Below are 72,089 nucleotides of genomic sequence, written 5' to 3'. Positions count from 1 at the left end.
GTCGTAATATTTACTAAATATGTAAACATGAAAAGAGAGACGAATGTTATTTGTTAAAATTAAAATGTTTCTTGTTTCGTAAAACAACCACATGTAAAAATGATACGCCTTTATGAAATAAAGAAGATATGGCTTTTTCTTATTAAATACATATTTAATAAATTTGAATAAAATAAGAGAATTATACGATTAGAATGATTGAAGGGAAACATAAATGAGTCAAAATCTTGTACTACAAAACCTGCAAAGTAGACACCAAGAACCTTTTGGTGTTTAGAAAAGATATTTGGTTTGACCTCATTTTTGGCTTTGATCACCCTTTGATTCTTATTTCGTTTTCTGACACCGCATTCAAATTTGTTTCCAAACCTTTCCATCCAAGATTTAGAAAAAAATAAATAAAAAAATTATAACCATTTGAGTATATTCATACATGAGCAATTGAGCATCAATGATAATGATAAATAAGTTTTTATTTATGTAGACATGAAATGCGTGGATTTTTTCACATGTCTACTTTATATATTTGGGTTTTTATCACTGTAAATGTTTGTAGCATACAAAACACACCTACTTTTTGCAATCGTTCGCATATAAATATTTCCCATCGCATATCTAATTGAGTTTTAAAAAAGATAGAGAGGCTGTGTTCGTGAAGTCTTTATTATCACTGAAAAAGTATAATTTGTTCTAAATGTTTTATCACAATAGATTTGTAAGTCTAAAATGCTTATTAACAGATAAATATTACATACTACATCATATACTTATGTGTTTATACAATTTTTCCCGTATACCACTCAAATGGTGAAAAGATAAGTAAATGTGCTTCATCCAAACAATATCAAGTAAAATGAACTATTTACAAATCACTTTCCCTATAAACAATATTACAATTCAAATATAGCAACTATAACTTTTCTAAAAGATTATGAGTGGCATCCACTCAAATTTACCTAGCTAATCAGGATTATTGTTAATTTTAATATTACTTTATGTGGTCCCACCTTAAACCTCAAAACTATTTTTAACCCAAGATAATATAACTATATAAGAGTAGAAAAATAAATGTCGCAATTTGTTTATTCTTTTAGGCAACTTTATAGGTTTTTTCCGTTTTACATTATTCTTTATTTAAAACTAACAAACGTCAATTTTTTAATATATTTTTAAACGGCCACGAGTGACCATAATGGTGATTGGACAGTGACCCGAACCAATAAGATTGGTTCACGGGTACATTAATTGGTTTGCCTGTTTCAACCTTCAAGTAGTGCGTTGTGTTACGTGACTTGAGCAAGTCACGCCACGTGGCTTTTAGCGTTAGGGGCAGTAGATAAACAATTGCATTTAGATTATGGTTTAATCTAAAAGTTAATGTTTTACTACATTATTGTTAATTAAAAGATGAGTGTTTTATTCACTCATACATAAACAATTGTAGTTTTAGATTATGGTTTACTTTAGAAATCAATGTTTTAACATCTTGTGACTTGACGCAGGAATTTGTTAATTAGTGTAATGATTGTGTTGGATTTGCTCTTTTGCTAATCGCCAAACTTTTTGTCCCGTTTAATTATTTTTCCTAACAAAGATAAGTTAAACTATTAATTGGATGGGACAAACAAACACAAAACAGAGAAAATATGCTACTGATTTATGGTTTTAAGTTTTAACTATAAAAAGACATAATACGAAACAAATATAGAATTAATTTCATGTCTTTAGAAAAGTTAGCTTACACACTTTCTAAACATGCTTTTAAATGTAAAACACACTAAAAACACATTAATGAGCAAGTTATAAAACACTATTTATTGGCATATTACTTGATTTATAAAGAATCAATATCCTAATTAGGGTGTTGGGAACGTGGAGTGCCCATCTCACCACAAATTATATTTCGTATGCTCTTTTTTCACATCAATGTCACATTATTCTGTCCCAATCATTTTCATCCATTAATTTGTAGATTTGTAGACGGAGAGATGGATATTGTAAAGAGAGAGACTTTGGGGGTGATCTAGATATCTACCCCATTTGAGGAGCTTTTTCTTCCTGTCCGATTCGCACAAAGTGGTGTTCTCGGCATGGCTGAGCCCTACCCAAACCCACTTCTGCAGCACTATGTGCCACCCTTACATGTAGATTTTAATGTTTTCCGTATATCCATTTTCGTAAAAAATAGCGGTAGTACTTACTTGTACTTTGTTAACAATCATGGCAATTTTGTTAGCAACTATAACAAATATTATTAATCCTTTTGGTTTAAGGCTGGGTAACTAAGTGTAGTGGAGCTTGAATGGGACACCAACGGCCGGCCAGATCATGATGTTTGGGTGTATCGCCACTACACGAGCACCAAACTTCAACTTGCTAAGGGTTTAACAAGCGCTAGGAGAAGAAGAGTGTGGGACCAACTCCAAACAAACTAATCACACATTCTATTATTAATTCTTCTTTAATTTAATACTTAGTTGAAACTACTACACCTTTATGAGTGGTTAAGTTAATTTTTTTTATTATTTACATAATTAAAAAAAAATTATATTATTTTATTTAATTAGATCATTTTTAAAATGCACAACATTAATATTTTATTATTTAACCTCAACAAAAAAGATTTTAAAATGCTAAATTTGGTTAAATCGCATTTCTATCTTTTTGTTATGGAAAAATGTTTTTTGATTAGTGTTTATTTCTACTGATGTTTTGATGCAAATCATTAAAAACCAAGTTGTAGCGACACACGAGTACGTTTGCCCGTTAGTAATAATGCTACTATGCAAGTACATATTCATTCCTATTGATAATTTTTTTAATAACAGCTACTATTATTAGTGAAAAGAATAAAAATTTTTATTTATTTATTATTATTATTATTATTATGATAATATATTATTTTATTATATACACACACATATATGTCTGTACATAAATGCCTAACCATTTTTTCCATATTGGGGACAAGACTCCATAATTGGAAGAACAAGAGAAGCTAAAGAAAAAATGGCCGGACCACCACACCACATGACCGGAAAAGACACCGGCTGCGGTTTCATCGGTGCCATCCTCAAACCCAAGCACCGTAAACCACCGCAAGTGCCAAGACTCCAAGCCTCTAAAGAGCACCGACAACCCCAAGTTTCCGGCAACCACAAAACCACCGAAATAATATACACCGGCTTCACAAAACCAATTGCCAAAAACCCTCCACCACCACCACCGGCCACCGTAAAAACCAAACCGGTTAATATTAAACCAACTTATGATCACACACCCTCCAAAAGTGCATTATATAGTGTTTCACAAATAACCAATATATCATACACCAAACAACTTCGAAAAGAACCGAGTTTCACCTCAAGCGAGTTGAGTCTGCGAGTTTCGGTCCGTAGAACCCCGAACTCGAACCAAATTCCGGGTCATTTGGGTAATCTCATGAAGAAAAAACCGGACAATACGCGATTGAATGGGAAACTAGGGAACATATATGGGAACTCGGTTAAGAAACCCGACCCCGAAGTGTTTAAGACCATAGGTAATGAGAAGTACAAACAAGGGCGGTTCGACGAGGCGATCAAGTTGTACACCGAGGCAATTGGGATTGATTCGACAGTCGCGTGTTATTATAGTAACCGAAGTGCTGCATTGATCAGTTTAGGAAAGTTTATTGATGCGATTCTAGATTGTAAAATCGCTATTCGTATTAATCCTTCATATCATCGGGCTCATTATCGGCTCGCCTCGCTTTATCTAAGGTATTTTATGATATCGTTGTATTTTTGTAATCATAGACTTGTAAGGTACAACTAAAAGATTCAACAATTTTTTTTTCGGCCTTTTAAGGTCAAGATTATTTGAATCCTGACCTTTTAATGCCAATTTTCGGGTACCAGATAACACTATTTGTTAATAACTTGTAATGTACTTATGTACAACATAATAGCACTTAACAAGGGGTAATGTATGTGATTTTTCTAATTAAGTTATAGTTAAGTCGATAGTGCATTAGTGACTTGTACAATACAACGTTGTTACGCATACCGGCGCATATGGCCTTGTTCTTTCAAGATTACTTAAATTGTCGAGTTTTATGTCGGTTTAAGGTTTGGGGAGACGGAGAAAGCTCTCTGTCATTACAAGTGTTCGGGTGAGAAAGCCGAAAGCCGTGACATTGCAAAGGTACAAGCAATTAAAGCACAACTGGTTACGTGTTCTGAGGCTCGAAAAGACAAAGATTGGAAAAGATTACTAAAAGAGAGCAAATTTGCATACTCGTTAGGCGCGGATTCATCACTTCAGGTACTTTCCAACTACCCATAACTCATTAAGGATTAACTAACTTAATTGTTTAATGTATGTTCTAATGATTTGGTTTTGTAAGGTCCACACTATGCAAGCTGACGCGTTATTAAATCTCCATAGACACGACGAGGCATGCTCAAGCTTTCAAAATGCACCCGTTGTAGACGTGAATGCTGCGGCTAGGTTGTTTGGATCAACGGTTACTAGTAACTTCTTAACGGTTCAAGCACAAGTGTATTTAGCATCGGGCCGGTTAGCAAGCCAACAATACTAAAACTTACACTATCTATAAAATTTTAGTAAAGTTTTAGGGGCACTTATATCAATATATTGTGAACGCAATGTAGGTTTGAGGAGGCGGTGAGTGTGGCGTTACGGGCATCCGAACTTGATCCAAGCGAGGAGGTTTTTGTTGTAGCTAGGAAAACCCGAGCTTTGGCAAAAGCTAGGGCAAACGGTAATAAGATTTTTAAGGCGTCTAAATTTTATGAGGCGTGTAAAGCATATAGTGAAGGGTTGGAGCATGAACCGTATAATTCGGTTTTGTTAAGCAATCGGGCCGCCTGTCGTTACAAACTTGGTCAGTTCGAACGGGCTGTCGAAGATTGCACTATAGCCCTTAACCTAAGGCCTTCATATGCCAAGGTTAGACTAAGAAGAGCCCAATGCAATGCCAAGGTAAACATATGTTATTATATATTTGGTTTAAGTTACAAGAATAACCATATATGCATTATTGTTTGTGTAAATATACACTTTATATATTTACGCAAACACGAGTCCATAACGGGCTCATGGTTTTCCTTTTTGCACAATTTTTCCGTCGTTTGTTACATTTTAAAAAGTTTTTCTTTGTCAAACCGATCATGCCTATATGTACATAGGATGATCATGTTTACCTATACGACTAGATAATTGTATATTTGATTATTGTCAGTGCAGTTGGAAAGATGGGAGGCTGCAGTTCAAGATTACGATGCTTTGAACCATGAAACACGAGATGATGAAGTCGAGCGGGAGTTTTTAGAAGCTCGGATGCAACTCGAGAAGCAACATGTTGCAAATGCCAAAGACGTAAAACTAATCGACGATTGTAACACAGAGGAATTTGGAGGGTTTTTAATCGCGGTTTGACAAGAAAAAGGACTAGAATTGGAAATGTTGACCGAGTACCAAACCCGACAGTTGAACATATTTTAAAGATCCGGTCGGCTTAAGGTTTAATTCGTTAATTTATTTGTGTACGAGTACGTGTGGGTTTTGTTTTATTTTCTGGTTTAGATGGAGCCTAACGTAGTGTCATGTGGACTATTTATTTGGAACCGTACAAGATTTCGGGGCCCAAAATCAAAAGGTGTGTCGTGTAACAAAATTAATAAATTAGTTTTTAGTCGGCATTTGTTAATTTATTATTTTTCTGGCCAACTCTATCTCTAAGTAAACATTTAAAAATTTATAACTTATAGCATTAATAAAGATTTATTTGTTTATGATTTAATTTGCGATTCTTTTTCGTTTCTTTTTTTTCACTAAACCAAACTAATTAACTGTTTGGTTTATAGGCTGGTCTAAATGTATCGAGTTTGAAACTGGACCGGATCAATCATTTAACGCTAGTAATAAGTATTAAAAATTATTATTGTATAAATTTAGTTTTTATTACTTAAATGAATCTTTCTTTACATAACAAAAACAGTCTTGAAAGTTTATGTTCAACTTTGGATCGTGTCAACGATTTGAAGACCCAATGATCTAGTAAAACTGAATAGTATTAACAATTCGTTTGATCCTCCTTTATCTTTTCATCGGTTTTGTTTTCTTTACATATATTAAAATCATCAAAAATGAACATTACCCTGTTATCATCTAATAATAAAAGTTAACATTCCATTTAAGTACTTTTCCGTCAACTTGTTCTTACCTATAAAAATAAATTATATTAAGAAACTATTATTAGTAATAATCCAAGCATGTTTGATAAGTTAAAATGTTAAATACTTATCCTGGAACTATGGAAGAGGCGCTGCGTTGGGCTTGTGCTGCGTGGGGCTGCATTCGGCATTTGGGCTAAGCCCATGCTCTAGAAAACTATGCAACTGGCAATCTGGCATGATAAAATTTTGCAGGACAGTTTTATCTTTTTCTCGGGCTAAAAGGTGGAAGTCTTAATCGGTTCACCGAAACAAAAGGCGACCCAAAACCAAAACCGGTTAATAACTGGTACTGGAGAAACCGGTTACCTACCGATTGTAACCGATGAGTATGGACCGGTTAGGGATTTTCACATTGAAACTGGTTAACTGAACATAGGCTAATGAGGTTAGTGTTAGTATGGTATTTCAATAGGTTAAGGTTAATTTTAATAACCAGTTAATAACTGAACCATTTAGGAACTGTAATCGGCTATTGACAATTACTGGTTTTGATCGTTTGACCGAAAACCGGTTTTGGTTTCTAACCAATAATCTAGAAACCGGTAAACTGGTATTTAAACTTCTAGTCCGAGCTAGTTGGATATGAGTATAAACCGCTTTATATGGTATAGTATCGGTTAGCTTTTAGCGAGTTATTATCCTGTAACATCACGAAAATTTGGTCCAAATTTTATAAACTAATAAAACTTATGGACTAAATATATTCATGGTATAAAGAATAGGTAAAATAAGACAAAGAATGAAAGTAGTTTATGTTAGGGAATGAAGTAAGTAGACTCTATCCCACATGGAAAGTGGTAAAGAAAATAAATCACTTTATAAGGAGGGAATTTTCCATGGTAATGTTCTTATGTGACCAACCACTCTCCCTGGTCCTAGCAAATGGTGCAAAGCACCCGACGCGCACGGGCATGGGCACGGGCGCGGGCTCAGGATTTGATGGCGCACGCTCGCACTTAAGAGCCGCCTTTTGCATTTTTGGATGATGAGATGAGATCAGGATATGACAAGTTACCAAAAGATCAGGGACTGAAAATGAACAGAATCCAAGTTGCATCTTTGCGATACGCGAAGCAGCTTCGCGATACACGAAGTTGCAGAAAAATTTCTATAAATAGATCGGCCATAGGGGTGTTCCTCATTCATCCAACACACTCCAAAAACACATACATTACCTCAAAAAGCGTGCCTTCACCCTGATATGTCAATATCCCGATGAGTTTTGTTTCGAAGTGCGTGCCATAACTCTACCTAGTTACTCTCTCGACCTCCCTCCAAGTAGAAGTGCGGTCCAAGTAGAAGTTTGGTCCAAGTAGAGCATAGGCATTTCGTATAATAGGCCACACAAGGTAGGGGTTCTGCCCGATTATCATATTATAAATGGCTTAGACCCTAGTTAGGGATATAGCCCATACCTTAATCACATAATAAAGTGAAAAATAGATTTTTATAACTCAAGATTATAAATGAAATATTATGTCTTTATTTTAAAGATTTTATAAATATTTCTTATGATAAAAGAAATGTGAAATGTACGTTTCTTCATGAAGAAGAAACGTAGTTTATAAATGATTAACAAAAGTAAGGACTAGAGGTCCTTATATTTATAGAGGGATAAAATGTCAAGGTAAAGGTTATGCAATCGGACTAAAGGTCTGAAGCTAGATCGTTGATCTAGTACTTATAAAACGTTATTCTCGTACTGTAGGTCCGAGGTAACAAGGCTATACAAATTTGTGAGAAACACCAACCAAGAAGAAAGGTGAATACGTCCAACTTTTTATAAAACAAGTCTGTGAATGTTTGCATGGGATTATATCCTTAAAACTTTATAAACAAAAGTAATGCTGGCCCTCAGGCTATTGTATACGTTTGTTTGGATCCTTACATATGTGGGTAGACGATGGGCACACCGCTCCACACTTGCTAATACCTCTGCCACGTTGGGCCGGACCTAAGTAATGTCCGAGAGGGGATTATCTCGTGTATATTGATAGTTGCTAAGACCTCGATGTTGCGGTATCGCTGAGAGGTTTCAAGTATAACTGGAGGTTTATAATAGTAAATTTAACTTGGTTGTTTCCTAAGCCACGATGGGCCGGGTCATAAGATACCCGAGGGGATAACTAAGTAACTTAAATGTTTTGTGTCAGCGTGTTCACCAGCATGTGTTGCTAACCTATTTTTATAACTGTTTTACAGGTAATGGAGAATAGGTGTTTGGAGACAAGAAATAGCTGTTAGACGATCTGATGGCTCAATGGATGTTTTATTAATAAAATAATGTAAATCAGGATTTTATTTTCCAAACACTTTTGTATAAACAAAACGGGTGTTTTAAAATCCTGTCTTATGAATATAATAATATTTTAACCAAGTCTTCCGCTTTACAACCTTAAACTCTGATATATTTACAAAACAGGTACCAACGTTGGGTCACTCGCCTAGGCCCTGAGCCGGGGTGTGACATATCCCATACTAGTTTTGAACCCGTGTATTACACGGGATTTGTCAAATGACCAAAATTTAGGTATTTAATCATACGTAATTTAGGGGTTTTCTTTTGAATTTATAGATTAATTTTAATATAATCACACACACTAAAAATGTTACATATTTAAATTTTACATTTTCTTAAGATTGAAATAATGCTTTAAAATGATATAAAACTAATTATTGGTACCTAAACATATTAAAAATGTTTTATATGATCAATACGAATCTAAGTTAAATAGTGTTTTACAAATTGTAAGATTATAAATATTGTATTTATTCAACGAAATTTGAAGTACACAGTATCTATTATAAACATAGGTCACTAATTATTATACCATAATGGTTTGTAAATCGTTATTTAACTAATTTAATAATTCACTATTTGATTTTAAACTTATTATAGATGTTTAATGACTTATATGTTTTTTTTAGAAATTATGGTAAACTTTTCTATTGTCTAATCTTATTAGCCATCTAATCTTAAATGGCTAATAAGATTAAATGGCTAATAAGATTAGACAATAGGAGGAAAATTAAAGTTAAGATTGAATGTGGTTATGACACATCATCATTATTAGTTTTGTTTATTTGTATAGGTAGATTAAATGGCTAATATGTGTAAATTAGATTTATGAAAAGTTGATGACATGAAAGACTATGTGGACAAGCTAAGTGAATGACATGCGTGCAAAATTGTGCTGCTTTAATAGATTAGTAAGATTCCCATGCCATACGCAACTAATACGACAACATCAAATATAAGTTTAGGAAAGAATGTGAACAATTGTGCGGCACCAAAATTAACTCTTTATATAGTTTTTGCCATAATTGGTGTGAATGACTAATGTTACCAGGGAAATGGATGATAATATTTCAGACATACTAAACAAGACATGAGAATATTTATGAATAATGTGTTAGCTCCAACCCAATGAACAAATCCTAAGAATAAAATGAAGATCACGATATTTTGGAACATAATTATCAACAAAATTAAGAGTTTATTAATCAGAAATTTTGCAACTTAAAACATAAACCAAACGGGTTAGGTTAGAATAAAAACCCACTTGAGTTGCGAAAACTGTAGAAACTCATTCTCAACCACATGTTTTTAATCAAAGATTAAATCTCGTGGTCCACGATTAAAGTTAATAAAAAAATGTAAAAATTAATATACATTTTCTCTCTCCTGAAAACATATATAAAATTAGTAAAAAAAAATATAAAAAAATAGCAAAACATTTTTTTATGTTTTCGATGTTTTGTATTAAATGTAACAACATATATTACATGTAACAAAAAAAATGTTATATAGAGTTTTCACAACTCAAATGAGTTTTCATTCTATACTTTGCCTAGACCAAACAACCCTATTTATATACCTAAAGGCTAAACATAATAAGGCTGAAATAACTTAACTTGCAAAACAAATAAACTTACTATATAGCTCTTAAACATTTAAACTTACTAATTCAAATTATTTATTAGAAACAAAACTTAATTAAACTTACATCTTTAGCTCTCCAACTTTTTCTAACTTTGTTTCAGGATTAAACTTCCATTATAATGGTAAGAAATTTTGTCAATCATTCAATTGTTTTTGAATATGTTCTTCATTCAACGATGTAAAATCTCCCAACATGATCAATGAATCACCTTAAAAAGGACCTCTGATTCCAGTTAGGAACAAATAATGTTGAGGTTTGTCCTTTGTATTAAAAGACAATTAAAAACCGATATGATATGGCCATGCTATAAATTAGTATTATGTATAAGTGTATAGTTTCTTATGAATTTAATTTATTTAAGTTAAAGTTGGTTGAATTATATACGCAAGAAGTTTGATGATGAAGTTGGATGTTATAGAAATAATTGTTAGTCATTATTACGAGCACTACACACCCTTCTTTTAGAGGTTGCTCAATGATTATGTAAGTTGTTCCTTTGGCCCTTTGCCATATCGCCAAGGATAAATTAATAGTGGCTTTTTGCATGCCAAAATAATGATTAGAGCTTTAGGGTAATTAAACTAATTGTGACTAACTTATGTAATAAACAAAGTTTCAGTTTCAATATTATATAAGTTTATAATAACTTGGTTTTGTCATATTTAAATCCAATTCAAATTCTATTTGTACACGTTTAAATTTGTAATCAATCATGATTTTTCTTTTTTGTAAACAAGATTATAATCGTCTGATTTGATTTGATTTGTTTTAATAAGTAATTTATCTTGTAAAATCACTGAATCAACCATTCAGTTAATAAAATTTCCTGTGCGTTTCTAACTTTACTTGATGCTAATTTGAGAGAGAATCAAGGTTAATTTCTAAAACGATCATTAGTTGATAAACAATTCACACAAACTAGTGTAACATATGTCAACCTACTACTCGTTTATGTTTATGTAACTTGACCCATGTCACTGGTGACATGGACCCGTCACAGCCCATATATACCTACTTGCTAGCTTTAACGAGAAAAAAAAAACGTAGAAAGATGAATACGTTGTTTCCTCTGATGATGTGTTCCGGTTTTGAAATTGACGGTCATTCACCCGAGTTTTATTTTTTGTTATCTAATATGACATATTTGGGAGATAACGTAAAAACAATCCATAAGATCATTAACTAACAAAAATATAAAAATGTAAAAAGCAAAAATGTCAGGATATTAAACAAAACTGTATAAATTATAATATATAACTATATAAGAAACCTTTACTCACCAAACATAAACAAATGAACGTGAATGAACGAAAATGAACCAAACGTACATTAACATAAGCAAACAGAATATAAATGAACACCCTACCGAACGTTCGTGAACACAACTGAACAAACACGGCCCTGTTCTTGTTCAATCATTTAATTCATCGAATATAATCCTTTGTTCATGCGAGTTCATTTATTAAGCGAATGAATGTAAATGAACTTCTCGTCGAACAGACCAAGAACAGTTCGTTGAACGTTCGGTTTATTTACAATCCTATTAATTGATTATTTTATCATCATCCTTTTCTTATAATATCCATCTTTTTTTGAACTTTATAAAGCAGTGATTAGCAAGATGATAAACTGACAACGAAAAAAAGGCTACATAGAAAAACATGAGATTTTTATAAACTTTGTCCAATATACCTTACACTATATTCTTTCTTCTCGAAAACCAATAAAAAGAGAAATACATAACATCACCAAACAACCGTCAATTTTTTGACCGACTCTTAAAGAAAACAAATTCTTTTTTAGCCGTACTTAACGAGTAGTGTTCTATCGGGTCCACAAAATTTGAAGAAGATTGAGCCATCATTCAACCATATATTAAATCTTATTTACCGTGTCACAATCATCAAACACATGACTTTAAAGTAGACGGAACATTAATACTTTTAGTCATTAAATTAAAACGGTTGGAAGATGATTACCCAAAACTCTCCACCCGCAAATATTAATTTTCCTAGGTAAACAAAACAACCAAATAGGTTTCCTCAAACCACTTGAAAGCATGAGATTATCGATATGTTACTTATAATATACATATTGAAGAAACACTAACCGGACCCCGGGCAGATTACTGGTAACCTGGGGGTTGGATAGCTGTTTCCCACGAGGGGTTAGACCCTTGGAAGATGGTTCTTCTGAACCTGCAAAACAGACACCGTGAGCTCGTCACTGAGAAGGGGGGGGAGGGTTCCTCCTTGTGACCACCCTCCGGCGTGAGAATCAGACTAGATTGCTCTTTAAATATAAAAGTATATTAAGAGATTGCTAGAGCAGATATCAGGTATAATATGATGATAATGTAGTAAGATATGTTGTTGGATAATACCAGATGATCATACCATTTGGGGTATTTATAGCCGAAGGTAGGTTTCCAAGGAGGTATGGCCGGCTGCAACAGTGTTCCTGTTCATCAACAGTAGCCTACGCACGTGCCCTGCTGGTAGTTGGTGGGTAGGCAGCGGCTGATAGCGACCAGGCCTGCTGTATACTATTCCCTTTCCACCAACTGCCGGCTACGCACGTGGTATGACAGTAGTTGGTGAGTAGGCAGCGGCTTAATAGTGATACAGTACAGGAGCATGCTGCTCGCCATACTGTATCAGTGAGCTGTCGTATCCCTGATCAGATCTTTCGCCCATACCTCGTCAGGTACAGTGAAAGGTCCTTCAGTATAGACTGGCTTATTTGGGCGGGAGTATTCCCCCTCCCGCCTCTGTGCGGGATTGCTCCCGGCTTTGCTCATTCCTTCAGGTGACACTGAATCGAGAGCTAAGTACCTAGTGCGTGTAGCCATGCTGCGCGGGTGGCCTTCCCTCATGGCTTGTATCCGAGGCTGCGGGAACAGGCGGAGTCCTTCACCATGGGAGGCATTTCCTGCGGGACCAGCTTGCATACTGCGCGTAAGGACGTCACTTCTCTGAGCATGGTTGGTCCTGCGGATCCAGTTGGTCTCTGCGCAGACGTTCCTGTTTAAGGTGAGTCTTGCGGGTCCAACTGGGCTCTGCTGGGACCTACCTCTTCAAGTCCCCCCAGTCCAATGTTCTTCTCATGCGTGTTTAATAAAGTGAGGTGAACTTTTGGACTTAAGCAAAGGGTTTTGAAAAGGGTTTTGTAAGGTTTTCCATGGGAAGTCCTTGTCACTTGCAGAAATGCCCGAGTTTCCTGCTTGGTCTTTGGGTATGATGCGGGTAGGTCTGTAACCTCCTCGCAAGTCAGGAGCATTGAGTCCCAGTTGTGTGGATTCTCCATGAGGTTTTGGTAGTTTTGAACATAGTGATCAATTATGTTAAAACCACCAATTCCATCCTGGCGCTTCAAACAACGTAGTTCTCAACGTTCCCGCTATGCGGGGATGTTATTTCCGTTTCCGCAAGCATTGCCCAGAAGATCCTTCCTGGTTTCAATTCCCAGCGGAGCGCTAGGTATGTGAAGGGTTTTGCCTTAACACTGTACCAGCGCTCGTCTTACGGTTACTTTACTTCCAAGGTATTCCTAGCGTCAATTCCCTGCAGGTGCTAGGTACGTGAAGGGTTTTGCCTTTACACTGTATCCGCGCCTGTCTTATAGTTACTTGGTTGCCGAGGAATATTTGGCTTCAATTCCCTGCGGGTGCTAGGTACGTGAAGGGTTTTGCCTTTACACTGTACCCGCATCCGTCTAACGGTTACTTGTTCGCCAAGGTTTACTTGGCTTCAATTCCCTGCGGGTGCTAGGTATGTGAAGGGTTTTGCCTTTACACTGTACCCGCATCCGTCTAACGGTTACTTGTTTGCCAGGGTTTACTTGGCTTCAATTCCCTGCGGGTGCTAGGTATGTGAAGGGTTTTGCCTTTACACTGTACCCGCATCCGTCTAACGGTTACTTGTTTGCCAAGGGGTAAGGGGTATTTTCCCGCTTACTTTTTTAATATTTTTTAAATTTTGAGTTTTGAAATTCGAAGAGTTGGTGGAAAGATAAGAACAGTCCAAACCTCTGAAACGTCGTGCGACGGTTTCTTCTGACTGTGTCAGGACGTGCAGGAAGTTATGGTGACGTGACAGAACATGGTCATTCCAGTCGCTTTTTCAGGCGCGTGGGCGTGATTTTTCGGGCGCGTGGCCGCGAAATTACTGGCACACGTCCTTTCAACAGCTGTTGCCAGCCTGCTTTTTGCCACGTGTCATAGTTTCATTGCACCTTTGATTTCTCTCTCCTCCGCATTAAATTCACCGCATTAATTGCGATTACTATATAAAGGGGAAGAGGGTTATTTGTAATTCACACTTTCACCTTTCTTCTTCTTCTTCTTAGTGATTTCCGGCAAATACTCCCCTTTTTCAGGCAAGCATTTTCCCGAAATCACTTCTCTTTCTGCAAAAATGTCTTCTCATGATGCCGACGATCAGAAGACTGCTGGCGAGTGCCAGTGTTCTCTTCCTGTCGATCTGTACCAGTATATCGTCAGGAAGTTCATGCTCGAGTCTCTCGAGCCTGAGTTTCCTGAACCCCACCATACTGTGTACGATGCCCCTAGTGGCAAGATCGGGGTTTATGCTGCATTCTTTATCTACGGGAACCTTAGGTTCCCGTTGACAAAGTTTGTGTACCGTGTCCTTGAGAGGCACAGCGTTCATTTGACCGAGCTGCACCCCATGGCGATCGCCAAGATTCGTCATTTTGAGTGGGTGTGCCGGATTCTGGGCATCGAGCCCCATGTGGACCGCCTGATGACCTTCTACACTTGGAGGTGCATCCAGGGGTGGTACAGTCTTACAACCCGGATTAAGGGTTTAAAGATTTGTACCACCGAGCGGAGTCTTCGCTCGTGGAGAAGAGAGTTCTTCTTCATATCCGCTCGCGCCATCCCCATTGCCATGAAGTTCAAGAACGGCCAGGCACTTCAGAGCCTTCACGCCCTCAACTACGAGGAGGCGGAATGGTTCTCGAAGATATCCCGGGTCCAATCCCCGGTTTTCCGTTTTCCGGAGTCAGCGATGGTAATGCTGGGGATGAGCCGAGTGTGGAAGGCGGCGAATGCGCAGAAGGTTCCGATTGTCCTTGAATATGGTTCGAACTCTGTCCCTTATGGTATGTCTTGTTTCTTTTTGTTGATTTTGACTTTTTTCTAACTTTCCTGTTTATTTCAGAGGGGAACGACCTACAGTCGCTCCTGAATCCGCGGGAGGAAGATGGTCCCGCACGGATGGGTACTCGTGCTCTGGACGAGAACGAGTTGCCCATCCTAGAGCAAACTGCGAGTCGGTTCGTGGAGGTTTACCCGCCGGGTCAAGAGATCCTGAGCCACCGACGGCCTGGTAAGCCTATCTTCTACCCTGAACCCCTCAATGCTGTGCCTGCTGCTGGAGTTCTTGACATTTCTTCTTCTGAGGAATCCGCAGAAGGTCCTCCGTTGGTGCGGAAGAAAAAGACTGCTGCCGGCGTGAAGGGGAAGGAGAAAGCCACAGCTGATCCAGTGGTTCTATCTGACACGGAGTCAGATAGTGAAGAGGTGGCGGGGAAGCCCGGTGGTGAGAAGACAACTGCTCCGGAGGCTACGACCGTTACCTCCGGAGAACCAACGAAGACGACGGTGACCGGTACCAAGAGGCCGGCTCCATCGGGTTCCTCCCCGCCCGTCCGTACGTTCAGGGTCAAGAAAACCCGTAAGTATAATCATAATGCCTTTGTAGATTTGTCAATAATTTTCTTTTTAACACTTTCTTTGTGCAGGCGTGGATGTTGACGCAATCCTGGGTGAAACGCAGGGGAGTACTTCCTCGCCAATGATGGTAGGCTCGGTCAGCCTTCCTGAGGTGTCGACCCAGTCGCCTGCGCTTGCATCCGCTGGTCCAGTTGGTCGCTCCGTCGAACCAACTGTTCCGGCCGGGATGACTTCACCGCCGGCCGTGAGTGCGATTTTTACAGCATCCTTCACGGAACCGGCGGTTACTGCTGCTTTTAAGGAGGCGGCGACCGCGGCGGAGACAACGTCGGCGACCACGGCGGCTGCCACCATGCCCGCGCCACCGGCACCAATGGCCGGACCATCAGGTACGCGCAGGGCTTCACGCCGATCTTTGCCACCTTCCCGTCTGCCTGACCTGTTGGATGGATTTCCTTTAGGTTCAGGTGATGGGTTTGGCGGCTACCGGCCTGTCATTGACCCTACAGGTGCGTAGGGTTCCTTTCTTTTTCCCTTGTTTTTCATCATCTTTTCCTTACTGCTTTTGTTTCTTTTGCAGTGTCGGATTCCAATGAAGTGTATGTTCCGCGATGGAACATACGCCGAGGAACAACCCTTCGTACACCCGTGGAGTGCGTGGACTGGGCTCGCCACGCTGCTCCTCCGGGCGCGTTGGGGGAAGCCATGGTTAGCTACCAGGAGGGTAGGCTAACTAATGAGCTTCGGGTTCTCCAGGCCCGGATGCAGCCGCGCGTCGAGCTGCTTTGTCGTGAAAACGACAAGTTGAAAGCAGCTCACGCCAAGGACATATCTGAGGCGCGTGCTCTTCGGGAGGAGAACCAACAGCTGGCGGCAGCTGCCGCCGACAAGGAGAAGGCCTTCAAGGCCCTCGAGGTTGAAGTTCAGGCGTGACTCGAGGCCCGCTCCAAGGCTGCCCAAGCTGTGAATGAACAGCTTCGGTTGGCCAGGGAGACTGCGCGAAACGCAACCGAGAGGGCTGCCAAGGCTGAAACCGTTGCTGAGCCTTTGCGTGTGGAGAATGAGCAGCTTAAATGCAAATTAAAGGCTCTTCAGCATGCTCATGACGCCTTGGCAATGGAAGATGCCAAGAAGCTGCAAGAGATTCTTGACCAGAGGGGGGTGCTTGACCAAACCGAGCGGAAGCTTAAGGGCGTCGAAGAGGCTGCCGCAAAGGAAGTATTACTTGCCAATCTGAACCAAAGCGAAGCCGAACGCGCCCGTGACGAAGTGCAAGCTACCCTCCAATGGCTACTTCGAGAAGCGTTGCCTCAGGTATGTTTAGATTTATCTTCACGCATTTCTTTTGTAAGAAAAGGTTCTAATACTTGTGTTTTCTTTGTAGGTTGTGCGTCGGGTCTTTTCAGAGACCTCTTACGATGATGCTATGACCGCAGCCCTCAACGCTTCTCATGATGATGAGGAAAAGGCCGGCTTCATGCTTGGTCTAGGGTTTGTTGAGAAAGGCGTCCCGCCTTCCAACTTCCCTTTGTTCAATGTGGATACTGAAGCCATTTATGACCAAGCATTGAACCAATACGCCGCCTTCCCGCATCCAGTGGTGGAGAAGGTGGACGAAGTAGCTGCTGCTGATGATGGGTTAGCTGTCCTCAAAGCGTTCCTCGAACCACCCCGTTCTGACGGAGCGGGTCCAAGTGGTAGCGGCCCTGAGGCTTGATCCTGAAGATCCCTTCCCATTGCTAAGACTTGTATAGTTTTTTTTCTTTTAGGCGGGTAGTTACCCGGCCATTCTTGTAATATATTCTTGAAATATTAATCTTTTTGCGTATAAGATTGTTATTTCCTTCTTTGGGTTCCTTGCTTTATAAACTTATGACTTGCATACTTAGTTTAAATTAGCAATTTTCCAAGTGTTTAGAATAAGAACCTTTGAACGTGGTTGATAGTGGGTTAAAGTTTCGCTTCCTCCTTCGTGATTGTGCGGGTAGAACCGTCACTTGCACTTGGTAGGATGGCTAAACTTTAACTTTTATCTAACCTGCGTGCTGGTTTTTCTTACTTTTTGAGGATAAGTTAACCTTTGAACGTGGTTGATAATAGGTGTGAAGTTTTGCTTCCTCTTTCGTGATTGTGCGGGTAGAACCGTCACTTGCACTTAGTAGGATGGCAAAACTTTACCCTTATCTGACCTGCGTGTAGGTTTTTCTTACCTTTTGAGGATAAGTTAACCTTTGAACGTGGTTGATAATAGGTGTGAAGTTTTGCTTCCTCTTTCGTGATTGTGCGGGTAGAACCGTCACTTGCACTTAGTAGGATGGCAAAACTTTACCCTTATCTGACCTGCGTGTAGGTTTTTCTTACCTTTTGAGGATAAGTTAACCTTTGAACGTGGTTGATAATAGGTGTGAAGTTTTGCTTCCTCTTTCGTGATTGTGCGGGTAGAACCGTCACTTGCACTTAGTAGGATGGCAAAACTTTACCCTTATCTGACCTGCGTGTAGGTTTTTCTTACCTTTTGAGGATAAGTTAACCTTTGAACGTGGTTGATAATAGGTGTGAAGTTTTGCTTCCTCTTTCGTGATTGTGCGGGTAGAACCGTCACTTGCACTTAGTAGGATGGCAAAACTTTACCCTTATCTGACCTGCGTGTAGGTTTTTCTTACCTTTTGAGGATAAGTTAACCTTTGAACGTGGTTGATAATAGGTGTGAAGTTTTGCTTCCTCTTTCGTGATTGTGCGGGTAGAACCGTCACTTGCACTTAGTAGGATGGCAAAACTTTACCCTTATCTGACCTGCGTGTAGGTTTTTCTTACCTTTATAAGAATTTTGTTCTGAACCGTTCGACGCGCGGTTGTCGATAGGTTAGTGTTCATTTTCCTTTCATGATTCATGCGGATAGACCGGCACTTTCATTTAATGGAATAATTGAACTTCAACTGATCTGCGTGAAGGTTTGTCACGTTATTGGGTTCGTGCGGGTAGGACCGCCTTCCCATGCAATGACTTCACGTAATTATGCGGTGAAAACCGGCATATTAGTGTCCAGAAAAGTATTAAATGTAAAATCATCAGCTTCGATATTCTTAAGAGAATCATTTCCATTAGAAGTGGCTCTTGGCCTTTTCTTTACAGATTGGAATTGATTTACATGCAAAATGTGTAAATGAGCTCCCTTCCTTGTTGGGATGGGAGTGCCATCGAGCCGATACGCACCTGGTTCGGGATCTCGTTCTTTACGCAGCATGTAGTCTCGATTTTGAAGCTGGAATTGATTCGTGTTTTCCCCAGCTGGGGTTCTATACGCACCCGCCTGCTCAGCCTTTATTACGCCACGAGGTGCGCGAGCGTCCCATCTCTGACAAATGCTTCGACCATATCTTTTACATCTATGCATTCTTCAGTGTTGTGGCCCTTTGTCTTGTGAAAGTCACAGTATTTGCTCCGATCTGCATCGTGACGATGTCGGATTATTGGCGGTTTTGGCCATGGGAGCCCTTCAGTGGCGAATATCTCAGTGACGCTTTTGGTGAGTGGCGTCCATCTGGAGTTCCGGTGCGACTGTACGTTATCCCTTCCGCCCAACCGATTTTGCAAGCCGGATGAGGTGTCAAAGTTTACCCTTGACTGCCAGATGCCTAGCTTTCGTTTTTTATTTAATCGGGCGGTGAGGACGTTGTCTTCTCTCGTCCTCTGGGTGTAGAGGTTTGTGCTCTGTGGGAGATCTCTACCCAGTTGCTTCTCTGTTTCCGCATAGCGTTTTGCTGCTGTCATGATGCCATCCCATGTGGATGGCATGCCATCTTTACCCGTTAGGGTGCGGATGAGCTCCGGGTCATGTGCGCCCTGGATGAAGGCAGCGCGAACAAGATCTTCACTGATATTGCCCAAACTTAACTTCTTTGAGTTGAAGCGAGTGATGAAGTTTGGCAGAGATTCGTCTTCCTCTCGTATGCATTTGAGGATTGTCCATTGCTCCTCGGTATACTTCCGTTGCTGGCTGAAGTGTTGGCTAAACTTTTGTTGGAAGTCTGCCCAGTCGTAGATGTGGTTGACCGGTAGACGATCGAACCATGCTCTAGCAGCCCCAACCAGCGTCATTTGGAACATGTAACACCACGTGGGTTCCGTCCAATTGCTGACGGTTGCCCCTGCTATGAACCTGTTCAAATGATCGTCTGGATCAGATATACCGTCATATGTGCCTATGTTGGGCATTTGTTTGGCACTCTTTGGGGCGATTGCTTCAGCAATGTCCCTTGCAAATTTGGACGTTCCTGCATTTGCAACGTTTGGTCTGAACGTTTTAGAGAAGTCTCGTGGACTTCCTCCTGTGCTTTTTGGTTTGAAGGCTTGTCCAAAATGCCTTTTCGGTTGGGATTCCGTTTCCTTACGCTTCCCTTTTGCCCTATGGCGAGGGTTCGCGTCAGAGTCGGATTCCTCCGAGTCATCCTCCCAGTATTCGAATTCGTCGGCCTGTTGTACGGAACGCAAGCGTTCGTCCAACTCAGCCTGGAATTCCTTTTGTCGTGCCTCCGCCCATGCCTTAACTTCATCGAGAGTCTGGCGGGGGAGTCTTCGTTTCTCAACCTGGGTATCAGTGGATCCCAGTAGGCGCTCATTTACTGCACTTGCCCCAGCTTTGGTAAGTGGGGTAGTGTTCGTAAAATTTACTTCGCTTGTCCCGGCTTCGGTAGCCGGGGTAGTGTTCGTAAAAACTGTGTTGCCGGTATTCCCCCTAGTAGCAGGGGTTATGGTTACCGGAATTTCTCTAACCATCTTTGTAGAAGTTTGAAAAAACTGAGAAAAATAAAGTTCTAGCTTTATGCACGGATGGCGCCAATGAAGAAACACTAACCGGACCCCGGGCAGATTACTGGTAACCTGGGGGTTGGATAGCTGTTTCCCACGAGGGGTTAGACCCTTGGAAGATGGTTCTTCTGAACCTGCAAAACAGACACCGTGAGCTCGTCACTGAGAAGGGGGGGGGTTCCTCCTTGTGACCACCCTCCGGCGTGAGAATCAGACTAGATTGCTCTTTAAATATAAAAGTATATTAAGAGATTGCTAGAGCAGATATCAGGTATAATATGATGATAATGTAGTAAGATATGTTGTTGGATAATACCAGATGATCATACCATTTGGGGTATTTATAGCCGAAGGTAGGTTTCCAAGGAGGTATGGCCGGCTGCAACAGTGTTCCTGTTCATCAACAGTAGCCTACGCACGTGCCCTGCTGGTAGTTGGTGGGTAGGCAGCGGCTGATAGCGACCAGGCCTGCTGTATACTATTCCCTTTCCACCAACTGCCGGCTACGCACGTGGTATGACAGTAGTTGGTGAGTAGGCAGCGGCTTAATAGTGATACAGTACAGGAGCATGCTGCTCGCCATACTGTATCAGTGAGCTGTCGTATCCCTGATCAGATCTTTCGCCCATACCTCGTCAGGTACAGTGAAAGGTCCTTCAGTATAGACTGGCTTATTTGGGCGGGAGTATTCCCCCTCCCGCCTCTGTGCGGGATTGCTCCCGGCTTTGCTCATTCCTTCAGGTGACACTGAATCGAGAGCTAAGTACCTAGTGCGTGTAGCCATGCTGCGCGGGTGGCCTTCCCTCATGGCTTGTATCCGAGGCTGCGAGAACAGGCGGAGTCCTTCACCATGGGAGGCATTTCCTGCGGGACCAGCTTGCATACTGCGCGTAAGGACGTCACTTCTCTGAGCATGGTTGGTCCTGCGGATCCAGTTGGTCTCTGCGCAGACGTTCCTGTTTAAGGTGAGTCTTGCGGGTCCAACTGGGCTCTGCTGGGACCTACCTCTTCACATATAAAGAGATCTTGTTTTCACTTATGCAATTTACACAAAATAAACTTACATAGGAGTTTATTATTTTAAAAAATAATTCTTCCTAAAATCCTCTAACCTTGCGTTCGTAAGAAATTGAAGTTTGAACCCACCAACTCATGACTTTTGAAGTGACAAATACCATAACACTAGAGTACTAGATACGGGTGTTCAGATTTTGATTCGAATTCGAAACATTTGAAATTCGGTTCGATTCGAATTCGAAACTTTCGAAATTCGGTTCGATTCGAATTCAATTATTAAGATTAGAAATCGGTTTTAAAAGATCCAAATTCGATTCGTATTTGAGTATTTAAATTGAATACGAATCAAATGCGGATTTTTGATTTTTTATTCGATTTGAAATTCGAATTCAAATTGTATGTATGCATGCATGCATGTATAAAATTATTATTTTTAATTTGTGTCAAATCCATAAATAATAAAGGTCCATTACAAATTTAATTAAACCCAATAGGCTATACTATTATTTCTTAGCCCATACTATGATGGGTGTTAATGAGTTCTCGTTTTGGATATTTTGAATTTTATATTTGTATTTTAGTTTTGAACTGATTATCATGTGGTAGCGTAACTATTTTAAATTTATATGTGTGTGTTGCAATTATGATTATGGTTTTCAAAGAGTTTGGCAGGTGAATTTGAATCAGATTGAATTTATTCGAATTCGAGTTTTTAATATGAATTCGAATCGAATTTCGAATTGGGCATATAATACAAATACGAATCGAATAGTTCAACTTTTAATCGAATATGAATATATACTGGAAAATAAATTATTCGATTCGATTTAACTAGAAAATTCATTTTTCGATTCGATAAACACCATAAAACAAGACCACTAAATCATGGGTTACATCGGAATTAAATATGGATATAGGTCAATATCTTCTAACAATGATGCCAAACAACCAACATGTTTTTCAGTAATAATATGATATGAATTATTAATATATCGATCCTTTATCGTTACGTAGAGATCTGCATGAAGGGGCTTAAATTGTATTTATAAATAATATAGATCTGGTTTTTCTCTTGTGATTTCGATCCATTACATGATACGACAGCCTATCCAGAATAAAATCTAATCTCCCATGTGTGTACACGTATTTCTATACATGTACATATTACATATATGTATATTAGTAAAATCATTTGAATAGTGTTAGATCCTATATAACGATATAAATATAACAATAATAAACATGTGACTCATAAGTCAGAAGTCACTAATAATTAACTTATTAAAAGTTTTAACTAAATCTAGCTTGAGTTAATTTGGCTAAGAAATTTATTATTGAGTTGGGTATTTGGGGTTTGAGTTGAATGTAGCTCTCTTATTGACTAGCTTAAAATATATTTCATAATCTATTTTCTTGTATATTGAGAGTTATATAGTTATATAAATTGAAATTGCTATTAACTTCTTAATCAAAATTTGCATAGAAACATATGCAGTTATTAAAACTGAAAAACGTTGTCAATTAGCTAGCCACAAGATGATTCGAGATGAATACGAGTTGAACTCTCAACTCGGATAGATTACGAGCCGAGCCAGCTAGGTAGACTGGTATTCATACGATCTCCGGTTCAGGTTCTACTTGTTGCTTGCTCAAGTTAATTAACTTACACATTTAACGATCATGTACCACACACTTAATTTGTTGATTACCACAAGTTTTATTTGCAAAGTGTAAATCATTTCTTGTACACACATTATACGACAATTATCTACAAAAATACTTACAAAGATCTCACAAAATAAAATAAAATAAAATAAAAAGAAACAAGGTTGATGATAGATTTTAGATCATCTTCTCCAACTTCTACTTCTTGAAAATGGATCTTTGTGAATTCCACCAGTAACCCAAGTTTCTTTGGCAACATCAACTGATAATTTGTAGAAATCACTTTCATTTTTCATCAATTCTGACAAACTCATCCTTTTGCTTTCTTTTGGTAAGTCCAGTTTCTGATCTTTATCATCTTGTTCTTCGTTTTCTTCGCGTTCTTGATAATCATCCTGATCATGATCATCACCATATTTCTCTTGTTCTTCTTCTTCTTTCTCTTCCATCCAGCTTTTAGTGGGTGCGGAGCGGCATCGCATGAGCAAAAGGGCATTTGCGGGTGGCAGACATGGATAATGATGATGATCTTCTGTATCTTTTGTTTTCAAACTTTTCTCATCTTTCTCAAAGACCCCACAATCTTGATTCTCTTGCAACACCATAAACCATTTGGAAAACATAGTTTGTGATGAAACTTCTTCATTGAAATTATGATCATGGTCATGGTGATCTTGATCATTTGGGTTGATATTGTTGTTATCTTCATCATCTTCTTCGTCATCTGAAGTGATATCGACATGGGAAAATGCCCCCAAACAACGAAAATCGAACTTAATACTTCTTAAGCAACTCAAGAATTGCATGACTTCTTTCTTAAACCCTAATGCCTCCATCCAAGTAGGTTTCTTCTTTCTATTATTATGAAGTCTTTCAATCTCTTCCATGACCGTTTGCCAGGTCTTGCATGATCTTGTGCTAGGTCGGACCTTAATCTGACCAGCACAAGTTACTTTAGGAGAGGTGGGCTCAGATATGTTATCTGAGCCCAGCTGCTTCGTTCCTGTCAACATATATGGGCTTGTGTGGCCACCTATGCTACCACTTCTCATAGACTTTCTAAGATGGTTTTGATAGCGGTGATGGAGGTGGTGCCGCGGGCTAGATACCGGTTTTGGCATCAGTGCAAGATGTGCTCTTGTAGGAAAACATACCAAAAGATCTCTTGAAGATGGTCCTTTACCTTCTCTTCTGATCATATTCTCTCTCTCTCTCTCTCTCTCTCTCTCTCTCTCTCTCTCTCTCTCTCTCTCTCTCTCTAATCTTGTGTGTTTGGATTTACACCTTGCAGGTTGTAGATAGATGTACTAGTGGGTTGAGACTTGAGATGGCATTTGTATGAATCCTTTAAAGGGAAAGGATTCTAGAAAACCATTTAATTAATTAAAGAACCCTTTTTAATGTTTAATATATTTCTTTAAAAATAAACAAACTTTACTTGACACATTCTTATAAAGAAGTTAACTATCCTGTAGGAATCAAAATATATATGACTCAACAGAAATAAATCATAAAGAAAAAACATATTAATATAACAATTACCAATATAATATAAAAAAATAATTTTCTAAACAACCTAATAAATTTGGGTATCTTGGAATGGGGTTTTCACGGTTCACAAGTGAATCACCTTATACCTCAGCCCTATACAACTTATTGTATTTTGGCCCCATTTAAAGCTTTAAATAGTTGCACAAGGGAAAAAGGAAAGAAAAGTGTGATAAAAATGGAAAGGTTAGATGATGGCCACGAGCTTTGTTTTTATGATCTAATCATACCTTCAACTTCCTTAAACTTTTTTTAGTTGTGGTTAAAACTAAAGAATCGGTCATTGTTATCTTATTATTTGAACCTCTTCTAATTATAGATGATAAATAGTTGAAACAAATATAAAATGTTATTATGATCAATCTATAGTTAAAAATTCATGATCTCTTTATTGTTATCTAGTAGTCAAAAGTTTATGATCTAGTCATTGTTCCTAATTAAGGTTACGGGGTGTGGATCATTCCCCATCCTCCAAGGATCCTACTTGGAGAATCCTTCTTTCAAGGATGGGTGAGGAACACTTCGCCGCCACTCAAATGACCGCGCATGACGGGGTCCAAATGACCACGTTCATGCGGGTCATTCCCAACTACACCCAATCATTTTTTTTTGTTTTTGTTTCCCTTTTCTTTTATTTCCTTTTGTTATTAAATAAAATGGAATGATGGAGAATGAGGGAATAAACCGTTACAAGGGTTGGGTGGTGAGATTGAATGATGTGCACATGGGCGAAGCTTTATGGGGACCGGGGATGGCCCTGGTCACTGCCGTTTTTCGGTTAATAGGTAAATTTCGTGATTTTTGTCCGAAAATTTTTATAGGTATTGAGCGTGGTCACCCCCGAGGTATTTCTCCAAAAAGTTACCGATCACCACAAAAAAAAAATTAAAAATTTATAACATCCCAACGTTTGCTTTATATATATATATATAACCTCGTATATAATTAAACAAATACTAGTCGAATACTAAAAACTTTGTTTTTATAAAATTAATCGAAGGGGGCTATTAATTTGTAATAATGATACATTTGTTTAAGCTAGGGGTGTTCAAAAGTATCCGAATCCGTATCCGAATTATCCGATAATCCGTATCCGAACTATCCGAAATTTCAGATATCCAAAACTCGGATATCCAAAAATTCGGATTCGGATAGCATTTTTAGGATTTTTCGGATAGTTCGGATATCCGAAATATTAAATTATTTTTTTTATTTTAACACATATATAAACAAACTAGTTCAGTTTTCCCTTTCAGTTATTGCATCCATTCCCAAACCTAGTTTCTAAACAAACCTCACACATCATCGGTCACCGCCTCCGGCCTTCGTCCTACGTCTGACCTGCGTGAAGGTTTTCCTCATCTTTTTGAAATTTCTAAGTATTTAGGATAAGTTAACCTTTGAACGTGGTAGATAATAGGTTGAAGTTTTGCTTCCTCTTTCGTGATTGTGCGGGTAGGACCGTTACTTGCACTTAGTAGGATGGCTAAACTTTACCTATATCTGACCTGCGTGTAGGTTTTCCTCATCCTTTTGTTAGAAATTCTCTTGAATAAGTTAACCGTTCGACGCGCGGTTGTCAATAGGTTTGGTTTCCTCTCATGATTTGTGCGGTTAGGACCGGCACTTTCATTTAGTTGACCAAAGTTTACCTATGACTGACCTGCGTGAAGGTTTGCCGTTTTTTGGGTTTATGCGGGTTTTGCCGCCTTCCCCACGCAACGACTTTCCACGTAATTATGCGGTGAAAACCGGCATATCCGTGTTGAATAAATTAACCGTTCGACGCGCGGTTGTTAATAGGTTAGTGTTCAGTTTCCTCTATCATGATTCATGCGGATAGACCGGCACTTTCATTTAGTGGGATGACTGAACTTTTCCCCTTCAACTGACATGCGTGAAGGTTTGCCGTTTTTTGGGTTTATGCGGGTTTTGCCGCCTTCCCCACGCAACGACTTTCCACGTAATTATGCGGTTAAAACCGGCATATCCGTGTTGAATAAATTAACCGTTCGACGCGCGGTTGTTAATAGGTTAGTGTTCAGTTTCCTCTATCATGATTCATGCGGATATGCCGGTACTTTCATTTAGTGGGATGACTGAACTTTTCCCCTTCAACTGACCTGCGTGAAGGTTTGCCGTTTTTTGGGTTTATGCGGGTTTTGCCGCCTTCCCCATGCAACGACTTTCACACTTATGTATGCGGTGAAAACCGGCATCAGTGTTGATAGTTCATAAAGTATAAATGTAAAATCATCAGCGTCGATGTTCTAAGGAGAATCATTTCCATTAGAAGTGGCTCTGGGCCTTTTCTTTACAAATTTGGAATTGATCTACATGCAAACTGTGTAATTGAGCTCCCTTCCATGTTGTTGGGATGGGAGTGCCATCGAGCCAATATGCACCTGGTTCGGGATCTCGTTCTTTACGCAGCATGTAGTCTCCACATTGAAGCTGGAAATTTTATTCGTGTTTTCCCCAGCTGGGGTTCTACACGGATCAGCCTGCTCAGCGTTCATTGCGCCACGAGGTGCGCGAGCGTCCCATCTCTGACAAATGCTTCGACCATGTCTTTTACGTCTGTGCATTCTTCAGTGTTGTGGCCTTTTGTCCTGTGAAAGTCACAGTATTTGCTCCGATCAGCATTGGGACGGTGTCGGATTATTGGAGCCTTTGGCCATGGGAGATCCTCAGTGGCGAATATCTCGGTGACGCTTTTGGTGAGTGGCGTCCATCTGGAGTTCTGGTTCGACCGTACGTTATCCCTTCCGCCTAACCGATGTTGCAAGCCGGATGAGGTGTCAAAGTTTACCCTTGACTGCCAAATGCCTAGCCTCCGCTTTTTGTTTAATCGGGCGGTAAGGACGTTGTCTTCTCTTGTTTTCTGGGTGTAGAGGTTTGTGCTCTGTGGGAGATCTCTACCCAGTTGCTTCTCCGTTTCCGCAAAGCGTTTTGCTGCTGTCATGATGGCATCCCATGTGGATGGCATGCCATCTTTACCCGTTAAGGTGCGGATGAGCTCTGGTCGTTCGCGCCCTGAATAAAAGCAGCGCGAACAAGATCTTCGCTAATGTTACCCAGACTTAGCTTCTTTGAGTTGAAGCGAGTGATGAAGTCTGGCAAAGATTCATCTTCCTCTCGGATGCATTTGAGGATTGTCCATTGCTCCTCGGTATACTTTCGTTGTTGGCTGAAGTGTTGGCTAAACTTCTGTTGGAAGTCTGCCCAGTCGTAGATGTGGTTGACCGGTAGACGATCGAACCACGCTCTAGCTGGCCCAACAAGCGTCATTTGGAACATGTAACACCACGTAGGTTCCGTCCAATTGCTGACGGTTGCCCCTGCTATGAATCTGTTCAAATGATCATCTGGGTCAGATATACCATCATATGTGCCAATGTGGACATTTGTTTGGCACTTTTTGGGGCAATTGCTTCCGCAATGTCCCTTGCAAATTTGGACGTTCCCGCATTTGCAACAGTTGGTCTAAATGTTTTGGAGAAGTCACGTGGGCTTCCACCTGTGTTTTTTGGTTTGAAGGCTTCTCCAAAACGCCTTCTCGGTTGGGAGTCAATTTCCTTACGCTTCCCTTTCGCCCTATGGCGAGGGTTCGCGTTGGTGTCGGATTCCTCCGAGTCATCGTCCAAGTATTCTTCGAATTCGTCAGCCTGTTGGACGGAACGCAAGCGTTCGTCCAACTCAGCTTGGAATTCCCTCTGACGTGCCTCCGCCCATGCCTTAACTTCATCGAGTGTTTGGCGGGGGAGTCTTGTTCGTTTCTCTAACTGGGTATCGGTGAATCCCAGTGAGCGATTATTTACTGCACTTGCCCCAGCTTGGGTAACTGGGGTAGTGTTCGTAAAATTTACTTCACTTGCCCCGGCTTGGGTAACCGGGGTAGTGTTTGTAAAGACTGTGTAGCCGGTATTCCCCCCAGTAGCTGGGGTTGTGGTTACCGGAATTTCTTTAACCATCTTTCCAGAAGTTTGAAAAAACTGAAGAAATGAAGTTCTAGCTTTTATGCACGGATGGCGCCAATGAAGAAACACTAACCGGACCCCGGGCAGATTACGGATAACCTGGGGGTTAGATAGATGTTTCCCACGAGGGGTTAGAACCGGTAAAGATGGTTCTTCTGATAACCTGCAAAACAGACACCGTGAGCTTGTCACTGAGAAGGGGGGGGTTCCTCCTTGTGACCACCCTCCGGCGTGAGAATCAGACTAGATTGCTCTTTAAATATAAATGTATATTAAGAGATTGCTAGAGCAGATATCAGGTATATTATGATGATATGATAAGATGAGATGATCATACCATTTGGGGTATTTATAGCCGAAGGTAGGTTTCCAAGGAGGTGTGGCCGGCTGAATAGTATTCCTGTTCTACCAACTGTGGCCTACGCACGTGCCCTGCTGGTAGTTGGTGGGTAGGCAGCGGCTGATAGTGACCAGGCCTGCTGTGTACTATTCCTTTTCCACCAACTGCCGGCTATGCACGTGGTATGACAGGAGTTAGTGAGTAGGCAGCGGCATACAGTACGAGAGCATGCTGCTCGCCATACTGTTGTCAATAAGCTGTCGTATCTTTAGTCAGATCTTTTGCCCATACCTCGTCAGGTACAGTACAGAAGATCTTCCCGTATCGTACGGACTGGCTTAGTTGGGCGGGAGTATTCCCCCTCCCGCCTTTGTGCGGGATTGTTCCCGGCTTTGCTCATTCCTTCAGGTGACACTGATTGAGAGGTAAGTGCCTTGTGCGTGTAGCCTTGCTGCGCGGGTGGCCTTCCCTGATGGCTTGTATCCGCAGCTGCGGGAACAGGCGGAGTCCTTCACCATTGGGAGGCATTTCCTGCGGGAACAGCTTGCGTACTGCGCGTAAGGACGTCACGTCTCTGAGCATGGTGGGTCCTGCGGATCCAGTTGGTTTCTGCGCAGACGTCCCTCTTCAAGGTGAGTCTTGCGGGTCCAACTGGGCTCTGCTGGGACCTACCTCTTCAACTAGTCATAGCCTCCGTCCTCCGTCACTTCTATCTGCATCAAATCCACCACACCAGCCACCACCACCGTCCGACACTTCCATCTGCACCAAATCCACCACCCCAGTCGCCACCGCCATCCGCCGTTGTCACACTTCCGTGTGCACCAAATCCACCATGGCTCCTCCTTGATGTTAGGTTTTTATTAGCTTCTTAAATTGTTAATTACAGATTGTTCAAAGACTTATTAGTAGTTAGCTTGTTGGATTGAAAATTTTGTTGTGTGAGTTGTAACCTGTAAGTTAATTTTAAAACAAGTTTTTTTTTTAGGTTTTTCTTTTTCCAGATTTTCTTTCGGATATCCGAACCACTATCCGATCGGATATCCGAATCCGAACTTCGGATATCCGAAATTTCAGATTCGGGTTCGGATAGCGAAACACCACTATCCGAAATATTCGGATATCCGAAACTTCGGATATCCGGTTGTGAACACCCCTAGTTTAAGCAACAACAAAAAATACGGGATTGTCATTGGTTAGGGTTTGGAAACCATCTACCATTCATACGGTTCAGAACTCAAATTCATTGCTTTACCGAGTCACATGAGACCACCGGCCACCACTAAGCACACAGCGTCGTCCGCCGTTGTCGGCCACTATCCTGGAGACCACTAGCCACCACACATAGGACAACGCCTTCAATCTTGGAGACACCACACACGCCGCAACATCGAGTAACCGCACCCTTCCTCTCGCATTATCATAAATATGTTAGGTTTTTGTTGGTTCAAAAATTATATAGTTTTTATTATTATTATTTTTAAGTATAAGAACAATCATTTGTATGAATGAAGAAAAATTAGATATTTAGATATCATATTGTTTGATCCGACCCAAACCGGATTGGCGACCCGAACCAAATCACCACCCGATCCGAACCAATTTTTAAGTCCGTGACTTCGGTCACCGCTTTGACTAAGTTCAAGCTTCGCCACTGAATGTGCAAAAATTGAGTTGATGCTGAGATAGTGTAGACGTGATGAATGATAGAAAATGAGAAAAACAAACCATAATTCTTGATCTAATAGATGTGAATGAAGTAACTCGCATATATATGAACAATAATTTCCATATAAAATTTCCCGACTAAGTTGAAAATAAGTTTGTAGACATTACAAATTAACTAATGACTATCATCAATAGATGAATCCGTTGGTAAAGGTACCAATCGTCAGTAATTTGTTGTTGAAATTTCGTCACAATCCGGGTGTAGGTAGTTTTGCCGACAGATTTAATGACTCATATTATTGGCACGAATATAATTTCTTTTTTTTTTTCATTTATTGAGATCCATCGATAACCATCAGTAAGTTTTGTACCGAAATTATAAAAAAATTGAATTGTGGATTATGCAGGTAAATTATCCAATGACAATTAATAGCTATTTTTTCTCTTTTGTGGACTTTGTAAAGTCCGTCAAAAATCTGTTTCTGTTGATGATTCGTATTCTTCTTCCATTTTCAAAACCCTGGGACTCTCAAGCTATTAGGTTTTGCTTAAATCCATGTCAAATAAAACGGAAAATGGTATCATTTTGCACTAATGCCAACCATGGTTAGTTATTTCATTGGATATGTTACTCTAGAGACAATTTTGGGTTGTTTGTATTTATTACAATTTAAGACAAAATAATGTTCCATCTGATATTGCACAACTTTTCAAACCAAAATCCACATGATCAGGATGTGATTCGAGTTCATATGGCTTAACATATGTTTAAAAATGGAAAAAATTAAAAAAAAAAAAAAAAAAGGAGAAAACGAGATGCGTTTGAACTAGGGCCTGCCTTGGTCACATTCTTGATTTAGACATTAATCTAGAGGTAATTTAGGGTAACTTGTCTTTCATAATGATAATATTGAATATATTTTAGGAAAATAAAATTAAATAATAAATGTGGTTGTAGTAATTATGAAGGGAAGGCAATTGAGAGCATGGGTGATAGGTCCCTCTACCCACTTTATCTCTGCTTTACAAATTAGACTTCTTTCAATCTTTATTGCTTTTTTTGGTTGTGTTCCTTTCACATATGAGAATGGGCAAAGGGCAATTGTTCCTTTTCCCCTGTGAGGCTATGAATTTGTACATATATAACTATACATAATAATATTATATAAAAGCTAAGTGTTTGCATATTTTTAAAGATAAATAGACTTAGTAAGTGTTACCATTTCTATAGAAAGAAAAAAAGTGCATTAGTAACCGAATGGTATTATTAGACTATCTGGTGTAGATCGCAAAATTGGGCATGGAGCAAAGGCCACATCGGACAACCTAGTGCTGAATGCCGCCCCGCCTGTGCGTGAAAGGGTCGCTTGGGGGCCAAGATTTATAAATATATTTATTTATTTATATTATATATTAATAAAGATACTAACCAATCATTTATCTCCATCTTAACCCATTATCACATTTTACATTTCATATTACCACTGTAGATATTCATAAATGTGAATAGCGAAGCCCCCCTTTTGCTTGCGTGGCATACTTTTTTCTTTTCACTCTCACCCTTATCACAAGGGATATATTTAATAAATAACTATTTTAAATACTTAGGAAAACAGAAATGTTGGTGTGTAAACAATCGGTAAATAGAATACCCTCTTTGACCTGTCCGTTGACACAAGCATGTAAATCTAGTTTTTTTATCACATCAAAACTTTTATAAAATGGGTCACATGTTATAATACGTTAAACGTATCGACATAACCTCAAGTGCCCTAAAATTCTTTTAGAGTCCAAATCGTTAATTAAAAAGCAGTTCAATTACTAATTTAATTATAGTTATTTTTATCACATGTATAAATTATTTATAATCTTTTAATAAAAAATAAATAAAGTTATGGTTGCCCATTAAAAAATAAATAAAGTTATAGTTTGTCGATCCAACCCAAATTGTTTTGTGGAACATGCAAATTACCATATCTAAAGTTCACACACTTTTAATTGTTGTTTACTATAGAGAAAGTGAGAAACCAAACTAAAAATATAAATTTATGCTATATTTGTCTTATAAAATTAAAATAAATAATAGCATAAAGGTGTTTGCGAGATAAAAGACTGTTACTTTTAAGAAAAAGGTCTAATTTGATCTAAATCTACTTTAATATGTTACCGACAGCGCGTTGTACTTGTATCACCTCGATCTCATAGTAACTTAAGAATTTGATCGTTCTGTTCCGAACCGAAGATATAACCAATCGAACAAACAAAATTTCTAAATTTAAAGATAAATTATTCACAGCAAATTAGCAATGTGTGGTTCTATCTTCAAGATAAGAGCACTTTGAGATGCTTAGCTCAACAGCCTGTAAAGCTTTTCAAGCTCATTCCCCACTCTACACCTAATTGTTTCAATTATCAATCTTGACCATCACATCTTAGAAAAGTCATTTGTTTTTCAAACATTACAATCACCTTTTATTTATAATGTTTAGAAACAGAATCAAATTGACAGACTGACTAGACATAGGTTATGTTTAGTTATGGTTACAGCGAGGTTCACCCATTTTGAACGCCCAAAGTGTGTGATAAAATCGGAATCCTATTAATTGAAAAGAATTATGTAAAGATTGTAATACCGAGCGTAGCGGTGAGCATTGTCTACACAACACTACATGAAGAGGAAGTGGGGCAAAGGACAGAAATTGGCCAATGGCGGTACTGTTTAAAGGGTAAGACCCCGACTCTTTTATCTAATACCTTATCCGGATTCTTTACCCTTTTAGGAAGAAACGTGGACCGAGACCCCACCCTTTAAACAATAAAAGAGCTAGGTACGTATAAATAAAGGTTTCATGGGTTCAACGCTTTTACCCTTTAAGGTAGTAATTACATCTCCTGTCCGCATTTACTAATTGCATATCTCATATATGACTTTAATATATGAATCATAAAACAACTATACTTTTATTTAATAACATAGCAAAGTCTAACTTCGAAAATTTATCAACCATTTGAACTGATGCAAATAATATTTACAGTCACAAATTACAAGTAGAGAACAATTCAGTGATTCCCATATACATGTTTCCAATCAGTAGTATAGTCCTTTATTTTTATTTTTCTTAGTCGTTGGGAAATTTATGATGAATAATATATGAAATACAAACGTCTCCTAAATTTCAGATTAATCGCGAATATGATGTATGTTTATCTAGAAACTAGTAAACGGGTAAAGGGTTTGAAAAATGGTCGGGCCCTTGAAACCCTTCCACCCTTCAAGGTGAAAGTTAAGTACCTTTAACCCGACCCATATTATATATCCGGGTTTAAATAAGGGTTTTACGAGTCGGGTAACCGGGTTTCAAGGGTCCGACCCTTATCTTGCTTACCCCTAGCCAATGGTGAGGGAAGTGGGAGCGTTTTGGCATGTTTCCACTACACATGGCCTAATGATGGGTTTTTCCTTAACTAAAGATAAGAGAGCCACATATGTGAGTTATTTTTAAACAATAAGCATTCAATTAAACATCGGAAAGATAAAAGAGAGACGTACTAGAGTTGTTTTTTAAACAAGAAGCGGAAAGATAAGAGACCTATTAGGTTTGTCTCTGATGTTGCTACGTTTCTGAAAAAAGTTAAGTGGGTTGTGCACACTGCACAGTAACATATCAACGCTGAATAACTATAACATTGTTTCCAGTAGGATCAGTTTTGTCATTCAAAAGGGTTAGTGACGCAACTTCTTGTGCTTACATCTGTCTCTATCGTAATTGGATCCTTTTTATGATGTTTGGTTAGCCTTTTCTAACCATCATCTTTTTTATAAAAATTGGTTGTAAAAAAAAGATATATTGTATTTAAAAAAAAGTCAACGGAAAGACATGCCATATATATAGCATATGAAACACGAAAAAAAATTGAGCCCAATATAACACAAAGGTAAATATTGGATTGATCATTATATAATACACGAATTTACAATATATAGCAATAAAAGGAAACCCTAATTGACCTAATAAGCCTCTGGGTTTTAATCCGATCATGCATTCCGAATTTCTGATACCCTGTAATGGATAACTCAATTCTATCAAGCTCTTATTAGCAATTTTAGTTACATTAAAGAACGTAATGAGAAACTACGACCTTTTTTAGCATACTTTGGCATTAGTGTTAGTACCATGTGGCACGTAACAAACAATATACGCATGGTACGTCCTTAATAAAATATGTTTTAGACATGTATCCGAGTTGGTTTAATTTGACACTGAGAATTTACACAAGGTACCAAGATGCGAACCATGTGATTCTGAGAGTGATAAGGAGCACCCGACATTGTAAGAAAAATATCTTGTTATCTTCTGAGCCACTTAGCACGTTTAACGAATGTAGCATGTCTATATGAACTTAAATTATTTTTTTTTTCAAACACAAAACACTGTATTAACACAAAACCCGACTAGCAAAAAACTAGACAAGCAAGAAACAAAGCCAAAAATATATTGAACTTGATTAATTACCGCTTATGTGATAGATATGTGTTATGTGACAACGCTCTAACTAAATGTTTCTAGAGCTAAATATTCTTAACAGCAATTATTAAAACTTTTTAACAAATAATATGCTTTGTGTTGTTCATATGTTATTATGATATGATGACGACTACGTGTCAAAAATAAACTCGTGTAAACAACATACATTGTATTTGCATGTCAATATATCATCATCACACTTCATGAATTTTGGATCAACATCGACACAATACCATGAAAATATACACATTCTTTGGAAACAAAAGAAAGGGTTTTATAAACTTCTATTTATGGAATCATAGGTTTTGGCGATCTTGGAATAAAATGAAGTCAATATATGGCAATTAATAAATCATTAGTACATTGTATTAAGCTTTTTGAAAGAATCACACATTGATATGTGTATTGAGATGTGTGTATACTAATGTAAACCACATAAAATTACTTTACACGTACAATTATTCTAAAAACTGACTTATTTTGAAGGTACTAATGAGGAAATTTATAATAATATAACTTAATACAAATTAACTTCTATTCTCTGTATTCATTATATAACATTTATGTAAATTAATACATAATGCTCACCCCGAGGAAGGTTTATATGCATTTTACTCTTAACATTAAAACGTATGAAATAATATCAATTTATACAAAAATGAGAACGTAAGAAACAATATCAACTACAATATCAATCTACTTAAACAATTATTTACAATAACAAAGAAAAAAACCTAAAAATTACAACAAAAGAATCAAAATCAAGAACAAAATAATAACATCAAATACTTATATCAGCAAAAGAAAAAATCTAATAATAACAACAAAATATAAATAAGCAAATATTTATAACGTCTCACAATCGAAAATCAGCAAATATAAACAAAAAATAACAGCAAACACTTATTAAAATAATCCTTATAATAACAGTAAATTAGTTCTTACTGTTTTCATGTTAAGAATAAAATGTATTTGATCATGTTTCTGCTCACCCCTGACTATGGGTAAATTGTTTGTTAGTCATCACAAGTGCTTAAACTTCTTTACATGAGTTTAATATGATTAAAATAAATAAAAGTAACAAAATAATTGATGTTTTACTACGTGCATGTTATCTAGGGTGTGTACTTCTGATTTAACGTATATACAATACACATATTTAACACAAAATATTCGTTTGCGAGTTTACACTAAAAAAGTTACAGTTGAACCAGCAAACACATTTAGATAAAAGAGAGACGCAATTTGCAAGGACGTGACAAAGCTGACATTAATATTTAAGTCCATTAAATGAATTTATAGCGACGGCAGAAGACGCGTACACGTTTTATTAATATATTTTGGTACTTATTAAAACCAAACCGGGTCATACTGACAACGATGTTGGACCCAAAATGTGAATAATTTTGCAAAATGGGAAAAAAAGAAGGAAAAAATAAAAAGAAAAACAAAGGGTCATTATTAAATGTGTAGCATTTGGTATCTTTTCTCAAATTTTACAAAAGCGGGCTATAAACTTCTGCGAAAGGGTACACTTCTCTTTTCGCCTTTTGATTTTGAAGCAGGGGGGGAAGGAGTAATTGTAAATGAAAGAGAAAAAAAAACAATATAATTTGTTCGTCATATGTTAAAATATCTATGCTCCAACATCAATGGATAGGAGGGCTTACAGGTTGTGAATATGGATTAGACATGTACGTTGACCTACATCGACCTTGCTGAGAAAAGAATTTCTTTAGTCTCACCGTATTACATTCAGTGTGAGAATAAATTAAGTTTTTGTAACTCAATATCAAGTGATAAACAAGAGTAATGGTATGCTATTAGACGATAAAAATGTTGTGTTACCTAGGTTACTTCGTGTACTTATTCATATTGACTTCTTCCAATCATTGGTTTAGTATGGTAAGATTTTTGAAGATCCTTTGTTGGTATTTTGGTTCCTCTAGGCATGTTCGTTTTGCCTTTTTGGCATTGGACTTGTGCGCCTCCCCTTTTCATTCTTTTGGTCGTCGATGCAGACAAAACACCTCGTTTGATTAGGGGTGTGCATAGTCGGTTTTAGTATCAAACCCGGAGAAAAAAAACAAAAATTTGGTTTTTGGGATTTTGAATTAGTTTGGTTTTGGTTATTTCGATATTCAATGCTTAAAATGGATTCAATACAGTTTTGGTTTTTCAATTTGAGTTTGAAAATTTTAAACCGGAAAAAATAACTAAAAATTATGGGCTACACCATTTAAATAAATTACTTAGAAATGGTTTTGTCCGTGCTTTTTCATGTTTTTAGCCGATGGCAAAACCGTAAACAAAACGAAAAATGGTTTAAACAAAGGAAACTTAAAACCAAACAGCCAGAGTTTTTTATAGCCTTGATTATTTTGATTGGGATGTGTCAATTATTTTGGTTACGGTGCACTTATTTTGGTTTCAAGCACACCCCTATATTTGTCTATCTTAGTATGTCGTTATAAGGTACAAGTTAAAAACTAAAACAACAAAATGTAATTTTCTTGGTTGGAAGCTGCCAGAAATGTAATTTTTTGGAATATTGTCAAAAATTTTATGATTTACCATACCAGTACATTATGCAATAGCCCCGCTGGCCTTTTTAGATTACAAACTGATTATGAATATGAAGGAACAACAATGATCCGAGCTAACTCTTTGACTTATGATCCTAGAATAAGTTTGACTAATTACTCTACATACTAAGAATATTCACAATAGGAGTTTTTAGAGGTGTTTTTGATGAGGATGGAAGTGATGTGGATGAAAGAGAGTGCGACATGGAGGAGAGATGGTGTGGATTGGTTCTTCCACAAAAACACTAAAAAACTACTTTGTGAGCATGATTAGTAGAGAGATGAGAGAATTTGTGTTCTTAGAAGGTCGTGAGTAGGACATGAGAGGGAAAGATGGTGATTGGTTGGGCATGTGCACAAAAACACCATGTAAAACTGGTCTTATTGTGAATGCTCTAGCCATGGCTGAATTTGGGCCTATGCAGCCGCACAATCACCAAAACCTTGAAGGGGCCCATATATTTTATACACCGCAGTTTTGATCCAAGAGTTAATCAACAAGCACAGGTAAACCCTTTTGTCCTGGCCCAAAATTAATTTGAAACTAATAAAAAGACCCAAGTAGAATATTGATTTGGGATTCAATTAAAACTGAGTTATTTACTATTTACCAGTGTAACAAACGTTAGCTGCTTTTAATAAGATAATAGGTTTTTTTTTAATAAAAACATACTATTTGCTTTGGGGTTTAATCTCTTAAGCTTATTATTTGAAATCGAAGCATTTTTTTTCTCATTATGATTTTTTTTATCAGAATGCAATTAAATATCCTTGATTATAAATGTTCAATTGCACGAGCTATTTCAAATATATCATTTTGCTAAAATAAATATGAATTTATTTTCACTTTTTATTGTAATAAGCAAGGTAGTGATTACATTGAAACAATGGTATTGTTTTGTTTAATGTTAATATGCAATCAGATTTATCGTTCTATTACTGATATAAAAAATATATGTTATGTGTGTGAGTTTATATTGGGACCCATTAATTTTACTCGTACAGGGTCTATGAAGACCCAAGCATTCTTAGGGACGGCCCTGGCTCTGACAACCCATTTAGAAAATCATTTATTTACCGGTTTCACATGGTTCCCACCTTCCCGTACCAAGAAACCTTGTCCGAGATTCCAACACAACCCTCTTCTGATTTCTGACCTTAATTCGAGACTAAACATGGACGTACATGGTCGCATGATTGGGTCTGGGCCCGTCTACTCGTGACCCGCAATTAGATTTTGTTCAACAGACTGTTGTTGACCCAAGACTGGGTGTTGGGCAGTCTATCTTTGACCCAAATGTGGAAATGGGTTCCCTTTTTGTGGGTGATGGACGTCTAAACTTGAGTGCGAGAATACCTGTATCTAGTAGATACGGGATGCTACCGGTGGTGACATACCGGTTCAAAACCGCTTGCTTGATGATTATATATATGAAATCAGATATGTACATGCAAAGTTGCATGTTGCATGAAAGAAGTTATATAGATTTTTTTTCCTAATAATTAATAGAAGTGGTTTTTGTTTGTTTTGCTTATTGTATATTAACAAACGAATTATGTTGTATATCATTTTAGTTTTCTTAGGGCTTTCGTATTATTGACTTTGCCCGTGTCCAGTAATATACAGTATTTCAGACTCATCTCAATCTGTATCACTTTGGATTATAAAAATTATCTCCGGTCCTTCAAAAGGAGTTTCCTACTTTCCATGCACGAAATATTTAGCTATCAACTAGTTTACAAGTACAACCAAGTAATCTACGGTTCGTAGCATGCCAACGACATACTTTCACTAAGATAGAAATATTCCTCATAGAGAAGGGGACCCTTATGCCTAGAAATGAGAATGACAGAGTTGTCTGAGCTCGGTAATCCCAATCTTGTTATCATTGTTATTATGATGACATCCAAATAAGCAAGTATAATAGTCTTTCGTCCATGACGGTGACTAAACAATACAATGTGATCGTGTAATTGCGAGCCATCCCAACGTCTTTGATAGCCTAGAAAATTGACCAAACTAAGCATTATAGACTGTTTAAAGCTTTATAATAAACGACGTTATCTTTATACTTTCAAGGCCTCTCCATCGGCAATAGCCCCGATGTCGCTCTATATCTGCCACTTAAAAAACACTATTAAGAGGACCTTTCTTGGCATCAAGCAGATTGTGTGTCTATAATTAATAGTGTTGAGAAAGATACAAATGAGCACGTGTGGCATTGTATCAATCTGGCACCTACCGGGCTTTCAGGCGATGTAGAAACCGACTAGGGTTGAGTTTGATTGTGAATACCTAACGACTATCAAACCATAAACATCCTTAAGGAGGACCCATATAGCCATATCTTTTTGTAGTGGAATGGGCCGAAGCTAGACATGCCTCAGTCCATTTTTATCATTTGGGCCTTACTTCCACATGTTAAGAGTTAGACTAGTGAGGCCCGAGGTGGGCTACAATATTTTTAGATATATTCAGCGTGACCCATATGCTAAAAGGCCCACCCAGTCGATATGCTATGTAATGTAAGCCTGTCTTGTTGGAACTCAATTCAAATATAAATTTATTACTTTTTATATAGAAAGTCTTTTTGTGGTACTAGCTTATAGTTGTTTTGATTATATAAAATAAAATAAAGAAATGAATAATTGAGTTGACGCAGAACGGTTAAAGGTATTTGTGGTGGGGTCACGGTTTAAATGCACATGAGAAAATAAAAATGTTTCTGTCACGGGCGGTCAAGTCATTGTCATCAAATCGGGTTTGCAGACAGGCAACTCCGTTTACTTACCGTTAAAAATAACGTGATCATGTTTGCAATTTGAATTTTTGTTATTTTTTTTAAATATTTTTAAAACCAGAGCAGGTCGATAACGAAATTACTTGTCCATATGCACTGGTTTTAACCGGTCTTTTTGTCTTAAAAGCTAGTCAATCTAGTTAGGGAGGGGGCATGTAACACCACCTTTGATCGGTTTTCCTCCGCCTTTGCAATGATTTGGTCTAACCCACTTATCTACATAAAATTGATGACACATTTGTGTCTGGTTCACTAACTTGTAATTTAAGTTATATATCAAGCTGACGACTCCCATTTTAATTAGCTGGAGCGACCGACTTGACTTTCAAAAGTCAAGCTTTCAATTTAAATAAAGAAGTTAACTACGTTGATCATCTTCTGGTTTGGCATATGTGAAAATAATTTAATTATTCAAACGATACATGTGGTTTGAATGAGGTCACACCATTTTTCGTATACTTAATAGTTAATATTTTATCAAATAATAACCCAGTTTTAAAAGTGTTTCAATATATTTAATGTGTCACTTATGCATTTTTCTCAAAGTCGGGTAACTAAATCTTCAAATCAAGCCTTATCGGTTTTTTTGTGCGTATAGAAAGAAATGGAAGAGAATATGTCAGAGTCGTGATTTGTAATATATGAAGTCATATTAAAAAAATTAAAAGAAAAACATTAATTACATTAAATAAATAAAAATAAAATTTACGTTGTCGCTTCACATCAACATCAAAAAATAGGTAAAAAGATTTCCTAATTGAAACAAAAACAAAACATGATAAAAAAAAACTTGTTAAAACCTGTAATTTAATAAAATATGAAGGTTTAGTGACTTAATTGAAATACTTTTTTAACTTTAGTGATCTAATTAGAATATTTTTAAAACTTAGTTACTATTATACAAAGTTACCCCATTTTCAACGTCGCAAGTTTAGGATGCATGGTTTTAATTTTTGCAATTTAAGCCTAATTAACTTTCGTTAAGCATTCATATGGTTTTGTACAAAATTACTAAATGGTCAAATTACGATCAATGGCAGACTCATTCAATTGAGATCGGATGTGGAAGCACCCATAGATTATTCTTTTTAAACACTATATATACGATTTACTCCCGACTACAATAATCAAATGATTGTATCGCCCTCATGAACAATTAGGCTTGGAATTTAGGGATGACAATCTTGACCCAAACCATTTTAAATTGGTCAACTTAGGTTGTTTGAAAAATCATATGGGTTGGTTTGGGTCATAGATTTTAATAAGATGGGTTAAAATGGGTCACTTGAAATTCCACCTTCTTATTTTCGGGTCAAAATGGGTCGACAAATTTAAAAAAATGGGTCGATGTGGGTTAGTGTCTTAAGGAAAAGTGGCAAGCTCGGGTTGAAACGGGTTTTGGATTGGAACAAGTTCGGTTTAGGTTTCGAGCCGACACGAGTTTTCGCACTGGACAGGTTGGGTTTCGTTTTCCTATGTTTCTTTTTGGTTGGTTTTGGAACACTAGACGGGTTGGGTTTCAGTTTCTTTCGTTTACTTTTGGTCAGTTTCAAATTCGTTTTCGGCCTTTTGTTTCGTTGTGGTCTGTTTTTTCAGTTTCATTTCTGTCCGGTTTCATTCTTTTAGTTTCGTTTTGATCGATTTTTTCAGTTTCGATTAATTCGGTTCAGTTTTGGTATATGTTTCGTTTTCATCGACGTCCGGTTTCAGTTCATTTCTCTGTTTTTTTAGAACGCGGACAACGGCTGAAACGTTTTGTTTTTTTTTACATTTTTCGTTTTTGATCTATATTTTGAGTTATGATTTTTTTATTAATTTTTTTGAATATTTTTCGGAGAGGTTTTTTTTGTTAATAACAACCCTTCCAAAAAATATTCAAAAAAATTAATAAAAAAATCATAACTTAAAATATAAATCAAAAACGAAAAATGTAAAAAAACCAAAGCGTTTCCGCCTTCGCCCCCGTTCTTAAAAAAAACCCGATCCGAAACCCGTTTTGACCCATTCCGACCTTGACCCATTCCCACCCGGACCCGGTCTGACCCGAACCTTTTGACCCTAACCCGTTCCAACCCAAACCAAAACAACCCTTTTTTTAGTTGACCAATTCCGACCCATGACCCATTTTAACCCAACCCAACCCAACCCATTTGCCACCCTTAGGCTTGATAAATCAAGACCATTATCATTCGAGCTCATTTTAAACAATCAATTTGGATATTTGAAGTGCAAAACTAAACAAAATTAACGATAGTTTGAAATCTCATTAAATAATCATCGATCATAAATTTATCAACCATTCATGTATTTTATTAAACCATTGTCTCTAAATTTGAAATAATAACTTGGTTATTGCTACATTAATTTAGATTATTAATTAGTGTATTAGACTATTCGATTTATCAGGGGGGAATAGACTACACTGTGGTACTTTTCGAAGAGCACCCTCACATACTTATGGTTGTGCAATAAGGTACTCCATTTCGGGTACTAGTACCCAATTAGGGTAGTTTTGATGAGGATTGAGGAATTGCAAGTGGCCCTCAATTTGTCATCGGCCATCTTATAATTATTTTTTAAATAAAAAGAAAAATGATGTTAGGATCGTTGACTAGTTGAGAGAGTGTTGTCTTTGATTAAGGTATTTATGACTTTATAGTAGTTAAGAGGGTAAATAACATGACAATGCAAGATAGGTAAAACTTGGGGTACATGAGAGGAGCACCCTTAGTTGATTATCTTCATTCATTATTTGAATGTTACTTACTATGTGTGTTAGCTTGAAAAACATAACTTCTTGATAAATTGAGTATCAGATTTACACAAAACATGTTGCTATTTTTGAATAGCATGTGTTTAACCTTTTATGAGTCGAGCAACCTCATGGGTGCACTTTGTTATTTGTAAATAACGTGTTGTTTGCATAGTGTGACAAGCTTCTGAGACCACCCGTAGTGAAACGTTGTAGGGCCAAAATGTCGGGGAATCCCCCCCACCAACGTTTTGGCTTCAAAACGCAAAATGAAAGAGGAGGTTGGGCCACAATTTTGTCCAGCCATTAGGAAGAGGAGGGGGGGGGGGGGGGGCGTTTCCTCCCCCTCCCCACACACATGCTACACATGGTCTTAAGAAATGCACTATAAGGTACTAGCTCATAGTCATGCTCCCATCGACTATAATTTATAATGTTGTTTCCGCGGTAGGGGTGGAAGTATCTACGAGCTAACTCCAACCTTGATACATCACTTAAAACATGTCTATTTGACTTATATTTTATCAACCCAATGATTTAAATAAGTAAAATTAAAATACATAAACTACATATGCGTTCACCAATTTACAATTTTCAATGTGTTTACTTACTTCTAATTTCTTAAAAGAAAAAAATTGTTTACAAATTATTACACATTTTAACTGTTTACTTAACTTGTTAGACATGTTCAACGGGTACATGTTTATATCTATATATTATATTATAAAACATTTGAAGATGATAGTTTAAGAACTTTTGAAGCTTAAAAAGTTTTACATCATTTTCATATGCATATGGTAAAGCACTTGCATTTACTTTAAATAATAAAAACTTTTCCACGAGGTAAAATTGTTTTTTTAAAACATAATAATTAATATACATTATTTATTATTATATATTTAATTCACTACACATATATCAATACACAATTATTATTATTTAAATAGTAACATGCTTAAATATAATAAGTGTTTAAAGCAAGTCAGATTAGGGGGTGTTTGGATAAACTTTTAAAATTGCTTTTTTGCTAATTTGTTTTTTAAAAAGCAAAACAACTTTTGAAAAGCTTTAATTTGAAGCTTTTAGAGGAGCCTTGTCAAACACATTTTGCTTTTTAACAAATAGACAAGCAAATAAGCATGTTTTAAAAGCCCATCCAAACACCCACTAGATTTAACTCTTACAAACTCGTCATGAAATATGGGCTACCCACTTGTAAATTTTTATAAGCGAAGAACAACATTCAATCAAGACAAATAAAAAGTCAAGCGACATTATCTAAGATGATTATAGAAGAAAAATAACCGAACTTAAGCATATAATACGAATATAAGAATTAAAGAAGATAACCCCAAAGTAAATTGTCAAAAATGAGTTAATGACTAGAACAATCACATACATGACACATGTAATGTAATGACTAACAACTCTCAATATTTTATTTTCTTAAACTTAGTATAAGTAAAATAAAATAAATTGTCAAAATGTGGTGAAAACCAAGTAATTCACACGTTACGAAGTATCAAGGGAAAATTAGTAATTACAACCACCAAACCACCTTTAAAGTTCTTGTGACTATCCTCTTGTAGAATCATCACAATCTTGAGATAATATACGCGAATCCTTTGCCAAATTATCGACCTTGAAATGACACAATATCGACAATGTCTTGCTTTTCACTTCCAATATACCTATCTTCATTTTCACTGGAACCCAAAACTCAAGTAACGCTTCAACATGTTTTTCGGAATTTTTATTTGGTTCATTCAAGCTAGTTTGAATTTCCATAGGTAACTCTGTGTTGGAAAAGCTCGTTAGGGCTAAGTTAACGGCTTTCGAGTTTCTAGGGTCTTGTTTAGACGATGGAAACTCCCCGTTGGCGATTTTCTTATCATTAAAAGACAAAGACGTTTTGCCATGATAATCAAATAATATGATGGTGTGTGCATTAGGGTTTTTTGATGCCAATGTGATATTGAATTCATATTTTTGTTGACGGGTTTCGTCTTTTGTGACAACATGAACATTCTCTACACGAAATTGAGGGTCCTCTTTTTTGGTCATGAGTAAATGAATCACAAACACAATCCCCAAAATGATCTTTAAAATGAGCAGTGAAATCAATACATATTTGGCAGGAACAATTGAAAATATTTTATAAGCTTTACGGTGGCGTTGTTCCATAATCAAAATGTTTTCTTTAGGGACTTGGGCGACAGAAGCATCCGAACGAACATTTTGGAGGTTATTGGTGGCGGGGTTGTCATCTCCGACATGGATGGAAGTCGAGGGAGGTCCCCTCTTTTCCATTGAATGACGGAAGACAACTATGAATGGTGGCGGTGGTGGTGACAACAATAGTGGGATGGAATGATGGTTTGCATTGAGGAGGGAAAGCAAGTTTTTTTCTTTTTTGGTTCAATAGTTTGGGAGGTTGAGCACATACAACGGGATTGAGTGGCATGCATATTAAGGTTATTATTAGACTTCTTTTTTTTTTTTTTTGAGTCTTTTGTGTTTCATATATATAAGTAAATATTGACTTTATTATTAAATTCAAAAGGGTATTTACTTGCATGTCTCGGGGTAGTTGGCATGCCTCATCTAACTATGATCCAATTGCACTGCGAACTGCATGCAATAGAATGTTATACTCTTAAATATGAAAATAACATAAAATATCGTTTTTATTTCAAAAAGTTTTTGGTTTAACCGGTTAAATCGAATCAACCAAAACGGTCAAGAAACTGATCATAGCCCGGTAAAAAACCAATTTCTAACCAAATCGGTTTATACTCAACGGTTTGAATTTTTCGCTGATTAATCCGAACCGGTTTGTGCACATTTAAGGGTTGAGTCACAAGCATGCATGTATGCCTGTAAATAAACCGAACGTTCAGTTAACTGTTCGAAAGGAAGTTCGTTTATGTTTGTTTATTAACGAACGAACATGAACACATGATTCATTCATTCAGTTATCTTTATTTATGTTGGTTTACATATTAATAGAAAATAATTAAATATTATCTAATTACTCATCTACTTATTGGCTGTACATTTGTGTCCGTTTATGTTTGTTTGTATTGATTTACATTTGTTTATATATGCTCATTAATGTTTGTTTATATTTGTTCAGTTATGTTCTTTTAGACTCAGACAAATGAACGTGAACATTTTTTTAAATAAACGAACGAATATTTTTTTAAATAAACGAACGTGTGGATAAAATATGTGTTGGTGTACGCTTAAAGTTAAATGACAAAGGTTCGTATGCAGGCAGGCCTACATACATGGGGTGATAAATGATAATGGTTGACGTAATTGGGCTTATTAGTGGTCTATACAGCCCAGTCTAATAACACTTTGATCCCGGTGGTAGAAGATCCGACGACGGCGTTCGCCTGCGATTCCGTATTTTCAAATCAAATTCGATCGGTTCCGATAGTACTCAACTGCAGATTCAATTTCAGTTGAAATTGGATAGGTATTGGAAATGGGAAGTGTAATGAGCAGGATACGTAATTTGGACGCGTATCCTAAAATCAACGAGGATTTCTCCAGCAGAAGGTTTTCCGGTGGTCTCATCACTCTTATATCTTCAGTCTTCATGCTTCTCCTCTTCTTCGCTGAGCTCAGTTACTTCTCTTTTACTCTCTCTGTTTATTAATTAATTTTATTATTATTATTATTCTGTTGAATAAGTTAGGTTTTGTTAAATTGTCAACATCATTCATTCAACTTTTTGACATTTACTGCAAATAGAATCATGATATTGATATATTACTATTTCAACGGTTGTTATTATTCTGGTTGAACTTTAATAATCATGAGGTTTACACCTAATTCCTATAGCAAACTTAAAGATTGTGATTATGTTCAATTAGATCCCTAATTATGCCCATGGAGAACTCAAATGTTTTGACTTTTGACTAACATCATTCATTCATGTTACCTGCATCCATCAATGAATGTGTTTATAATTGATGTGATCATTTGTGATCATAGTTCTTAAAAGCCCTTGCTTCTTGCGCCTAATTCCTATAGCAAACTTAAAGATTGTGATCATGTTCAATCAGCAAACTAGATCTCAAATTATGCCTGTGGAAAACTCAATATGTTTTTGACTTTTGACTAGCATCATTCATTCATGTTACTTACATCCATCAATGAATGTGCTTATAGTTGATTGAATCATTTGTGAATTGTGATCATAGTTATTAAAAGCCCTCGCTTTAAGTTGACGACACCTCTATTGGGATTAACGGCTGATCAAGAACAATGATCATTTGAACCTTTACTATTTATTGCTTTTTGAACTCTTGGTTTTCATGTTTTGAGCATTCTGGTATTTGAAATTTTGGTACTTTACTTTGAACATTTTGTTATTCAAGTTTTGGAATTACATTTGAATCTTGACTCTTTTAGAACTTTTGGTACTAATTAGATGAAACTGAATGTTATATAATAAGCAATAACTTCTGTTAGTACTATTTTTCTAACACATAATATATTTTATTTTTTTATTTAAGTACGGTTTTTTTCTTAGGCCTAAGGCCCCAGGTGAGGCCTACGCGACTTGAGTGTGCCTAGCGCCTTTAATAACTATGCTTGTGATCACTTATACTAGACCTTTGAACCAGATTATATTGAAGGCACAAACAAATTCATATAGTAATGCTAAATTCATGTCATATAATATTATAATTGTCACTCACAGTAACGCTATGTCTGTAATATGTCTGTTTGGGTGCAGGATTATATCTTCATTCTGTAACTGAAACAAAGCTAATGGTAGATACCTCTAGAGGAGAGCGTCTACGAATTCATGTACTAATTTTTGTTTCTTTTTAAAATAATTTATTAATGATGGTTATATGATATTTCAAATTCTAGAATCAATACATTGTATTTTTTTGTTAATCGTTGTGCCCTCATAAAACTGCAGTTTGATATCATTTTTCCAGCACTTCCATGTACAATACTGAGTGTTGATGCTATGGATATCAGTGGAGAAGAACATCTTGACATTGTATGTCTTATTAGTAACATATTGTTTTATACTTTTATGACTATTTTACTTTAAATCAGAAAATAGTAGTGTTAATGCTCTTCCTTTTACCATTGTGCCATCCTACTTAGGTCTGTAAATGAACCAAATGTTCAGTGAACCGTTCAGCGGGAAGTTCGTTTATTTTATAAATGAACGGACATTTCTACTCATTAAGTTAAACGAACAAACATGAACACATGTCTCATTCATTTACGTGCATTAATATATCTGTTTAAATCTTTTAGGCTCATTACAATTTAGTCTAGTTTCAATAACTCTTTAGGCCCAACGCATTGTTGTTCAAGTTTACTTATAATTGGTTTTAGCTTAATATTTCTTCATCTATGTTCATTTGTTTATGTTCGTTCAAGTTTACTTATAACACGTTCATTTTCTTAACAAACGAACACAGACAAGAAAACATCAGTTGTGCAGTTGTTCGTGTTGGATCGTTTGTTGGGTTAAAGTTAAACGAACAAACATGAACATTGTTTACTAGCCTGAATTCCTACTATTGCTTCTCATAATGACTTTTAAGCATCCATACGTGCAGAAACATGACATTTTTAAAAAGAGAATCGATGCTAATGGTAATGTCATAGAATCAAGACAAGATGGTATTGGTGCTCCCAAGGTATTTGACAAAAGATCATACAAGACTGATGAACTACTATTGCTAATTCACAAAAAGATAAATGTTTTTGATATTTTGTTCATAATATTATATTTTTAACAACAGATTGAGAAGCCTTTGCAAAGACATGGTGGTAGGCTTGAACACAATGAGACATATTGTGGCTCATGTTTTGGTGCAGAATCAGTATGTTTTAACTTTCTATTATTTAATTTTATGTGTGAATTCTTTCAAACTATCTCTGATTTTTACAGTCAGACGGAGAATGCTGCAACTCGTGTGAGGATGTTCGTGAAGCGTATAGGAAGAAAGGTTGGGCAATGACGGATCCAGACTTAATCGATCAGGTAATCTGTGTGTCTGTGTGTATATGTATCTGTATGGATGTATGTATGTGTGTGTATGGTATAGGTATACATATATCACACTTCTTAGTGTCCTTTTTCTTACTCTTTTATTATATATAGAGAAAAAAATTACTTTATTATTTGTTTCTTTAGTAGCTTGTTCTTTTTTCTTACACTTTTATCGTACATAAGGATAAAAAAATTACTTTTTATTAGCTTCTTTAGCACACATAGAACTTTATATTCCTAAATTTTGTGTATTTCCTTTATTATTATTATTATAAGGATTAACAATGACATAATGTTATCTAGAAATTAGTTTATAAGTATTTAAAATAAGTTGATAATAATAGAAGTCAAACTGCAGTCAAAGATGCTGTTTTTAACTAACTTTTTAAGCCCAATAGACAAAATATGAACACTGGAATTTAAATATATCACCTCTTAATGTTAAGTATTTTATTTAAATACTTGTTTGAGATAAACTTAAATTAGGATAAAACATGAATTAAAAAGAAATTAGGCTTGATTTTTTATTAATTATTAACTAATATATAATAATTAATTATATAATATTAAACTGAATACTCTATAGTGCAAAAGGGAAGGATTTTTACAAAGGATCAAAGATGAAGAAGGTGAAGGATGTAACGTATACGGATTCTTGGACGTTAATAAAGTGGCTGGAAATTTCCATTTTGCCCCTGGAAAAAGCTTCCAACAATCAAACGTTCATATCCATGATCTGGTAGCTTTTCATAAAGACAGTTTTAATGTAAGATATAATCGCGTTATTATCGTGTATTCATCTTACTATAGTTATAAAATATGTTGTAATTATAACCGACTCCTTTTTAGCACAGATAAGTCACAAGATTAATCGGTTGGCTTTTGGCGACTATTTTCCTGGTCCGGTGAATCCCCTTGATGGGTATTTTTTCTTCTCATTTTATAATTTATAATTATTATTTGTTCTTTTAAATCTTTTTTTGGAAGCATCTCACATTTGTTGATTTGTAGTGTGCATTGGATACAAGAACCACCAAGTGGGATGTTTGAATATTTTCTCAAGGTATGGTACTTGCTATTAATTATGTACAATGTTGTAAAAGTCGTTAGGCGGTCCTAGGCGGTCGACTGGGGAGTTGCGAGTACTCGGGAGTAGTCGGGGATTACTCGGAAAATACCTAAGGAGTACTCGGCCGAGGCGGGGAGTACTCGATCTAGGCGGGGAGTAATCGGAGAGTACTCGGCCGCCTACTCGGGAGTTTTACAACATTGATTATGTATTTATCATAAGCCTGTAAATGAATCAAACGAACATGAACAAATTTTTTTTGTTCATATAGTTAAATGAACAAGCTTGAACACATGTTTCGTTTGTTCATTTATGCTCGTTAGCTTACGTTGGTTTGTTTATTTATTCACTTAAATTTCTAGAATTCTAGGTCCATTAGAGTTTAGTCGGATTTTATTAAATTAAAATATCACTCATTGCTGTTTAGTCTAGTTATATTAGTTAGGTGCAATAGATTGATATTCACATTTAGTTTCAACTGATGTTTGATCAACTATGTTCGTTTAAATTCAATAATCTATATGTTTGGTTATATACTTATATTCGTTCGTTTACATTGTGTGAACCGTTCATTTATACTATTAACGAAGAACAGAAATGAACAAGAGCACACTGATGTTCTTAGCGAGCGAACACGAACAAGAAAACCATGTTCGTGTAATTGTTCATATTTGGTCGGTTGTTCGGCTCGTTTGTCACTTATTCTTGTGAATGAACAAATCAAATCATAATGTTGATGTGGATATAAATCTACTATATTATTGGTATTAAAACAATTTTACATTTTACCTTTAACTTAATTATACTTTTTAAATAATGGTGAAACAAAAGCCTTTTGTTTTCCATGTAAATGGTTTAAAAACTAGACTTGCAACTTTATCTGATAACTATATTATGATGTAACCTATATTTATTATCTAAAAGTTATTATGCGTATGTCCGTCAGGTTGTACCGAGTGTTTACACAGATGTTAAGGGACACAACATCCAATCAAACCAGGTATCCTTAATTCTTTCAAAACAACTTTAAATTTCTATATAGTATTTATACTTATTAATGTTAACACAATTTTCTTATTCAGTTTTCAGTAACCGAGCACTTTAAAGGTGCCGAAGTGGGTCGTCTTAAAACTCTTCCAGGAGTATTTTTCTTTTATGAACTTTCACCTATCAAGGTCTGCTTTCTGTTACTTAATAAAAGTAATTTTTAAACCTTTTGTTTTTCTAAATTTTATAAAAATTACACAGGTTACATTCACAGAAGAACATGTTTCATTTCTGCACTTTTTGACTAATGTTTGTGCTATTATTGGAGGTATAATTTTATAAGCACACGCACATATTTAAACACGCACGTATAAACATAATAATCTAACGTACAATTTGATGAATTCAAATTTATAAACTTTTCAGGGGTTTTCACTGTTTCTGGGATACTAGATTCATTTATATATCATGGTCAAAGGGCTATTAGCAAAAAGATGGAGATTGGAAAGTTAAATTGATGAGTAGTTTTGTTTATAAATGTTATCAGCAAAAGAAAATTTATATTTTTCACTTAAGTTAGTTTTGTATTTGCTTATTATTGGTTTATTGAAGCTAATAAACTCGTAGTTTGTAAATCTCGTAACTATAAGAATCGCATGAAAAAATTCATATACACTATCGATGATATGTTATAGGATAGGGATAGAAAACAACTTGCGTTTGGCAAGTGACGTTAGTTAGGTGTCGAGTATTAGACTTTGGCTCGAATTTGAATTTCATGGTTTAAATTTAGTTTTCAAAAATTCAAATTTGATTTGAATTTATGTCTTTATGCCTATAAATAGAAACCCATAAGATAGTTATACTGCCATATAATCGTATCCAACAATAGCTTATTGTTTCAGAGATTCCCTTGTATAATTGGGAAACATGTTTATGATTTTCGCTTCTTCACCTTCTTTCTTTGTTGGGCTTATTATGGGAAGATTTTCCCCGTTGGTCTAATGGTCCATGAACTCAATTTGTATTTTTTCTAAATACTTGTCCAAGTCTGCATCTAGACTTGCATTGGTAGTACTTGACTATTAGATGGGTGAATAGCCTCTTATGAGAATTAATTATAATCTTTATGACTATTAGATGAAATAGACATGGTTTGGAAGAACTTAATATAGAAAAGTGTTTTTTCGTTTCTTTCATGTATGACTTGATTACTTGTGATAAGTCTTCTTGAAATATGTTCAAATTTGCTAGGGAGCTGTCTTTATTATTTCTTGAGATCCTTGTCTTATAATTCTCTATCCGTGCAATAACTGTATCCATCGTCTCTTGGCCTTCGGTTTGCTTGGTTGAATCGTTTATTCTAATCATTTTTTGTCCATAACTTTGTGATTGGTTTCTATTTCCAAATCCATGGAATAGAAAAATTTTATGAAAAATTACATTGAGGCTATTCCCTCAAACCAAGTTTTATTATAATTAAAGAATATTATAAATACTACAAATTCAAGTCGAATGTATTTCGAATTCGAATCCAACATCAAATTCAAACTATAAATATATGCTCCTAAGGCAATTCCCTTTATGTCGAACAAACAAAGATATTCAAAACGACCAATTTGAATCAGGCCCTTGAAATACGTATTGGGCCACTCTCACCAAAATAGAAAACATAGGCCACATAGAGTCATAGACGCGGATTTCAAGCCAATTATAATACGGAGTAATATCATTATCAAGATGTATACAAGATGGATATTTAGGGGGTGTTTGGGATTCCTTGTGTTACCTCCTTGTAACTTTTACGTAAGTTAATAAGTTACAAAAGTATAACTTATTAACTTTTCCCTCTCACATTAAAAGCAATCTCAAACATCTTATTCTTTTTCAAAAAAGTTAATAAGTTATAAGTTAGTGAAAATAAGCAATCCCAAATATGGAAAACTTGAAGAACATTTTCTTTTAAATATTTTTTGAAAACACAAATTCTCCTCCTTGTTTATAAGGAGAATATTCTTGCATTTTTAGTAAATATGTGTTTCCATACTGAGCCGTTAATTAGCATGTCTTTAGACGATTTCTTTCGATGGTTCGGACGTATAAAATGATTTGTTGTGGCAATTTATGGCAGTTTCTTGTTGTTGATGCTTTTATTAAAACCGGTCATACCGGAAATTTTTGAGCACCCAAGGGCCACGACAACAAACATTTACAAACTGACACAATGGTTCCACATCAGATTGCAAACTTCCTTTAAGAACACATTTCTACAACTACAAACCTTCGTATTGACGTATCGTTACCTACTTCGACAATGAATTTATATTTGTAGAGAAAGAATGGTAAGAGATTGTGAGAAGGAGAGAGGGAGATAATTGGTAAATTTTTTTTATTACGAGACACTGGATTTTTTAGTCATTTTTAGTTTGTGTATTCCATGTCTTCTTTTTTTCTTGTCTACCAAATATTGCAAAGTTCTGATTTCATTCTCCCATTCATATTATTTTTTCTGAAGAATTATCATATATACACACTAGGTCAGATCTCGTGTTACACACGGACGGAAAATATATAAAACTTTATATATGTATGTGTGTGTATGGCGCGTGCACATGTGTGTTATATACATTTTAATGAATTGCAAACGTTAGATAATATAGCATCACAGTTATTATAAGGTGTGTGTAGCGCGCGCGCATGCGTGTTATATACATTTTAATGAATTGCAAACATTAGATGATATAGCATTACAATTATTATTATAAGGTATCACATTGTTATTTAATTAAAAGAATCCAACATACAAAGACAAATAGAGAAAAATAACACTTTAAAACATAATTCTAAGTTATGCCACATATTTTTAACTTATACCATGAAACAAAAAAAAAAACATATTTATTAAAACTTCATCATCTACTGAAATCATATGTTGTAAACTATGAAGCGTAAACATTTAGATGTTGTAACATAAGTTGTATGTTATAAAACCTATTTTTATTGAAATTATAAAACATTTAAGTACACAACATAAAAAATGCTAAAATATGAATATAACAATGAGATATAATTATATTTTTTTGTTAAACCGCTCGTTTAGTAAAGCAACGATATAATTCAAAACTCGTGACTTAAACCACCATTTCAATCCAAACATCCATACACCCGGTCCACAAGTTCATAAATAATTTCCCAAATAAAAAAAATAAAATAACAAAGTCTCAAAATTTAAAAAAATAACAATGAAAACAATTAATTGTTTTTATTACTCAATAAATAAAGATTATAACAATTTATTTTGAAATTTTCTTCAACTTAGAAGTTAATGTTTAAATTAACATGTGAAAATTATATAAATGGAAAAAAGATGAGTTGGAAGCCTATGTGGACATGCTAGTTGAATGCCATGCGAAAACCTTGTATTGCTTTAATAATATAGTAAGATTAATTACTCGATTAATAACACTAGTTTTGTCAATTGGTCTTTTGGTTCAATGACATAAGGTGATACTCATGATAGTTAAGGCGTTGGATCTTTATAGTTTCAGGTTCAAAACATGACCCCAGGATTTTCCCACGATGGTGGATTTCCCCTTTATAGATGGTTGACACTACGGGTATTTCCAAACATTGTTAAAAAAGGTTATAGTTATTCCGCGTACATCTATATTATATGTAAAGCAAATAGCAAGGAATTGTTAAAATTAAGAGATGCACAAATTTATGAGTTATTAGGGGCAACTTGGTCTTTTAGTCACCAATATTTACATTTCATTCTCAAAATGTAAGCATAACTTTGGTTCTCCAACTTTACTCATTTTTTTGTTAATTTAAAGAATAATTACATATATACCCATGATTCAAAACTAACTATCGCATGACTTTTTGACGGTTATAATTTTTTCATATGCTAATATTTAAAGACAATTGCACAATAAAAAGAGTATTTTATTATCTTTAATTTGAGTATAGTATTGCTATACTTTTTTAGCTTTAGAAAATTAACATATTACATGATTACTAGTTAGAGCTGGCAACAGGTCGATTCGGCGAGCTGGGGTCATGTGTAAAACTATATTAAAGGTCGATGAGTTGACATAATTGGTTCGGTTCGGGTCGGTACGAGTTTGAGTCGAAAGGGGACAAGTCAGAACAAGTTTTAGGTCACAACGATGTCGGTCAGAATGGGATTTGGGCCAAAACGAGTTCGTCTAAAAATGATTTATTTGAAATCACTTTATATTTCAGCTTGATTTCTTGCTTTTTTCTACCTGTCACACTGATGCCATTATTTACATGTACTGGGGCGGTAAATGCGCGTCCAGCATATAGTTCATGGAAGTAGGCAATAATTTTAATGTTAATTTATTATTTATGTCGCATGTATCGTTATGAAATTGTTACACTTCACTGATTCTACTAATTTAAAACTGTAAAAACAGTAAAAAAAACAACTATTTAATAAAGTTTTACAAAATGTTACACGCATGATAAAACTAGCCGAAGTGCTATTGCATAGGGATGAGACAGGGATGGTATCGGTACCGATCCCGAAATTCGGAAATGTTGGTACCGGTACCGAAATGTTCGGTTCGGTACCGGTACGGTACTGGTATTTCGTGAAAAATTCGGGAAATACCGGTACCGTACCGAACTGTACCGGTACAGTACCGATACCGAAAACTCAAAACTTGGTACCGATTCGATACCAACGGTACTAATCAGTACCTGTACCAAAAACGCTCATCCCTATTATTGTATAATACATCGCGAGTTAATTTATGAACTAACCATAGACGAGTATGGCGTTGCAAAATGCGTCGCTATAGCATCATGGGAACTCTAGCAGTAGTAAAGGGTGGTTATTAAAAGTTGACTAGATAGTGCGTCCTACCCCCAACGACTTTGCTTTAACTTCAATCAACTTCCATTACTTTGAAAATAACTATAAACTTTTCCTTAAAATGCGCAGTTATTTAGGTTCTTTTTTCTTTTTTTTCACACCATTGGTAAGCAATAGCATCGAATATAATGATTGTTTGTTAAGATAGACGAAACGTACATATTTAACTTTCTTTTAAAAAGTAATCGATGTGTCACAATAAGACAAATTGGTGAAATTATGAACGATTATTGTTCGTTTCCATGTTAATTATTTTATATAATTCAAATTTACACTAACAGATATAAATTCGGCTAATCTGTTGTGGGTAGGATGAGATCGGTACCGTACCGGGACCAAAAATCCCAGTCTCGAAAATCGCAAATTTTCGTACCGGTACCAAAGGTAAAAAATTCGGAAAATACCGGTACCGATACCGAAACTCAAAACTTTGATACCGATTCGGTACCAAATCAGTACTGATTCCCGTGCCGGTACCGGTACCGGTACGGTACCAATACCGAATTTGCTCATCCCTTGTTGTGGGAGCTCGGCATCTCCAATGGGGTGTTTTGAATCCCATGCGGAGCTATTTTGAAATTCAATATAGGTGCCTTATCCCATTGGAGGTGGGTGCCAAAAGTGTAGTGTGTTGGAAACATAAACCAGTTTTTGGAAGATGGAATAATTCACTATGGAGGGAAAAGTATGTGATGAGTTGTGAAGAAACACTAATCGATCCCGGGCAGATTACGAATAATCTGGGGGTTAAATAGATGTTTCCCACGAGGGGTTATGTCCGGCAAAGATGGTTCTTCTGGTGACCTGCAAAACAGACACCGTGAGCTCGTCACTTAGAAGGGGGGGGGGGGGTACCTCCTTGTGACCACCCTCCGGCGTGAGAATCAGACTAGATTGCTCTTGAATATAAGTGTATATTAAGAGATTGCTAGAAAAGATAAGATGTGATAAGGTAATGTAATGTGTCCATACCATTCCAAGGTGTTGGAGTATTTATAGCCGAAGGTAGGTTTCCAAGCAGGTACAGCCGGCTGAATAGTATTCCTGTTCTGCCAACTGTGGGCTACGCACGTGCCATGCTGGTGGTTGGTGGGTAGGCAGCGGCTGATAGTGACCAGGCCGGCTGTGTACTATTCCTGTTCCACCAACTGCAGGCTATGCACGTCCTCCGACAGGTTGGTGAGTAGGCAGCGGCTGATAGTGACATACAGTACAAGAGCGTGCTGCTCGTCATACTGTTGTCAGTGAGCTGTCGTATCTTTGGTCAGATCTTTTGTCCATACCTCGTCAGATACAGTACAAAGATCCTCCAGTATCGTACGGACTGGCTCATTTGTGCGGGAGTGTTCCCGGCTTGCTCACTCCTTCAGGTGACATTACTGAATTATTTAAGAGTTAAGTGCCTTGTGCGTGTAGCCTTGCTGCGCGGGTAGCCTTCCCTGATGGCTAGTATCCGTTGCTGCGGGAACAGGCGGAGTACGTCGACCATTGGGAGGCTTTTCCTGCGGGAACAGCTTGCGTACTGCGCGTAAGGACGTCACGTCTCTGAGCATGGTGGGTCCTGCGGTTCCAGTTGGTTTCTGCGCAGACGTCTCTTCAAGGTGTCTTGCGAGTTTAGCCTTTGCGCAAACGTCCCTGTTGAAGGTGTCTTGCGGGTTCAACTGCGCAGACGTCCCTCTTTGAGGTGAGTCTTGCGGGTCCAACTGGGCTCTGCTGGGACCTACCTCTTCAAGTCCCCCCAGTCCAATGTTCTTCTCATAAATTGTTAATAAGTGAGGTGAACTTTTGGACTTAAGCAAAGGGTTTTGAAAAGGGTTTAGTTTTAAGGTTTTCCATGGGGATTCTTCCCGCGGAAGTCCTAATGTCACGTGCAGAAATTCCCGACTTTTCTGCTTGATCTTTGGGTATGATGCGGGTAGGTCTGTAACCTCCTCGCAAGTCAGGAGCGTTGAGTTCCACTTGTATAGATTCTCCATGAGGTTTTGGTAGTTTTGAACATAGTGATCAATTATGTTAAAACAACCAATTCCATCTTGTAGCTTCAAACAATCTAGTTCTTGTAGCTTCAACCAATTCCATCTTGTTTCAAACCCTGGGACCTACCTCTTCAAGTTGGTAGTTTGAAACACAAACAAGTAACAATCAGTGGAGTAAAAATAAAAGTTTTTATATGTTGTTTTAAAATCTAATATGACATGCTGAGTAGGTGGTTTAAAATAAAAAACAAATATGTAGCATGAGAGATGCTCTAATTCTTGAGGAGGCCCAGTAGGGAGAGGAAATGAAAATAAGGGAAACAAGAAAAAGGTGTGTCCCCAGGGTTTTTTACACCCCTGTTGTAGCCCTCCTCCCAAAAGTTTACTTGGTGGCGCATCACACGACAACCTTTCTTTAATTTTAAAACTCCTTTAACTGTGTTCCTAAGTTCATTTAATGAAACAAAGTAAAGGAAATGAAAGTCTTTCCTTTCCTTTCTATCAATTTCTTTTCCTTTCTTCCCATCTCTTTTGCTTTTCTTTCTTCTCAATTCCTTTCATTTTGGAAGGAAACATCTCCTCCCATTTGACTCTTTAATCCTCCTTCCTTCCTTTCCTTTATTTTTTTTCTTTCCATTAATAAAACTCGGAAACTCGCTTTATATTATTTCTTTTCAAAAAATACACACACAAAAGGGCATACAAATCCCACGCCAAATGGCTAAAACTAGGGATGAGCTCGGTACCGTACCGGTACCGGTACTGAAAATACCCATCCCGAAAATCGTCAAATCTTGGTACCGGTACCGGTACCGAAATATTCGGTTCGGTACCGGTACCAGGACGGTACCGGTATTGAAGGTAAAAATTCGGGAAATACCGGTACCGTACCGTACCGTACCGATCCCGAAACTCAAAACTTTGGTACCGATTCGGTACTGACGGTACCAAATTGGTACCGATTTCGGTACCGGTACCAAGTACCAAATGCTCATCCCTAACTAAAACCCCTTTCAAACCCTTATGCTGTGGTGTTGTGAGTGCTATAGAGTGATGTGGTGTATGGGGGTATTGTGGGGTTGATGCTCACAACACATAGTCTTTAGGTTAGTATCTAATACAATTTTTAGGGTGTGAAGGCATATTGTTATAAAACGATATGATACTGAGCAAATGAATGTAGGTAGTTATAAGGTTATCCGGTTAAAAACTTCATGTTTTCGTTAGCTACCGTTTCGGCTATAATCTACTAAAGTAATTTTTTGGTCTTACAAGATATACCAATATAAAAATTACGTGTTTTGCTTCGCTTTTACACCTAAAAACTAAAGTGTGAATATGGAACATCTCATTATAAATTTTGTTTAACCACAAATTAATTGTTGGGAGGTATTAATCATATCAAGTTGGTGAATTGAATCAACCCAAACACGTACTATTTTCTTAATCATATCAAAAGCAGCAACCCTAACTCGTGCATGCCTAAAACCTGTAATTTGTACTTACCCATTTAACCATTTATCAAAGCGTGTCAATCGGTCTAACGGGTAATAGCCAAGCTATAAGCGCGTTAGAAAATAGGTAAAATAGGTCGTAAGTGGGCTAGTGTGTTGACATAGTTAAGCAGGTACACGAATCAACAGAACACGATCCGTTAAATTAAACAATTTAATCCTAACACAATCTATATGGTTAAATTGGTTAGATATGTTAACCTAATATTTTTTCAAAAAAAGATATGTTAACCTAATAATTATTATTTTCATGTGTTTGGAATTTTGTGGAAAGTTGAAATACCTCATTAAATCTTTTCCGACCGTATTGGTGGGGTTGATTTGTGGTGGTATCCCCCTTCTTCAAAACCACGTGAGTGACCTCAAATAGTTACAAAATCATTGATCTTACAAATGAGATATTTTGAGTTTAATTCAAGACATATTGGAAAAAGATAGTATAGTAATATAAGTTATTAAGTTTAGGAACATAAAAATTTCTCTTTATATTAATAAATTTGGAAAATTTTACAATTTTATTTAAAACTTAGCTCTCCTGACTGGTAGTCCAAATCGATGAGTCAAAAAAATATATATATTTTCTTTCGTAACAACGTAATGTATTTTTTTCTTAATTTCGAATGTATTGTTGCAACATTTATGGTTCTATCTACATTTCTATATAAACATTATTGAAAAGTGAGTTGTCGTGACGCATGATCAGAATCCACTTGCTATAGATAATCATGTTCGTTTCAAAATCTCATATTGGAGTTCTTCCCACCAAATGCAATTAAGAGTTCTCCCCTCATATACAATGGCGGACCTAAAGTTTTTTTTTTTATGGGAATGATTGAGTTTTTTTGCGTACATATAGCGTTAAAAAGGATAAATATAATCCCCCTTCCCCCAACCTTACTAGTAAGTCCACCCTTGCTCTCATACATAACTAATTAACTAAAACGCTTTGTTAATATTTGAGATGAGACATTTTTTACATTTTTAATAGCAATTTTGTCGATAATCAACGTGGGATTTGGTAATATTCATTTATTTTACAAGGTTTTCTTCGATGGCCTTATAGGGTGATAAATATAATCCCCTTCCCCCAAACCAAATGCAGTGAATTTGAGGAAAGTTTTCTCTCTTTCAAATCCATACCATTGTGTACCATATTTGGTAGGTAATAAGTTGAAATATATTTTTGAGATTATATTATTAATAGCATATGAAAAAAGAGGCTCGTATGCGGTTATATAATGCTGTTTATGTATAACTAGAATTTTACTTGGTGCGTTGTGCCGGGACAACTGGTTGGTAAAACCTGAGCGTTACAATGATGAATTAACGCGAATTTGATCGGTATCGGTTGCGTTCGCTACGGTATAAATAGCGTTGATCCAATCGTTAAAACCCCAAAAAATAAATTCGTCAAATTAATAAATAAAAAACAAAATATTTAAAACGACGTTTATTCGGTCGGTAAAACACAAGCATTGCGGTCCCCAGTGTTGCGGGGGTTAGTTGGTAAAACCCGAGCGTTACAACGACAAGTGGACGTGAATTCGGTCAGTTTCAATTACGATATAACCAACGTTGGTAAAACCCAATCGTTAAAATCCAACAAAATAAATTCGTCAAATTAACATAAAAAATCAATATATTTAAAAGGACGTTTATTCGATGGGTAAAACCCGAACGTTGCAGACCCAATTGTTGTGTCAGTGAGTCGGTAAAACCTGGACGTTGTCGGTGACGCGTGCTGTAGTAAGTCGACACAAATTCAGTCAGTTTTGGATACGTTTGCTACAGTACCAGAACTAAAAAAAATCAATAAACCTCGACATTGGTAAAAACCGAGTGTAGTCAGTCCCGAGCATTACAGCGGTGAATTGGTAAGACTTGGGAGTTGGTAAAACCCAAGCGTTGTCGGTCCTGGATATTATGATGGTAAGTCAAAGCGAATTCGATTGATTTCAGTTATGTTCGTCACGATATCATACTACAACAATAAAAAAAATTAGTGTGGCTAATGGTGTTGTACCACTTGCACCAATAGATGGCCAAGCGGCACCAAACTTCACAATTATTCTATAGGAATAATATTGTATAAATGCTTATATATTTACTCGATTCTTAAATTCACTCGAAATCCGAGTATGACTTGCTAAAACGGGATGTCAACCGTTACTACTGATTTTGATGCTTCATGTCTGATCCACTCAGAAACATAATTAAGGAGGAAACCTATCACTATGAAAAAACCCGCTTAAATCACGTTTAAGACTTCAAAAATTCCAAGCTTTAACCATCTTCTATATGTTATTGGGTCATAAGAACAATTGTTCGATAGTTTTCTTTAAAAAATTTAAACATCAATTCAGGATGGTTCCTACTATTTGGTAGAAGTTATCAATCCACACACGCCTTATCTTCTCACTATTTATTTGATTAAAATATAATATTTGAGTGATCATGAGATGAGAAGACGAATTAAAGTAAGGATTCTTTTCTCTACCTTTTTGGCCCTTTGTGGTGTGAAGTGTGAACAAGTTGAAATTGGAATATGTTTTGGTAGAAAAAAAATAAAAATAAAAAAACAATGAACGAAATGTCCACTGGTAGTGGCCTCTTGTTTTTTTATGGGCGAAGGATGGTACTTTTTTTTTGTAACGATATAAATATTGGATAGTGGTTTGAGTATTCTTTTGTTTTGATGTTTTAAGTTGTGTCTTTAACACATTAATAGACATAATTTTAAATTTACACTAATTATCAGTATTGAGACTCAAACCTTCATCACTTGAAAGTGAGTTTGCGTTTTTTTAACATCCGGATACCATTAAGCCACAAGTCATATTAAATTTAAGAGAGTTAATTTGGTGTATGTGATTGAAACATTTCGTTAGATTCAAAATGGATCTGCGAGCTAGGGTTCACAGAGTTCTGTTGATTTAAAATTACCATAGTGTAGATGATGAAACCAAAGAGTCCAAAGGTGATATCAGTTATCCTTACGATTTATAATCTAATTTCTTCTGTTGATCCTCCTGAAATTGTTTTCCAAGTATTTATATCAAATCCACTACCAATGGACACACATATGTCTCGAAGTTATCTTTATCAATTGTTCATGTTATTTTACTGATTTTCTTTCAGATCTTGCGTATGTTATCGCTCCATTTCTCGCAATTATGATGGCAATTTCCAACGTAGGGAAGTCGACACAACAGGGGTGAAGATGGAGTTTAGTTGAGTAGATCTACGCGGTTTTATTACATTCATGGTGTCTTGGTAATTGGTATAACATCAATAGAGATGTACACTCATGTAGTCATGTTACATGAACTTAAAACAACGCATATAGATTATGAACCTTAGCACCTTGAAGTGTCTAAAAATCAAAATCACAAAATCTAAACTTGAAACTCAAAATCTTTGGTGTTGCCAGTTGTTGACCGTTTAGGTGTTGTTTTGGTTAAACCACATAGGCCATCTCCAATATCTATAAGGACTATGGATGTGATTAACTTAATTTAAATCTAAAATAGATTATCATGACAGATTAAATAATGTTGATCTATCTTGAATTTAAACAAAAGTTAGGTCGCCAATTTTTTAACCTTTTTAGTACAATATCAATATTAACACGAAAACAACAAATATAATATTAAACTAGAAATAAAATTACATAATAATAAACAATGACGAAAGTACCCACTAACAAAAGCAGGGAGCCCTGCAATTGCCAAAAACTCCATTGCAGTCGCTCCCACTATCTAAATTTACAAACATACCCTCATAAAACCACTACAAAATTACAAACATACCCTAACACCACACCACCACGTGTCCAAATATCAGTGGCGGTTGTAACACAAATACACAAATAATGACTACACTATATCGCTGACCAGTCAATCTCATACGACGGATATTTTTCCAACAATAAATTGTCCAACGCGCACCACGCGCCGTCCTCCTCCGTGAACTCTGGGAACGACAGCTCCGACGCCGGCGAAGTCACGCCGGAGACACCACTCTCCGACGTCTCGGTCTCATCCTTCACGACTTCCGTCTGCTCAACCGCCGCCGGAGATTTCGATTTCACCGCCGTTGACCGACGTTGACTTTTCTTCTTACCGGCGTCAATACTCTTCCCGTCGGCTAAATCCCGGCAGATCTCTTGCAACTTGGCATCAACGGAGGAGTGAAGCGGCTTGTAGTCGCCGAACTCGCCGCCGATGTGTGAGCCGTTGTGACGCAGGTGAGGAAAATTGAGCCGCGCGTAGTCGCCACGCAGCTTGTACGCGGCTATGTCGTAAGCCAGCGCGGCTTCTTCGGCTGTGTCAAACGTACCCAGCCAAAGCCGGGTACGGTTCTTGGGTAAACGGATCTCCGCGACCCATTTACCCCAGTGTCTTTGTCTTACGCCTCGGTAAAGCTTTGTGGGTTTCGGATCTGGCTTGACCCGTTTCATGATAACCGGTTTCGGACCCAAGTAGTTGTTGAATCCGGGCATATTGATTTGAGTTTGGATCTGGTGGATTTGAGATGGGGTTAGATGGTTCAACCCGAATGATGATACGGGTTGTTCGGGTGGGTAGAATACATCCGGGTAAAACCCGGATTCTTGAGGGGGAGAACAAGAAGAGGAAAAAGACGAAGAAGGGTATAGGTCAGAAGTAGAAGGGGAAGAGGACTGAGGGGTATTTTGGTAATCTGGTTTAAAGAAAGGATTAAGTGCATCCATTAGATCTCCACCGTTAATATGTTGCATATCATTAATACTCCAAAACTCCATAACAGAAGCCATATTTGTAACTTTTTTTCACAAGTTCTTAAAAAAGAAAATCAAGATTTTCCCAATAAAAACCAGGAAAGTATGGAAAAACAAGGGGTTTTAATAAATAATTAAACCCAATTTAAATCAACCTCAGGGTACAAAAACAAACCCAAAAAGGTGTGATTTTGATGAAAGAAAAAGAAAAAGAAAAAGAAAAAGAAAAAGAAAAAAAGAACAAGATTTACAAAATAGAAAAAAAGAAATAGAACCCAAATTAATAAACTGGATCTCTATTCTGAAAACACCTGACTCTCAAAATCAAATCAAGTTTGCTTTTTTGTTCAGTTGAAAATTATGTAAAAACAAACCCAAATCGATTAATTTTGTTGCTGTTGAAAGACGATGATTTACAGAAAGGGATCAACAGAAGCGGGGAGTTAAGAGGGGGGGTATTAAAAAAATAAAAATAAAGAAATCAGAAGAGAAAAATATGAAGAAATCTTGAAACTGAAAGTGTGTGTTTTGATGTGTGTGTGGTGTGTGTGCACTTGGAATGAGGATTGGGGGATGAGGTGGTGGTGTTTTATAGAGGTGAAGGAGACTTGCTTTAACCTAACTTCAACCCACCTTCCTAACCAGGGTTGCTTTATTAGAATTATTCTAATTATTTTTATTTTATTTTAGTAAAGCTTTGAATTGTTTGAAAGTTTATGTGATAACTTATTTTAATTTTTTTTATTAGATTAACATTTTATCATCAAATAATATGAGTGGAATTTTTATAATTTAATAAGTGGTTTAGAGTGTTAAGATGAAAAAGAGAGAATTGCAGTGATTTTTTGGTATATTTAAAAAGATATTTTTCACACCTTATAATTTTTTGGGCCATCAAGAAGGCACAAGTGCGGAAGATGGAGGTAGCAGAAATGAGAATGCTACGTTGGATGTGTGGGCACACAAGGCTAGACCGAATAAGAAACGTTGTGTTTCGCGAGAGATTAGGGGTGACGAACATAGCAGACAAGATAAGAGAGTGGAGATTGAGATGGTTTGGACATGTAAAGAGAAGACAGACGACGAATCCTGTTAGATCCGTATAAAACATTACTATAGAGGGGTAGAGGACGACCGAAATTGACTTGGGATGAGAGGATTAGGCATGATTTGATAGACCTAAACCTCTCCGAGGACATGGTTGAGGATAGGAATTCGTGGAGAAGTAGAATTAAAGTTAAGGATTTTTAGAGATAATTGAATACCTTAAGGCTTAGACATTACTTATTTAGGTCACATACCATAATGGTATTTCCCTTACATATATTATTATTATTATTAGCTTTTATATAGCTGTTAAACTGTGATCTTATTATTAATATTATTATAATTAGTAGTAGTTTTTATATAACTGTTAAACTTTGATTTCCTTTATTTTGCTTCATACACATGTACTTAGAGCCGGAGGTCTCTCTCGAAGCCACCTCTTTATTCCTTTGGATAGAGGTACGGTGTGCCTACATCCCACCCTCCCCAGACCCTACTTATAGCTTTGCTGTCGGTGGGATTTTTCACTGGGCATGATTGATTGATTGATTGATATAATTTTTTAATATATTTTGAAGTGGTTGTGAGTTAAGAAAAGGGAAATAGTAGTGATAAAGGTATAAAAATATTATTTAATTGAAATTAGAGAGTAAATGTAGTGATTTTTATTGTAATTTTGGATCGAATATCGGTTTTTAACACTCTCAACTTTCATCTGTTGGATGATAACATTCCCAACTTTCGATTTGCTATTCATCACTCCCAACTTTCACATTGTTTGTTTCTGTCGCTCCCTAGCTAAGGGAACACTAACGACGTTAGTGTTCATGCTGACGTGGTTTTTTTTATTTTCTTTATCCCAGTAACAAACAAAACACCTTACCTCACGAACACAAGTTTCCGGAAGGGTATAGATTTGTCACCGAAGAGTTAACTAAGTTGTTGACGGTATTTGTAGTAGTGCTGCATGTGCTTGTAGTATTAACAACTCCTGTCACTATTCCACTGCCAAAATATGTCAATAAAGCTATGCTGGAATACGATATCCGGTGACCTAGTTTCCGATTAGCGAGGTGAAATTGGGATGATAGTAGTATTAAGCTCGTTAGAATGATATCTATTAAAACTTCTACCGGGATCAATATCGAATTCTTTGAAATTAGGCTTGTTGCCACACCCCAACCTAAGGCGGAAATGCTGGGGCGTGATCCGATTGCTCACAGCTCGAAGATACTATCATGAATATAAATGACAATATCTAATTAATTATTTTATTCAAATAATACACACAATATCCAATTATAACAAAATATTCCAAATAAATAAATATGATCTAAACAAGATTAAACAATGATTCCCTTTGTTAAATCCTAAGTTCTTGTCTAAGTGTTCAAACTTCAATCTTCAATACAAAGCGACATGCATATGCGTAGAAAATAAAAGAGTTTGTCAAAAACACATGTTGAGTGAGATGATCATCAATTTTCATGAAAATAATAACAATATATGTATAATATATAATAAATGTTAAATGTGCAAACAAACATATGTGAGTAATAATCAATCAAACCATAGAAAAAACCATAGGCATGCTAGTGTGCCATAAAACCGTTGCCATGCGAATGGGCATTGGTTACAATGACTGACTGATATTGTCGGTTTACCATCGCCAAGCGAATTGGGCTCAGGTTACTACGACGATGTATGATCATACTGACTTGTTAGACTTCAAACGGACCTCTCCGAGACTTGATAGAATACAAACACACTTAAACAAATAGCAACTAACATTTAATTGAATTACACACAATAATTATGTTTGCAAATTTGTGTATATATATGAAATAAAATATGAATAGGTACGCATATATATCCCCAAAACGTTTAAAACAGTAAAATAAAGGTGTAACATCCCGAAATTTCAAAGTGATATTAATTATATTACTTACTAATAGAGGGAAAGTTTACTCGGGTTGTCAGGAAATAAATAATAGAGTAGGAGTTGGTATGAGTCGGGCTAGTGTTGGATTAATGGAGACGGGTTAAATGAGAATGGGCCTTAGGTCCATGGGATTTTAGGGATATAAATATCCCCTAAACCCAAAAATATCTTTATTTCCTTACTTTCTACACACGCACTCCAAAAACACACACACCATCTACACCGCCGCCGGGCCGAGGACAGGAACGGGCAGATCCGAGAGAGAGAGAGCGATTAATGTGTTAACAAGTTAAACGAGATCCAAACAAGCTCAAAAAGGTATGATTCTTGATCTTTGAAGTTTAAAGATCCAAGCTTTTTAGTGTATAAGCGACCGAAAATGGTCGGGAAGCGTAGTGGGTGATATTGAACCATAGCAAGGGTGTTAAAATCGCTCAAAATGCTGGACAGAAACCGAACAGCGGCTTATCTGGACAACTTCGCCTGCAACTGGGCAACTTCGCCTTCAAAGCGATGAACTTCGCCTGCAAGCTAAGTTCGCCTGATGAACTTCGCCTGCAAGCTAAGTTCGCCTGATGGCAACTTCGCTGTAAAGTTAAGTTCGCCTAACTGGTAACTTCGCCTGAGGCCAAGTTCGCCTGATGACAATTTCGCCTGAAGCCAAGTTCGCCTGATGGCAACTTCGTTGTAAAGCTAAGTTCGCCTAGCTGGTAACTTCGCCTAAAGCTAAGTTCGCCTAAGGTTAACTTCGCCTAGAGCTAAGTTCGCCTGAGGGTTAACTTCGCCTAAAGTCAAGTTCGTTTAGAAAATAAATTAAAAATCTAATGAAAAATGTGTTAAGACAGTTAATGAAAATAAAATTTTTCCAGCTCGACCCCAGCCAGGGGCTCTGCCCCTTGGACCCTGCTAGGGGCTGCCGCCCCTAGACCCCGCTGCCAGGGGCGCTGCCCTCGGACCCCCGTTCGTTGTGGGTAGTAGTTAAGACTGGAAAGATGATATGAGTAGTGATAGTTGTTTGATACGTGTACTTGTTATACAGTCAGCCGTGCACAGCTAAAGAAAGGGATTACGATTAACGGTGAACGTAACCGTGTTCAGGTGAGTTTCTAGCCCCATTCCTTGTTATGTTTTCGGGGCTGTGTGCATACTCGATGTGTTGTTAATACATTTATCATGAGTGATAAGTGTATGTCATATGTGATATGTGTGATAGATATGAATGATTGTTTGTCGGTACGCGAACGATCTTCGGATATTGCGCGTACTGTCAGGTTAAAAATAAAGGTACGAATATTATATATCGAAGATGTATGAATATTTCAAATGAATACTTGTTGGGGCGTGAACGATCTTCGGATATTACACGTAACGACAAGGGGTATGGTTGTTAAATGAATGAGGTAAAGAATGCCTAGAGTGTTCTTATGTTATAATGTAAGTATGTGTATATAGGTACACGAATGGCATGTGAGTTCTACGTTCGACATAGTAAGTTAGGATGGCAAATCCCTCTAGCTTCTGTCGGACATAGACTCGGCTGGTGATGGCGTAGTTAAGGACTGCGAGCCTTATACGTGAAGTAGATGATATATGTAAACGTAGATAAGGACTGCGAACCTTATACGTAATGTAGATAGGCGTCAGCATAGGAAAGGACTGTGAACCTTATACGTGCTGTATTTGTAGCATAGGGGAGGACTGCGAACCTCGTACGTGCTATGAATTAGGTTGCAACATAGGGAAGGACTGCGAACCTTGTACGTGTTGTGGATGTATTTCAGCATAGGAAAGGACTGTGAACCTTATACGTGCTGATTTTGTAGCATAGGGGAGGACTGCGAACCTCGTACGTGCTATGAATTAGGTTGCAACATAGGGAAGGACTGCGAACCTTGTACGTGTTGTGGATGTATTTTAGCACAGGAAATGACTGTGAACCTTATACGTGCTGATTTTGTAGCATAGGGGAGGACTGCGAACCTCGTACGTGCTATGAATTAGGTTGCAACATAGGGAAGGACTGCGAACCTTGTACGTGTTGTGGATGTACTATGGTATAGGGAAGGACCGCGATCCTTGTACGTACCATAAATGGTGAACATAGGTAAGGACTGCGAACCTTGTACGTGTTCACGACCTTGAGTACAGGTATAGACGGTGAACTATGAACGTACTCTCGGTAGACTGAGGTTAGTGATTGTAGATATGTATGTATGTATGGTAGCAAGTATGTATGTAGAACAGAAGGGTAACTAGTGAAGTATGGATATGTATCTACGGATATGTGTGTATGTGTATGTATTGTATGGCGTTCGATTAACTAGAACTCACTCAGCGTAGCTGACTTTTAGTATGCACGCAGGTGAGCTGATTATAGAGTTAGCATGAGGATGACACACGGCATGGATTGAACGGCTGGCATCTGAAGAAAGAAGTAAAGATGTTTTAAATATAAAGTTTTGTGTTATGGTATCAAAGAAAAGATTTAATGTTTTGTAACAAATGATTGATGTTTTATATTCCGCGAAAAGTTTTAATAAACTCTGATTTGAAGAACTGTGTTTATGAGTAAATCCGACGCTAAAGTAGGGCTACCGGTAACGGGGCCTTACAAAAGGGGAATGACTAAACTCACATTAGATTAAAGGCAAGTGATTATAACTAAGAATAAACGAGTTAACGAATAAACGAGTCGTCCACTACACGTAAAGCGATATAAACGATCAGAACCTGAAACTTTGAGATATGATAATATAAGTAAAAACGAACTCGTTGCGCTAGAATCAATCCAAACGAACGTTTAGAACTCAAGTTATGTTATATTGAAGATTTAAGCGAGCTGGTACTGACCAGAATCCGAACAGCGAGTCAGAAGGGGTTTTGGTCAGTAGCCTTAAAATTTCGTTATGAAAATAAAAGTCTTCCGGACCGAACGTTGAATCCGACCAGAAGTATGAGAAAACGTTAAGTCAAACAAGTTGACTAGTTTGCTCTTTATCGGGTTTTAAAGCAATTGACCAGTCAACACCCTTAAATCTCAGAAATTGATCGAAGGTTATTGACTAGGGAATATGTATGAACGATTTCTATGTTTACAACTTACCCAGAAAGTGAAATAATCAACAGATACGATGGATCAAAGGTCCACACTTAAGCAAAGTCAAATGAACAAGCTGGTATCCTCAACCAATAAGCAAAAACCGAAGAGCTTGGTGATGAACAGAGGTAGGTGACGGCTGAGAAACAATGAAATAAGCCGATGGGTAAAGTTTATGGTAGGAGAAATAAGGGTTGTTTATATACGATATTAATGACCAAATCAATGAAATAAGCTAGAGATTTCGTGCTTGATTGTTAAGCTAAGAGTATGGACTTACATTTTGGTTAATATCCCTTTCTTGGACATTAATTCTCTTAACTTATGCCTAAAATAAACGATTTTAATGCCAAAAATGAGTTAGAAAAGCAATCAAACTAAGGAATCTGTCCAGCTCTCTCATAGCGTCGCATGACCAAGGGGGTCCTTCCCCGTCGCGCGTCGCCCCGAGTGTCAAGGGAAATAATTTGGTTTTTGACATAAATAGTCCTTGTAGTTTGATTAATGATCAATTATTGAACTTTTCATGTTATAAATAGAGAATAAACAATATGTAAAACATGAAGGGCTTAAAATAAACTTAAGAGAGCTTAGATACTTATAAATGCCAAATATTATTAAAGAGTAAGATCCGAATACGTTCATACAATGATAAAAATGAAAGCAAACAAATTCGGTAAAACCCGAAATATTACACTTATACTAGTCAAGAAAAAAAAACTTGATTTTGCACAAGCAATTCGTCAAACACCTTGTGTACATGCTCATATACTGAAAATTGAAGCAACGGGATAAACCAAGAGGTTGAGTTGTGTCGTATGATATAGAAATTGAAGTAGTGTGTGTGAATCTAGTGTAAAAATGAAGAATTTAAGGAGATGAATTTACATATGAGAAAAGCTGAAGAAGATGAAGATGGTGATCTTAGATGTATGTATTGTACTATTTAAATTACTATTAGAAGAAGCCACGTCAGCATAAAAAAAATAGCCATGTCAATTAAAAAAAGCCACGTCAGAATAAACACTGTCGTCGCTAGTGTTCTGTTAGCCAGGGAGTGATAGAAACAAAAAAGATGAAAGTTGGGAGTGATGGATAACAAATCAAAAGTTGTGGGTGCTATCACCTAATAAGTGAAAATTGGGAGTATTAAAAACAAATATCCCTTTTGGATTTGGA

At 36.9% G+C, this 72,089-nt stretch overlaps 5 protein-coding genes across 6 annotated transcripts; 2 read left to right on the top strand and 3 right to left on the bottom strand.

Moving 5' to 3' along the window:
* Positions 1–3,009: 3,009 nt before the first annotated feature.
* Positions 3,010–5,719, top strand: LOC143620039 (TPR repeat-containing thioredoxin TTL1-like). The gene is made up of 5 exons (XM_077091836.1): positions 3,010–3,761; positions 4,110–4,305; positions 4,388–4,560; positions 4,656–4,986; positions 5,251–5,719. Exons 1-5 carry the CDS (start codon positions 3,010–3,012, stop codon positions 5,440–5,442), a joined length of 1,644 nt encoding a protein of 547 aa, XP_076947951.1. The 3' UTR covers positions 5,443–5,719.
* A 17,839-nt stretch (positions 5,720–23,558) lies between these two features.
* Positions 23,559–24,428, bottom strand: LOC143620038 (uncharacterized). The gene has a single exon (XM_077091835.1). It carries the CDS (start codon positions 24,426–24,428, stop codon positions 23,559–23,561), a length of 870 nt encoding a protein of 289 aa, XP_076947950.1.
* Positions 24,429–45,151: 20,723 nt separating this feature from the next.
* Positions 45,152–45,886, bottom strand: LOC143620037 (NDR1/HIN1-like protein 13). The gene has a single exon (XM_077091834.1). The coding sequence runs from the start codon at positions 45,884–45,886 to the stop codon at positions 45,152–45,154; it is 735 nt and encodes a 244-aa protein (XP_076947949.1).
* A 1,183-nt stretch (positions 45,887–47,069) lies between these two features.
* LOC143619843 (uncharacterized) lies at positions 47,070–52,309 on the top strand. 2 transcript variants are annotated; one of them, XM_077091673.1, is made up of 13 exons: positions 47,070–47,211; positions 48,330–48,403; positions 48,522–48,605; positions 49,180–49,260; positions 49,366–49,446; positions 49,515–49,607; positions 50,203–50,382; positions 50,471–50,538; positions 50,628–50,679; positions 51,632–51,685; positions 51,768–51,860; positions 51,934–52,000; positions 52,099–52,309. In XM_077091673.1, the coding sequence occupies exons 1-13, from the start codon at positions 47,070–47,072 to the stop codon at positions 52,188–52,190; spliced, it is 1,161 nt and encodes a 386-aa protein (XP_076947788.1). In that variant the 3' UTR covers positions 52,191–52,309. The 2 variants fall into 2 exon arrangements, with proteins under 2 accessions (XP_076947788.1, XP_076947789.1); XM_077091674.1 differs by having other exon boundaries at positions 51,947–52,000; positions 52,099–52,280.
* An 11,454-nt stretch (positions 52,310–63,763) lies between these two features.
* LOC143619971 (ethylene-responsive transcription factor RAP2-4-like) lies at positions 63,764–64,930 on the bottom strand. The gene has a single exon (XM_077091782.1). It carries the CDS (start codon positions 64,858–64,860, stop codon positions 63,946–63,948), a length of 915 nt encoding a protein of 304 aa, XP_076947897.1. The 5' UTR covers positions 64,861–64,930; the 3' UTR covers positions 63,764–63,945.
* Positions 64,931–72,089: the final 7,159 nt, after the last annotated feature.

The sequence above is a fragment of the Bidens hawaiensis genome, unplaced genomic scaffold (genome assembly GCF_021521415.1).
Source record: "Bidens hawaiensis isolate Kalapana, Puna unplaced genomic scaffold, B.hawaiensis_p1.1 tig00002525_1, whole genome shotgun sequence".
Lineage (NCBI taxonomy): Eukaryota > Viridiplantae > Streptophyta > Magnoliopsida > Asterales > Asteraceae > Bidens > Bidens hawaiensis.
Note: the sequence above shows the minus strand (reverse complement) of the source record. Positions and strands in the feature narration are given on the sequence as shown.

Coding starts and splice junctions, on each gene's coding strand:
- LOC143620039 (XM_077091836.1), top strand. CDS start 3,010: ATGGCCGGACCACCACACCACATGACCGGAAAAGACACCGGCTGCGGT. Junction 3,762..4,109: donor CTCGCCTCGCTTTATCTAAG/GTATTTTATGAT, acceptor TGTCGGTTTAAG/GTTTGGGGAGACGGAGAAAG. Junction 4,306..4,387: donor GCGCGGATTCATCACTTCAG/GTACTTTCCAAC, acceptor TGGTTTTGTAAG/GTCCACACTATGCAAGCTGA.
- LOC143620038 (XM_077091835.1), bottom strand. CDS start 24,428: ATGAGAAGTGGTAGCATAGGTGGCCACACAAGCCCATATATGTTGACA.
- LOC143620037 (XM_077091834.1), bottom strand. CDS start 45,886: ATGGAAAAGAGGGGACCTCCCTCGACTTCCATCCATGTCGGAGATGAC.
- LOC143619843 (XM_077091673.1), top strand. CDS start 47,070: ATGGGAAGTGTAATGAGCAGGATACGTAATTTGGACGCGTATCCTAAA. Junction 48,606..49,179: donor GAGAAGAACATCTTGACATT/GTATGTCTTATT, acceptor CCATACGTGCAG/AAACATGACATTTTTAAAAA. Junction 52,001..52,098: donor TGTTTGTGCTATTATTGGAG/GTATAATTTTAT, acceptor TAAACTTTTCAG/GGGTTTTCACTGTTTCTGGG.
- LOC143619971 (XM_077091782.1), bottom strand. CDS start 64,860: ATGGCTTCTGTTATGGAGTTTTGGAGTATTAATGATATGCAACATATT.